Genomic DNA, 72,089 nt, shown 5'->3' with positions numbered 1-72,089 from the left:
ATATGTGGGGGGCTACTGTCTTCTTTGGAATATTTCTCTAGAGGTGAGCCAGGTCTTATATTTCCCTCTGCTAGCTATTTAGGTCTTAGGCCAGAGCTGGGCATCTAGCTATAAATAGGAAATGCTACCTGGCTATTTCTAGTTGCGCGGCAGGCTTAGTTCATGGTCAGTATAGTTCCATCTTCCGAGAGCTTGTCCCTCTATAGGCTTGCTATGATCTCTGCCTGCAGAGATCATGACAGTTTGACCGGCCAATAAAGTGTTAAAGACCCAGGTTGAGAAAGGAGAGTTATAAGAAGTCTGCTGGAATTTTTTTTTTTTTTTTTTCCTCCAGTCTGCCTTGCTGCAGTCTTTTTTCTCTCTCTCCTCCTAATCTCTGTATGGCTCTGTGTGCACCTGACAATAATGGATCTCCAGAGTGTAACTGCGGGTTTGAATAATCTCATCACGACAGTACAAAATTTACAAGATTTTGTGGTACATGCTCCGGTATCTGAGCCGAGAATTCCTTTGCCGGAGTTCTTCACAGGGAATAGAGCTAGCTTCCAGAATTTCCGAAATAATTGTAAGCTTTATTTGTCCCTGAAGTCTCGTTCAGCTGGAGACCCTGCTCAGCAGGTTAGGATTGTGATTTCCTTGCTCAGGGGTGACCCTCAAGATTGGGCCTTCTCATTGCCAGCAGGGGATCCTGCGTTACGCGATGTGGATGCGTTTTTTCTGGCCTTGGGCTTGCTTTATGAGGAACCTCATTTGGAACTTCAGGCAGAAAAAACTTTGATGGCACTATCTCAGGGGCAAGACGAAGCTGAAGTTTTCTGCCAAAAATTCCGTAAATGGTCTGTGCTTACTCAGTGGAATGAGTGCGCCTTGGCGGCAACTTTCAGAGAAGGTCTCTCTGATGCCGTTAAGGATGTTATGGTGGGGTTCCCTGTGCCTGCAGGTCTGAATGAGTCCATGACAATGGCTATTCAGATTGATAGGCGTCTGCGGGAGCGCAAACCGGTGCACCATCTGGCGGTGTCTATGGAAAAGACGCCAGAAAGTATGCAGTGTGATAGAATTCTGTCCAGGAGCGAGCGACAGAATTTTAGACGGAAGAATGGATTGTGTTTCTATTGTGGGGATTCTACTCATGTTATATCAGCATGCTCTAGGCGTACAAAGAAGCTTGATAAGTCTGTTTCCATTGGCACCATTCAGTCTAAGTTTATTTTGTCTGTAACCCTGATTTGCTCTTTGTCATCCATTGCCACGGACGCCTATGTTGACTCTGGCGCCGCTCTGAGTCTTATGGATTGGTCCTTTGCCAATCGTTGTGGTTTTGATTTAGAGCCTTTGGAGACTCTTATTCCTCTGAAGGGGATTGACTCCACCCCATTGGCTAATAATAAACCACAATACTGGACACAAGTAACCATGCGTATCAATCCGGATCACCAGGAGATTATTCGTTTCCTGGTGCTGTATAATTTACATGACGATTTGGTACTGGGATTGCCATGGTTGCAGTCTCACAACCCAGTCTTGGACTGGAGAGCAATGTCTGTGTTGAGCTGGGGATGTAAGGGTATTCATGGGGACTTACCTTTGGTTTCTATTTCGTCGTCCATTCCCTCTGAAGTCCCGGAGTTCCTCTCTGATTATCAAGACGTCTTTGACGAACCCAAGCTTGGGTCGTTACCTCCGCACCGTGAGTGCGATTGTGCCATAGATTTGATACCGGGTTGTAAATATCCAAAGGGTCGTTTGTTTAATCTGTCTGTGCCGGAACATGCTGCTATGCGGGAATATATAAAGGAGTCTTTGGAAAAGGGACATATTCGTCCATCTTCTTCTCCCTTGGGAGCTGGGTTTTTCTTTGTCTCAAAAAAAGACGGCTCTTTGAGACCATGTATTGATTATCGGCTTCTGAATAAGATCACTGTTAAGTATCAATACCCATTGCCATTGCTTACTGATTTGTTTGCTCGTATAGAGGGTGCTAAGTGGTTCTCTAAAATTGATCTTCGTGGGGCGTATAATTTGGTGCGGATCAGACAGGGGGATGAGTGGAAGACCGCATTTAATACGCCCGAGGGCCACTTTGAGTATTTGGTCATGCCTTTTGGTCTTTCTAATGCCCCTTCAGTTTTCCAGTCTTTTATGCATGATATTTTCCGCGATTTTCTGGATAAATTTATGATAATATATCTGGATGATATTCTGATTTTTTCTGATGACTGGGACTCTCATGTCCAGCAGGTCAGGAGAGTTTTTCAGGTTCTGCGGTCTAATTCTTTATGTGTGAAGGGGTCTAAGTGCGTTTTTGGGGTCCAGAAAATTTCCTTTTTGGGGTATATTTTTTCTCCCTCTTCCATTGAGATGGATCCCGTCAAGGTGCAAGCTATTTGTGACTGGACTCAGCCCTCCTCTCTTAAGGGTCTTCAGAGATTTTTGGGCTTTGCCAACTTTTACCGCCGATTTATTGCTGGTTTTTCGGATGTCGTTAAACCACTGACTGATTTGACCAGACAAGGCGCTGATGTTGCTAATTGGTCCCCTCATGCTGTAGAGGCCTTTCAGGAGCTTAAGCGCCGTTTTGCCTCTGCCCCTGTGTTGCGTCAGCCTGATGTTAATCTGCCTTTTCAGGTTGAGGTTGACGCTTCGGAGATCGGAGCTGGGGCAGTGTTGTCGCAGAAAGGTTCCGACTGCTCCGTCATTAGGCCTTGTGCCTTCTTTTCTCGCAAATTTTCGCCCGCAGAGCGGAATTGTGATGTTGGGAATCGGGAGCTTTTGGCCATGAAGTGGGCGTTTGAGGAGTGGCGCCATTGGCTCGAGGGGGCTAGGCATCAGGTGGTGGTATTGACTGACCACAAAAATTTAATTTATCTTGAGACTGCCAGACGCCTGAATCCTAGACAGGCGCGCTGGTCTTTATTTTTTTCTCGCTTTAATTTTGTGGTGTCATACCTACCGGGTTCTAAGAATGTTAAGGCAGATGCCCTTTCTAGGAGTTTTGACCCGGACTCTCCTGGTAATTCTGAACCCACAGGTATCCTTAGGGAGGGAGTAATTTTGTCGGCCGTTTCTCCTGATCTGCGGCGGTCCTTGCAAGAGTTTCAGGCGGATAGACCGGATCGTTGTCCGCCTGATAGACTGTTTGTTCCGGATGATTGGACCAGCAGAGTCATCTCTGAGGTACATTCTTCTGCATTGGCAGGTCATCCCGGAATTTTTGGTACCAGGGATTTGGTGGCAAGATCCTTCTGGTGGCCTTCCCTGTCACGAGATGTGCGAGTCTTTGTGCAGTCATGTGACGTTTGTGCTCGGGCCAAGTCTTGTAGTTCTCGGGCTAGCGGACTGCTGTTGCCCTTGCCTGTTCCTAAGAGGCCTTGGACACACATCTCGATGGATTTTATTTCAGATCTGCCTGTTTCCCAGAAGATGTCTGTCATCTGGGTGGTCTGTGACCGTTTCTCTAAAATGGTCCATTTGGTTCCTCTGCCCAAGTTGCCTTCTTCTTCTGAGTTGGTTCCTCTGTTTTTTCAGAATGTTGTCCGATTGCACGGTATTCCTGAGAATATTGTTTCTGACAGAGGTACCCAATTTGTGTCTAGATTTTGGCGGGCATTCTGTGCTAGGATGGGCATAGATTTGTCTTTTTCATCTGCTTTTCACCCTCAGACTAATGGCCAGACCGAGCGGACTAATCAGACCCTGGAGACATATCTGAGGTGTTTTGTCTCTGCTGACCAGGATGATTGGGTTGCTTTTTTGCCATTGGCAGAGTTCGCCCTCAATAATCGGGCCAGCTCTTCCACCTTGGTGTCCCCGTTTTTCTGTAATTCGGGGTTTCACCCTCGATTTTCCTCCGGTCAGGTGGAATCCTCGGATTGTCCTGGAGTGGATGCGGTGGTGGAGAGATTGCATCACATCTGGGGGCAGGTTATGGACAATTTGAAGTTGTCCCAGGAGAAGACTCAGCGTTTTGCCAACCGTCATCGTCGTGTTGGTTCTCGGCTTTGTGTTGGAGATTTGGTGTGGTTGTCTTCTCGTTTTGTCCCTATGAGGGTCTCTTCTCCTAAGTTTAAACCTCGGTTCATCGGCCCTTATAGAATATTGGAGATTCTTAATCCTGTTTCTTTCCGTTTGGACCTCCCTGCGTCCTTTTCCATTCATAACGTTTTTCATCGGTCGTTATTGCGCAGGTATGAGGTACCTGTTGTACCTTTAGTTGAGCCTCCTGCTCCGGTGTTGGTTGAGGGTGAGTTGGAGTACGTTGTGGAGAAGATTTTGGACTCTCGTGTTTCCAGACGGAGACTCCAGTATCTGGTCAACTGGAAGGGTTACGGCCAGGAGGATAATTCTTGGGTCAATGCATCTGATGTTCATGCTTCTGATCTTGTTCGTGCCTTCCATAGGGCTCATCCTGGTCGCCCTGGTGGATCTGGTGAGGGTTCGGTGCCCCCTCCTTGAGGGGGGGGTACTGTTGTGAATTTGGATTCTGGGCTCCCCCGGTGGCCGCTTGTGGAATTGGACTTGTCATCCTCTTTCCTGTTTCACCTGGTTCCATCAGTAGTGGGTGTCGCTATTTAAGCTCATTTCTCTGGTGGTTTCTTGCCGGTCAACAATGTTATCTGATGCCTCTCAGTGCTTGTTCCTGCTTCTAGACAACTGCTAGATAAGTTGGACTTTAGTCCATGTTTTGTTTTGCCTATTTGTTCCAGTTCACAGCTGAAGTTTTGTTACTGTGTCTGGAAAGCTCTCGTTGATCAGGGATTGCTACTCTGGCGTTATGAGTTAATGCCAGAGTTTAAGGTAATCTCTGGATGGTGTTTTGTTAGTGTTTTTCTGCTGACCATGAAAGTATACTATCTGTCTTCTGCTATCTAGTAAGCGGACCTCAAATTTGCTAAGACTATTTTCCTGCTGCGTTTGTTGTTTCATCTGAACTCACCGTCATTATATGTGGGGGGCTACTGTCTTCTTTGGAATATTTCTCTAGAGGTGAGCCAGGTCTTATATTTCCCTCTGCTAGCTATTTAGGTCTTAGGCCAGAGCTGGGCATCTAGCTATAAATAGGAAATGCTACCTGGCTATTTCTAGTTGCGCGGCAGGCTTAGTTCATGGTCAGTATAGTTCCATCTTCCGAGAGCTTGTCCCTCTATAGGCTTGCTATGATCTCTGCCTGCAGAGATCATGACAGACCACCAGACGTTTTTGGAACTCGGATACCGAGAAGGAGGCACCTAAGCCAAAGGCTCTGCCTGGAACCAGCTGACGTTACTGGAACCCACGGCGACCTATTCAAGATTAACTTCCAAATAACCAGCTAATGGTGCTGGAACTCAGATAGGCAGCAGAAGAACCACATGAAAAAAACGTTGCAAGGCCGCGAGCCGGCCGCAGTTACGAAAACCCACAGTCCTACAGGGGAAGCTTGTCCTATTGGCACTACGGAACCAGCCTTCATTGCCAGATCCCGCAGACCACATAGGAAGCACCTAAACTGCAGGCACCATAGAGTCGGCTAACCCGACCGCAACCCGAAAGGACAACATATTGGAGGCAAAGTGACGTTGACACTACCCGGAAACAGCTGATGTGCTGGAACCAGGCTGGACAGGAGAGAGTACCCATGCCAAAGACACTGCCAAGAACCAGCTGATGGTACTGGAACCCGGATGGGTAGCAGAAGGTACAAGAGCCAAAGACACTGCCGAGAACCAGCTGACGGTACTGGAACCCGGATGGGTAGCAGAAGGTACAAGAGCCAATGGAACTACCGAGGACCAACAGATTCAGAGAAAAGAAGTAGAGATGGCTCCTGTCCAGGGCTCTCTGAATGCCCGGGCAATTTGGCAGGTGGTGAAGAGACAGATGGGTGCTCTTCAGTGCTCTGGACCTGAGAGGATCTGGAACTAATTGAAGTCGATGCGTTAGCTGCCATCCATCCGACAACGGCTTCAGTTTGTTCGTCCTGCAGCAGTGGGGTACGGCGAGCTCCTACAAAGCTGCGCATAGAGGACTGTTCCCTGGTAAAACTGGGGGATGCTGAGTCACTGGTTCCCGCAGCAGCCACATAATCTCCTCGTCCTCTCCCTGCAGAAACTCCACGCCCACGACCACATGCCTGATTGCCCTAATCACATGGCAGTGACGTCATCGCAGGTCCTACAGCTATTTGCTGTGCAGCAGATCCATCCTGGTGTTCTGTGGATGTCCTTTGTTCTCTGGTATCAGCCATTACACGGAATAGTCTGTATAGGTGAAACATAAATATATACTGATAAGAAGACACCAGTACACAGCGCAGGAGCCGGTTTTGAAATGATAACAGCGCTGAGGGGGCGGCGCCGAAAGCGCAGGAAGATGTGAGTGACGGCAGAGGAGCTGGCCAAGCTGGGGAGTGAGGACCCGCCTACCTGGCTAGAGACAGGAATAAAAGTATAAAAACGCTTTATTTTGGGTATACTTGAACCTAAAACTAAAAGAGCCACCTTGTTAGAATGCAGCATTACTGCTGCACAAGTGGCTCTTTTAGTTTATAACGGCTGGAGGGGGGTGACAGTGGCCCTTTAAAAGATGAGAAAAATATAAAAGTTCAAATCACCCCCCTTTCGCCACGTTCAAAATAAAATAATAAAAAAAACAATTATACACCTATTTGGTATTGCCATGTTCAGAATCGCCCGATCTATGAATATAAAAGAAGAATTAAGCATATCGCTAAACGTTATAATGAGAAAAAAATTGAAATGCCAGAATTAAGTTTTTTTTTTGTTTGCCGCTACATTGCAATAAAATGCAAAAAAGGGCAACCAAAAGATTGTATCTACCAAAATGGTATCAATAAAAACGTCAGCTAGGTGCACAAAAAATACACCCTCATTCAGCCCCCAGATAACGAAAAACTGAGACTCTGCAGGTCTAGGAAAATGAAAACTTTTTTTTACACATGTTTCATGTCTGTGAATTTGTAATGATCTGGAGAATCATAATGGCAGGTCAGTCTTAGCAAAAAAAACAAACAAAAAACAACTGTGGAATTTCACTTTTTTTGCAATTTCACTGCACTTGGATTTTTTATTTTCCTATTTTACAGTACACAATATCTAGAAAACAATTACCGTATTTTCCGGCGTATAAGACGACTTTTTAACCCCTGAAAATTTTCTTAAAAGTCGGGGGTCGTCTTATACGCCGGGTATCGTCTTGTACGCCGGGTGTATAGGGTGGGGGGGGGAGTGGTCTTGATGACGACGAGGGGGCGTCTCACAGGAAAGTGCGTGGAGTATCCCCCATTACCTCATCGTAGCGCTGCAGCGTGGGGTCTCTGTGCTGGGAGTGGCGGGTGCTGCTCCTTTTTGTGCCGCGTGGGTGCTGTGCTGTGGGGCGGCGGCTCCTCTTCTGCAGTGTGGGGCCTCTGTGCTGTGGGGCGGCGGCGGCGGCGGCGGCGGCGGCGGCGGCGTATTTTCATGCAGTCAGTCGGGGCTCCTCCGGCATTTCCTTAAAGCCCGGAGGCCCCGCTGGCAGCTCCATTGCTATGATGCGGTGGCCTCCGGGAAAATGGCCGCTGCTCAGATTCAGATCTCGTCTCCCGAGAACTCGGGAAGAGATCTGAATCTGAGCATGCGCCGCCCCCAGCGGCCATTTTCCCGGAGGCCACCGCATCGCAGCAATGGAGCTGCCTCCGGGAAAATGGCCGCTGCTCAGATTCAGATCTCGTCTCCCGAGATCTCGGGACGAGATCTGAATCTGAGCATGCGCCGCCCCTAGCGGCCATTTTCCCGGAGGCCACCGCATCGTAGCAATGGAGCTGCCGGCGGGGCCTCCGGGCTTTAAGAAGATGCCGGAGGAGCCCCGACTGACCGCATGAAAATACGCCGCCGCCCCACAGCACAGAGGCCCCACACTGCAGAAGAGGAGCCGCCGCCCCACAGCACCCACGCGGCACAAAGAGGAGCAGCAGCCGCCGCTCCCAGCAGAGACCCCACGCTTCAGCGCTACGATGAGGTAATGGGGGATAGTCCACTCACACTTTCCTGTGAGACGCCCCCTCATCGTCATCGGGACCACTCCCACCCAAAAGGCACATTAGTCACCGGCCCTATAAGACGACATATGGCGTATAAGAAGACCTCCGACTTTTAAGAAGATTTTATATCTTAACTGGAAAAGTTGGGGGGTCGTCTTATACGCCCAGTCGTCTTATACGCCGGAAAATACGGTATGTTGTTCAAAAGTACAGCTTGGGCAAGGAAGAAAAGGCTACCTGAATATTATTGCACCCTCACAAAATTCATGATGTGGGCACATCTACAGGTTTATCTTCTCTGTTGATCATTCACATCTTCTATATTTATCCTGCTACTAGTTAGAGCATACATTATATTTATTGTGTCCAGGCGCAGTCTTTTCTAACTGCTTCTCTTGATACATTTACCCTACCAGGAGTACTATCTTTATTTTATTTCTCTAGACATAATCTCTGCATGGGCAGGTTCACATTATCTATGCCGCAAGACTAATTATCGATATCTATTACATGGACATATGCTTCTATCGGTGGTGTTTGCAGAGGTACAATAATTTTTGACTATACCGTGACACAAAATTATTTTGCCTGTTATTATATTGACATATTTTTGCATAATATGTATTTATGCACTGTCAGACACTATGGGAACCTTTTCCTTACGTATTTTTAATTGTTTTAGATTTATTTTATCTTGTGTTAGATGTCCAATAAAAGCATTTTTTTATACATCTTGAATTTTCTGAGGGTGCACTAATATTCAGGTAGCCTTTTCTTCCTTGCCCTATCTCATTCTAGTTCTACCTGATGTAGCACCTCACTGTCTTCACTTATCGTTCTGAATTGTGGTGCGCCTGACTCTATATTGTTTCAGTTCAAAAGTACAGCTTGTCCTGCAAAAAACAAGCCCTGACATGGCCATATTGACCAAAAAATAAAAAAAGTTATGGCTCTGGGATGAAGGAGAGCAAAAAATGAAAACGCAAAAGCGGAAAATGGCTGGGGGGTTAAGGGGTTAAGTCAATTGAGTTATCCCTGGCTATCTCTTATTATTTCCATACAATTTTTATTAACATTGTTAACATAAACTATTTCTTCATTAGTAACATAGATCAAGGGTCTTTTTGTTTATATATTGAACATGCTTTATTTTTCACCGATATTTATCCTAAAACCCTACATAACTTATATCCATTTGCATTACCTTCAATAACAGGAAAACCCCTCTAAGAGGTCACAGTGACTTAATAAAATGTCAGAGGATCCTCATGTGGTGCAACTTCCAACACAATAGGACCAGAAAATAACTCAATTTGGAGCTAATTTTAGAGCCGTTCACTTGTCATTTGTGATGATGTGTCATAATGAAAAGGACGTCTACAATCTAGAGATGGTCCTTGACCCGTAAAATCGTACCCATTCTTGTGCTCAAGAAACTGCCTTACATTAGTTTTATTCAGAAGATATGAAAGTATAACAGTCTATACATTTCTACCTAAGTCAAATTGTCCTGTTACTTAACATGACGGTACAGGAAAGTCATGAAAAACCCTCCAAGCAATAATTACAGAAATATTTCTGACAGTTCACTTTCCATATAATTGGGGCAGCATGGCCTTCTAACCAACCCTCAAAATTCCCTACGGCCCTTTGGCAAATTGTGGCATGCAGCACAAGGTTTTAGATCCGGATTGCTGTCCCCAGGCAACTTATTGTATATTGGCAGGTGAAAGAAGATGGATAAACCCCACAAGCTTTTGGGAATGAGAGAACTTGTAGTAAAGCTGACATAAGATATTTAATAACTGCAGGGTATGTACCTACATTCTTACCGTGTAAGGTCAAGCTTGGTGGAGAGCTTAACTATTTTAGCGCTGCACTGTTCTTTATAATAAGGTATAGCCCCTTTGTAAAATCTTCTAGGAAGATCATGTCTCTGAAACCATTTTGACAGTTGTGATCTTCAGTGACAATGTTCCTGTGACTATCTTCTAAGCCTTGTTAACGAAGCAGGCAGACCACTCCCCTCCATAGACTTTCTCTTACATAGAGGTCAAACCTCCACATACAGTAGCTTCTCCTTATGCCTAGGCCTCCATCCCTTCTCCAACACTTCAGTAGGCAGGTTATCCAGTCTCTAGTCGTCCACCACTGTCTCTACTGTCTCTCCTAAAGACCAAACCTACCCTGGCTACCAGCTGACTGCAACTAAGTGGACAGGCAGAAGACCTAGCTGTCTTAAGGCCCCGTCTCACATAGCGAGATCGCTAGCGAGATCGCTGCTGAGTCACTAGTTTTGTGACGCAACAGCGACCTCAGTAGCGATCTCGCTATGTGTGATACGTACCAGCGATCAGGCCCCTGCTGCGAGATCGCTGGTCGTGTCGGAATGGCCTGGACCTTTTTTTGGTCGTTGAGGTCCCGCTGACATCGCTGAATCGGTGTGTGTGACACCGATCCAGCGATGTCTTCACTGGTAACCAGGGTAAACATCGGGTTACTAAGCGCAGGGCCGCGCTTAGTAACCCGATGTTTACCCTGGTTACCAGCGTAAATGTAAAAAAAAACAAACAGTACATACTTACATTCCGGTGTCCGTAACGTCCCCCGGCGTCTGCTTCCTGCTCTGAGTGCCGCCGTACAGTGAGAGCAGAGCGCAGCACAGCAGTGACGTCACCGCTGCGCTCTACTCTCACTGTACGGCGGCACTCAGAGCAGGAAGCAGACGCCGGGGGACGTTACGGACACCGAAAGGCGAGTATGTACTGTTTGTTTTTTTGGTAACCAGGGTAAACATCGGGTTACTAAGCGCGGCCCTGCGCTTAGTAACCCGATGTTTACCCTGGTTACCCGGGTGCTGCAGGGGGACTTCGGCATCGTTGAAGACAGTTTCAACGATGCCGAAGTCGTTCCCCTGATCGTTTGTCACTGGAGAGAGCTGTCTGTGTGACAGCTCCCCAGCGACCACACAGCGACTTACCAACGATCACGGCCAGGTGGTATCGCTGGTCGTGATCGTTGGTAAATCGCTATGTGAGACGGGGCCTTTAGACTAGACTCACACATCTTCACACATAAGTAATGTTACCATCCTAGAGAAATGGAAGGATTATTCTCAGTAGTTACCCTAATTGCATTACAGTTGCACCCTAGTTGCTTCCATATTATTTCCACTGTAGAGGTGTGCATGTTTCAAGCCAATAAATATCTTTTTGCAGGTCACATTTTTATTGAAGTTTATCACTAATAAACAGTTCTGTGACACATGGATTCAAAATTAATACCTTCCAATTTTCATCTGTGTCTCACTGATCCCCATAAACTTGAAGGTTGTGTCTGAAACTTGGACTGATCTCACTCTTTGATCGTGATTTTAACCAATGTGCGAATACACCCATTCTACTCTAGTATTCTGAGAAAAAATTGGACAGCACTTGGATCTGTCACATGGAAGTGTGAATGTAGACTTATGGCAAACCATATGCACGCTTACCATCTGTAACTTCTCCATGCTATTGCATTCTGACTGCTCCACAAAATTCAGTTGCTCAGGACATTGGTATTATCAACACTTTCTAGTCAACTTCAGGCTCTTCCTTCACCTTTGCTGATGTCTATACCTCCCAATGTAGCTGACAGTCAGTAAGACTGTCAGTCCAATTGCCAGTCACAGCAATATAGCTTGGCAGCATCACCATAAAGTGCAGCACACCATCCAGATGACCTACATTACAAAGGCAATATGTACAAATCATAACTTAAACAATTTTTCATGTACGTACAAGCAGAAACTATTCGCTTTGCATTAGCTGAAATACTTTGTGCTGTTTTTGACAGCAAAGAAACCAATCCACAAAATTAACTAGGTCCTATCTTTAAGCTGCAGTATATAGAATATCTTTTGTACCAGTTGTGTCTTGCCCTTAGTCCATTGGAGCATTAAGAGTGAAGTAGTACCACAAGAGTATGGAGGAGGGAACAATAGGGCTCCCCATATGTTTTGACAGTGAGGGTGATGAATGAGTGAAATCCGCTGCGAGGAGAGGTGGTGAGTTTTCCTTCAATGGAAGTGTTCAAACAGAGGCTGGACAGACAACTGTCTGAGATGGTTTAGTGAATCCTGCACTGAGCAGGGGGTTGGACACGATGACCCTTGAGGTCCCTTACAACTCTAACATTCTATGATTCTGAGTCTATAGGTTTTGTTTGGATAGCGATGAATGTGAGCCCCTTTGAAGAAAGGTACAGTGGGGCAAAAAAGTATTTAGTCAGTCAGCAATAGTGCAAGTTCCACCACTTAAAAAGATGAGAGGCGTCTGTAATTTACATCATAGGTAGACCTAAACTATGGGAGACAAACTGAGACAAAAAAATCCAGAAAATCACATTGTCTGTTTTTTTATCATTTTATTTGCATATTATGGTGGAAAATAAGTATTTGGTCAGAAACAAAATTTAATCTCAATACTTTGTAATATATCCTTTGTTGGCAATGACAGAGGTCAAACGTTTTCTGTAAGTCTTCACAAGGTTGCCACACACTGTTGTTGGTATGTTGGCCCATTCCTCCATGCAGATCTCCTCTAGAGCAGTGATGTTTTTGGCTTTTCGCTTGGCAACACGGACTTTCAACTCCCTCCAAAGGTTTTCTATAGGGTTGAGATCTGGAGACTGGCTAGGCCACTCCAGGACCTTGAAATGCTTCTTACGAAGCCACTCCTTCGTTGCCCTGGCGGTGTGCTTTGGATCATTGTCATGTTGAAAGACCCAGCCACGTTTCATCTTCAATGCCCTTGCTGATGGAAGGAGGTTTGCACTCAAAATCTCACGATACATGGCCCCATTCATTCTTTCATGTACCCGGATCAATCGTCCTGGCCCCTTTGCAGAGAAACAGCCCCAAAGCATGATGTTTCCACCACCATGCTTTACAGTAGGTATGGTGTTTGATGGATGCAACTCAGTATTCTTTTTCCTCCAAACACGACAAGTTGTGTTTCTACCAAACAGTTCCAGTTTGGTTTCATCAGACCATAGGACATTCTCCCAAAACTCCTCTGGATCATCCAAATGCTCTCTAGCAAACTTCAGACGGGCCCGGACATGTACTGGCTTAAGCAGTGGGACACGTCTGGCACTGCAGGATCTGAGTCCATGGTGGCATAGTGTGTTACTTATGGTAGGCCTTGTTACATTGGTCCCAGCTCTCTGCAGTTCATTCACTAGGTCCCCCCGCGTGGTTCTGGGATTTTTGCTCACCGTTCTTGTGATCATTCTGACCCCACGGGGTGGGATTTTGCGTGGAGCCCCAGATCGAGGGAGATTATCAGTGGTCTTGAATGTCTTCCATTTTCTAATTATTGCTCCCACTGTTGATTTCTTCACTCCAAGCTGGTTGGCTATTGCAGATTCAGTCTTCCCAGCCTGGTGCAGGGCTACAATTTTGTTTCTGGTGTCCTTTGACAGCTCTTTGGTCCTCACCATAGTGGAGTTTGGAGTCAGACTGTTTGAGGGTGTGCACAGGTGTCTTTTTATACTGATAACAAGTTTAAACAGGTGCCATTACTACAGGTAATGAGTGGAGGAAAGAGGAGACTCAAAGAAGAAGTTACAGGTCTGGGAGAGCCAGAAATCTTGATTGTTTGTATCTGACCAAATACTTATTTTCCACCATAATATGCAAATAAAATGATAAAAAAACAGACAATGTGATTTTCTGGATTTTTTTTTCTCAGTTTGTCTCCCATAGTTGAGGTCTACCTATGATGTAAATTACAGACGCCTCTCATCTTTTTAAGTGGTGGAACTTGCACTATTGCTGACTGACTAAATACTTTTTTGCCCCACTGTATTTTTGTGAATAATGACAATTGCTTTGAAATATGTTGGCAGTGTAAAAGAAATAGCAAAAAATATATACCTTTATAGAGAAACCATTGCATTTCACAATGTACGAAATAATAAGAAATTCAACACACACGTAAAGTTAATGTCAGTAATGGAAAAAGTGAAAAAGCCCAAGTATGTTACTTGCGTAGCCAAGACTTCTAGGAAGAGCCACTTGTTTTCAGGGATTGGTGGAGGTCCCATTATTGGGATCCTTACCAGATATTGATGACTTATGGTAAGAAAAGAATATTTTCTGCACAATGATTTATCTCAGTATAATTTTTCTGTGTAAGAGTTGTGCCTCCAATTTTTTGTACAAGGGGAATGGTTTCTTTATTTTATCCAATTGACTTTTTGCACCCATTCAGTACACATGTTGTCGTATGGAAATCATTTATAGATGGAAAGTTGTTCTAAAGATCAGTTAAAGCTAAAGTCTGCCAAATAAATCAGATGGTTGCCTTTCTCAACTCCTTCAAAAACATTCACATTCAGCATTTAAAACCTATGTGCTCAGACCCCTCTGTTAGCAGCCTATGTCCCAAGGGCGTTAAAAAACAGGCATGTTGGATTAATCTCTCTAAATTTATAATCTCCATTCATATTAGATTTTCATTCAATTCTGATGGATTTACTATGGGAAATGCACCAAAATACTGACACAAATTGCACCAAAGATTGGTATACTGTACATATCATGTTCCATGTTTTGGACACTCATCATACATTACTGAAAGAAGCACTCCCACAAACCTTTGTATTGTTTAAATGTGTGCATGTGTATGTACTGCACTGTGAGTGTGTTAATATACTCACCAACTGCCATTCTCTCCGGTGTCCAGCGCCGTTCTTTGTCTCTTTTCAGTGAATGAAACCTGCAGGCTCACTCTATGCTTAATGCATGAACCATAAGTCACTGTTATAATAAAAGCCTATGAAGCCTCGTTATAATGCTCCATAGACTTTGTAAAAGTCACTTCTGGGTCGCACAGAAAGTCTACAGAGGGTGACATCATTCAGAAGAGCAGAAGTGCAGCGCTAGAGCCCAGAGAAAGCGGTAATAGTTGAGTATATCAATACTCTCACCCCACACTACATCCACATACATACCCATTTAAACAATAAAAATGTAGGTGGGAGTGCTTCTTTAATACTTTTCAATATATAAAAATGTTATAGGAAAGTGGAGCCCTAAACCATGCCCAATTTATAAATGTCCTGCATCACAATATTTTGAGTAAATAATGGACTAAAGTAAGTCAACAAAGACGTGAGAAGTTACTGAAAAGTATCTGACATTTCATTAAGATTTCTATCAAGATATACCATATCACAGAGAGCATCATTGAGATAAATTTGGTGCATCACAAATGAGCTATCCAAGGAATGGAAATGTCTGTTTGACAATAAACGTGCAGTAAAACAGGCTGCCGATCACTTAATGGGCGAGCAAAATGGTTGTTCGTCGGGTGAGATCTTTTGAGATGCACAAAAGATCATCGTTCTCAAAAGCACATTATCCTTTGGAAATAGGACTCGCACTGGTGAACACAGATCATTCAGTGCACATCATTAAGATTGGTCTACTTGTGTTAGGCTATGTTTCCACCGTCAGGAATCCCTGCGCTTTGGATGCAGTGATTACCCTCACTCCGCCCAAAGAGCTGCCCCCTGTTGTACGTGCGGTGATTCCGCATGTGTTCATTGAATGCATGCGGAATCACCGCATCGTATTCATAGACTGTGTTATTTATCTTGTGGAGATGGAGTGTCTCCACAAGATAAATAGACATGCTGCAGTCTGGAAAGATGCGCCGCATGTCCGGTTACGCAGGGCCGCCGGATGCGGCCCTGCACACATAGTGGAGATGGGATTTCATAAAATCCCCTCCACTATGCTGTAACAGCTGGACGCTGCGGAAACCAGACAGTGGAATCATAGCCTTAGCAGACTGTGAAACAAACACTGATCGGTATATGATTACCAATCACTGATCAGCAGTTGGTCATTTAATGCGGCTTGCTTACTTCATGCAAATGAATCTTAAATTTGAACCATTGTGTATATATAAGACTCACCGTACATTAGTATGTCAAGATAATAACCTATTCTGGTTACTGATACTTAGATTTGATGGCCATTTATAATAGTTATATTAGTGTTTTATGTTGTTTAATATAGGAGAAAGAAAGAAAAAAATGCAAAAATTCAAAGATAGCTATGGTATATATTACATAAATCTTCAGGAGAATTCAGCTTATCCCTTAAGGGAATGTTTCTAAAACAAATGAGTCAAGGAAAGCTGAAATGTGTTTATCCTAAGGCAAGAAAGGAAAGAATGTGAATGATCATCTTTAAAATCAGTTACTGACCAATAAGAAGCAATTCTAAGATATGGCTTTGGTCCAAGGGGTGTGAAGCCTGTTATAGAATATGACCCTACACCTGTCCTATAAATATGGTTCATCTACCAAGGTTTTTTGCACTCCTGACTCTAGTTGTGTAGGATCCTTCTTCATAGTCATCTCTAGAAACCAATCATCGCCACCATGAGCTACAGTTTTAGCCAAGCCAGCTCCTCCAGATTGAGCAGTGGTGTCTCATCCAGGCTTTCTGATGGAATCTACAGAGCAGCCAGTGTCCAAGGTGGTGGATATGGAGGTGGGGCAGGCTTTGGCTCTGGATTTGGTGGTGGAGCAGGCTATGGCTCTGGATTTGGTGGTGGAGCAGGCTATGGCTCTGGATTTGGTGGTGGAGCAGGCTATGGCTCTGGATTTGGTGGTGGAGCAGGCTTTGCCTCTGGATCATCCTTTGGTGTCAGTGGTGGTGGCGGTGGAGATGGATTACTTTCAGGAAATGAAAAGTATACCATGCAGAACCTAAATGATCGTCTTGCAAACTACCTTGATAAAGTCCGATCCTTGGAGGAAGCAAATCATGATTTGGAAGTTAAGATCCGTGACTGGTATACAAAGCAAGGGTCTGTGACAGTTCGTGAGCAGAGCTTTGCTGGCTTCTACTCCACAATTGATGACCTACGTGATAAGGTATGAATCATACTTTTGTGATAAAGGGAGAAATAGAGTACTTTCAACACAACACAATATAATTTCCATACAGTATCTATCTATCTATCTATCTATCTATCTATCTATCTATCTATCTATCTATCTATCTATCTATCTATCTATCTATCTATCTACATTGTATTGCCATTCAAGTGCATAAATTCTTGAATTGATTTAATCTTTTCTATGTGTTTTTCTTACAGATCTTTGTGGCAACAATCAACAACTCAAAAGTGATTTTGGAGATCGATAACGCCAGACTGGCTGCTGATGACTTCAGACTGAAGTGAGTATGTGATAGATAGATAGATAGATAGATAGATATGGGATAGATAGATAGATAGACTATCTATTTATCTATCTATCTATCTATCTATCTATCTATCTATCTATCTATCTATCTATCCCATATCTATCTATCTATCTAAAAATCCAGAAAAATTGGAGGCAGCACACCATTTTGTAGTGAAAAGGAGCTATTTAATCAGCCCAGAAAGTGACGTTTCAGTCCCAACAGGAATCTATCTATCTATCTATCTATCTATCTATCTATCTATCTATCTATCTATCTATCTATCTATATCTATCTATCTATCTATCTATCTATCTATCTATCTATCTCATATCTACCTATTTTTCTATCTCATATCTATCTATCTATCTATCTATCTATCTATCTATCTATCTATCTATCTATCTATCTCTATCTCTATCTCTATCTATTCCATCCCTGTTGTGAATTCGGTTTGTGGGCTCCCCCGGTGGTCTGTTATGGTAGTGTCTCTTATGTGCCTTCCTCCATCTCTGATTACCTGTCGCCACCCTCTTGGGGAGTTTCCTATTTAAGGCTGCTTGGCTGTTAGTCACATGCCGGCCAACAATGTGCTAGTAGCATTCTGTTGCATTCACCTGCCTCAAGTTCCAGTTCAGCTAAGTTGAATTTTGTTTCTTGTTTTGCTATTTTTGTCCAGCTATCTGCAATGTGACTCTTCAGTGCTGGAAGCTCTTGTGGACAGAAAATTACTACTCCAGTGGCATGAGTTGTCACTGGAGTTTAAAGTAATTTCTGGATGGTGTTTTTGAATAGTGATTTTTAGGTCGACCGTGAAGTAACTCTTTCCTGTCCTTCTGCTATCTAGTAAGCGGACCTCACTGTGCTAAATCTGCTGTTCATCCTACGTATGTCATTTCCTCTGAACTCACCGTCAATATCTGTGGGGGCCTACTATCATCTTTTGGGGTTCCTCACTGGAGGTAAGGTAGGCCTGTATATTCCTCTTATAGGGGTAGTTAGATCTCCGGCTGGCGCGTGGTGTCTAGGGCATCGTAGGTACATCCCCCGGCTACTGTAAGTGTTGGGTCAGGTTCAGGTCACGGTCGACCTTAGTTTCCATCACCCGAGAGCTAGTCCGTTTTGTATTTTTTTCCCATGGTCATTGGGGTAACCATAACAGTTTGGCCGGCCATGAAAAAAATCTATGTGTTAAAATATGCACTAAAGTAGGAAGGAGAAGAAAAGGTTTTTTTTTTTTCTGTGTTTGAAAGTGCACCTTAGTTTGATCATTTGTATTCCTTGCTTAAACTGCAGTCTTCAGCCTTTTTTTTTTCTCCTCTCCTCTTAACCTCTGAATGCTTGGGTTACACCCATTTGAAACATGGATCCACAGAGTTTAGTTGCGGGTTTGAATAACCTTGCGACAAAAGTACAGAACCTACAAGATTTTGTTATACGTGCTCCAATGTCTGAACCTAAGATTCCTCTGCCTGAATACTTTACCGGAGACAGATCCCGGTTTTTGAGTTTCAGAGAAAATTGCAAATTGTTTTTGTCTCTGAGATCTCACTCTGCTGGTGATCAGACTCAACAAGTTAAAATTGTTATCTCTCTACTGCGCGGCGACCCACAAAGTTGGGCATTTGCATTATCGCCAGGGGATCCTGCGTTGTTAAATGTAGATGCGTTTTTTCAGGCTTTGGGGTTGCTTTATGAAGAACCTAATTTAGAGATTTTGGCTGAGAAAGCCTTGATAGCTCTTTCCCAAGGGCAAGATGAAGCTGAGATATACTGCCAGAAATTCCGTAAATGGTCGGTGCTTACTAAATGGAATGAGTGCGCTTTAGCAGCTAATTTCAGAGAAGGTCTCTCTGATGCCGTGAAGGATGTCATGGTGGGGTTCCCTGTGCCTACAGGTCTGAATGATGCCATGAAATTGGCTATCCAGATTGATCGGCGTTTGCGGGAGCGCAAATCTGTGCACCATATGGCGGGGTCTTCTGAGGAAGAATCTGTGCACCATATGGTGGTATCTTCTGAGCAAAAACCTGTGCACCATATGGCGGTGTCTTCTGAGCAAAGACCTGTGCACCATTTGGCGGTGACCTCTGAAAAGGCATTGGAGCATATGCAATGCGATCGTGTTTTGTCTAGAGGCGAACGTCAAAATTACAGGCGCAAAAATGGATTGTGCTTCTACTGTGGAGATCCAGCTCATGTTATATCAGCATGCTCTAAACGTATAAATAAGGTTGATAAAAAGGTTGATAAATCTTTTTCTACAGGTACCTTGCAGTCAAAATTTCTTTTGTCCGTGACATTGATTTGTACCTTATCATCTGTGACTGTGAATGCTTATGTGGATTCTGGCGCCGCTCTGAGTCTCATGGATTGGTCCTTTGCCAAGCGTTGTGGGTTTGATTTGGAGCCGTTGGAAGTTTCTATTCCCCTGAAGGGTATTGATTCTACACCTTTGGCTAGCAATAAACCACAATATTGGACACAAGTGACTATGCGTCTTACCCCAGACCATCAGGAGATTATTCGTTTCCTTGTATTATATAACCTACATGATGTCTTAGTGCTTGGATTACCATGGTTACAGATTCATAATCCCGTCTTGGACTGGAAATCTATGTCTGTGTTGAGCTGGGGATGTCGGGGCATTCATGGGGATGCACCTTTGGTTCCTATTTCTTCATCTACTCCCTCTGAGATCCCAGCATTTCTGTCAGATTTTTATGATGTCTTTCAAGAGCCTAAAGTTGATTCTCTCCCTCCCCACAGAGAGTGTGACTGCGCTATTGAATTGATCCCCGGTAGTAAGTTTCCTAAGGGTCGCTTGTTTAATTTGTCTGTACCTGAACATACTGCTATGCGGGAGTATATCAGAGAATCCTTGGAAAAGGGTCATATTCGCCCCTCGTTGTCTCCACTAGGGGCAGGATTTTTCTTTGTAGGTAAAAAGGATGGTTCATTGAGACCTTGTATCGACTATCGACTTTTGAATAAGATTACAGTTAAATACCAGTACCCGTTACCTTTACTGACTGATCTGTTTGCTCGTATAAAGGGGGCTAAGTGGTTCACTAAGATCGATCTACGTGGTGCGTATAATTTGGTGCGGATTAAGCAGGGGGATGAGTGGAAGACCGCATTTAATACGCCTGAAGGCCATTTTGAGTATTTGGTAATGCCTTTCGGTCTCGCAAATGCTCCTTCCGTTTTTCAGTCCTTTATGCACGATATTTTCCGTGAATATCTGGATAAGTTTATGATTGTGTATTTGGATGATATTCTTGTTTTTTCGGAGGACTGGGAATCTCACGTTCAACAGGTCAGGAGAGTTTTTCAGGTTTTGCGAGCTAATTCTCTTTTTGTAAAGGGCTCAAAGTGTAGTTTTGGAGTTCAGAGAATTTCCTTTTTGGGATATATTTTTTCCCCTTCATCTATGGAGATGGACCCTGTCAAGGTCCAGGCTATTTGTGATTGGATGCAACCTACTTCTTTGAAGAGTCTGCAAAAGTTCTTGGGTTTTGCTAATTTCTATCGCCGATTTATAGCGGGTTTTTCTGCCATTGCTAAACCTTTGACTGATTTGACCAAAAAGGGTGCTGATGTTGCTAATTGGTCCTCTGCGGCTGTGGAGGCCTTTCAAGAGCTTAAGCGCCGCTTTTCTTCCGCTCCTGTGTTGCGCCAACCTGATGTGTTACTTCCGTTCCAGGTTGAGGTGGATGCTTCGGAGATCGGAGCAGGTGCAGTTTTGTCGCAGAAAGATCCTGACTGCTCAGTAATGAGACCATGTGCGTTTTTCTCCCGAAAGTTTTCGCCCGCTGAGCGAAATTATGATGTGGGAAATCGGGAACTTCTGGCCATGAAGTGGGCGTTTGAGGAGTGGCGTCATTGGCTTGAGGGTGCTAGACACCAGGTGGTGGTCCTCACTGACCACAAGAATCTAATTTATCTTGAGTCGGCCAGGCGTCTGAATCCTAGACAGGCGCGCTGGTCGTTGTTTTTCTCCCGATTTAACTTTGTGGTGTCATATCTGCCTGGGTCCAAGAATGTGAAGGCGGATGCCCTCTCTAGGAGTTTTGAGCCTGACTCGCCTGGTGATTCCGAACCTACCGGCATCCTGAAGGATGGGGTGATATTGTCAGCTGTCTCCCCAGACCTGCGGCGTTCTTTGCAGGAGTTTCAGGTGGATAGGCCTGATCGCTGTCCGCCTGGTAGACTGTTTGTCCCTGATGATTGGACCAGTAGAGTTATCTCGGAGGTTCATTCTTCCGCGTTGACAGGTCATCCTGGAATTTTTGGCACCAGGGATTTGGTGTCTAGGTCCTTCTGGTGGCCTTCTTTGTCTCGAGATGTGCGCATGTTTGTGCAGTCTTGTGATGTTTGTGCTCGGGCCAAGCCCTGCTGTTCTAGGGCCAGTGGGTTGTTGTTGCCCTTGCCTATTCCTAAGAGGCCTTGGACGCACATCTCTATGGACTTTATTTCTGACCTTCCGGTTTCTCGTAGGATGTCTGTCATCTGGGTGATTTGTGACCGTTTTTCCAAGATGGTTCATTTGGTACCTTTACCCAAATTGCCCTCCTCCTCTGAGTTGGTTCCTCTATTTTTTCAGAATGTGGTGCGTTTGCATGGTATTCCTGAGAATATAGTGTCTGACAGGGGTACTCAGTTTGTGTCTAGATTTTGGCGGACGTTCTGTGCCAGGATGGGTATCGATTTGTCTTTTTCGTCTGCATTCCATCCTCAGACTAATGGCCAGACTGAGCGTACTAATCAGACCTTGGAGACTTACTTGAGGTGTTTTGTGTCCGCTGATCAGGATGATTGGCTTGACTTTTTGCCATTGGCAGAGTTTGCCCTTAACAATCGGGCTAGTTCTGCCACTTTGGTTTCTCCATTTTTTTGTAATTCAGGGTTTCACCCTCGGTTTTCGTCCGGTCAATTGGAGTCTTCGGATTGTCCTGGAGTGGATGCTGTGGTTGATAGGATGCATCAGATTTGGGGACAGGTTGTGGACAATCTGAAGTTGTCCCAGGAGAAGACTCAACAGTTCACTAATCGTCATCGGCGTATTGGTCCTCGTCTTTGTGTTGGGGACCTGGTGTGGCTGTCTTCTCGATTTGTTCCTATGAAGGTCTCGTCTCCTAAGTTTAAGCCTCGGTTTATCGGCCCTTATAGGATTCTGGAGGTTCTTAATCCTGTGTCCTTTCGTTTGGACCTCCCAGCATCTTTTAATATCCATAATGTTTTCCATCGGTCATTATTGCGGAGGTATGAGGTACCGGTTGTTCCTTCTGCTGATCCACCTGCTCCTGTGTTGGTTGAGGGTGAATTGGAGTATGTGGTGGAAAAGATCTTGGACTCCCGTGTTTCCAGACGGAAACTTCAGTATCTGGTTAAGTGGAAAGGTTATGGCCAGGAGGATAATTCTTGGGTGACAGCATCCGATGTTCATGCTCCCGATTTGGTTCGTGCATTTCATAGTGCTCATCCAGGTCGCCCTGGTGGTTCTGGTGAGGGTTCGGTGCCCCCTCCTTAAGGGGGGGGTACTGTTGTGAATTCGGTTTGTGGGCTCCCCCGGTGGTCTGTTATGGTAGTGTCTCTTATGTGCCTTCCTCCATCTCTGATTACCTGTCGCCACCCTCTTGGGGAGTTTCCTATTTAAGGCTGCTTGGCTGTTAGTCACATGCCGGCCAACAATGTGCTAGTAGCATTCTGTTGCATTCACCTGCCTCAAGTTCCAGTTCAGCTAAGTTGAATTTTGTTTCTTGTTTTGCTATTTTTGTCCAGCTATCTGCAATGTGACTCTTCAGTGCTGGAAGCTCTTGTGGACAGAAAATTACTACTCCAGTGGCATGAGTTGTCACTGGAGTTTAAAGTAATTTCTGGATGGTGTTTTTGAATAGTGATTTTTAGGTCGACCGTGAAGTAACTCTTTCCTGTCCTTCTGCTATCTAGTAAGCGGACCTCACTGTGCTAAATCTGCTGTTCATCCTACGTATGTCATTTCCTCTGAACTCACCGTCAATATCTGTGGGGGCCTACTATCATCTTTTGGGGTTCCTCACTGGAGGTAAGGTAGGCCTGTATATTCCTCTTATAGGGGTAGTTAGATCTCCGGCTGGCGCGTGGTGTCTAGGGCATCGTAGGTACATCCCCCGGCTACTGTAAGTGTTGGGTCAGGTTCAGGTCACGGTCGACCTTAGTTTCCATCACCCGAGAGCTAGTCCGTTTTGTATTTTTTTCCCATGGTCATTGGGGTAACCATAACACATCCCACTAGCTATCTTAATTTTTTTTGTTTGTTATTGTTTTAATGTTATTTCTTTCTTTGACCCCTTTATTGTAGATTTAATCATTCCAACTTATTATGGCTTAAAACATTCATGTTCTAAATACATTTTATGCACAATAAAAGTAATTTGCATGCTCCAATAATTTAGCAAAATCTTCTTCAGTCCAACAATAAAAATGTCAGCTATAGATACCTGATGGAGGTACATAAATGATCTCATTCCCCATTCTTTAGGTATGAGAATGAATTTTCCCTTCGCCAGAGTGTGGAAAATGATATCAATGGACTTAGGCGTGTGTTGGATGAGCTGACCATGACAAGATCAGATCTGGAGCTCCAGATTGAAGGTCTCAAGGAGGAATTGGCTTACTTGAAGAAGAACCATGAGGAGGTAAGTGATAATAGGGAACAATCAGTCTTTGATGCCACATAATGTTTCTTCATTCCATATCTTCAATTGACTTTAATAGAGAACAAATATAATGTGTAGAAATTTCTCATTCTGATATCCCCAATTTTGTGACCCAGTCATGAATCAAATTTATAAAAATCAGGTCAAAAACACCAATCTGTGCAATATGTACATTCCCTGAACAATCCTCACACACCCAACTATCTAAATTATTTCACAGACTATTATTATTATCTAATTATACCAACACCAATAGTCAAGTGTTTTCCCTGTGCCTGGTACAATACCATGAAAAAAAACAAAAGTCAGGGATATGAACTTATACTCCAATCCTTTTGGGACATGTCAAATTTGACACATGTAACTAAGTACTATATTAATCAACCTAGAAGCTCCACTACCACCATAATGGATTAGGCCATTCAATAAGCATAGACAGATACTGTGCATTGATGTTTAGGAATAATACACAATATATTAATGAATGTCTTATCCTTTTTGCGCTGACATTTAAGGATTTTTTCCATTATGAATTTTCAGGAAGTCAGCGACAGCAAACAGCAAGCTGCAGGCACCGTCAATGTAGAACTGGATGCTGCTCCTGGAGTTGATCTCCTCAAGGCCATCAATGACCTTAGGGAACAGTATGAGCATGTTGCAGAGAAGAACAGAAGAGAGGCTGAAGCTTGGTTCCTTGGCCAGGTAAAATAAATCAATTTCTGAACTTTTTATCTCTTGGATACATATATCTAGAAAAACCTTTTTGTTATACAAAAAAAGAGTGTTGAAGAGTTGACCGTGTTGATTAAACAATTAGTTCCTTTGTCCAGTGGCATCTATGCCAAAATCAAGACATTTTTGGACTTGCTGAATGATTTTTCTTGGCTGCTAGTTTCTTTTATTGAAAAAGTTAATATAGATTTAAAGAGCTCCTGTGGGTGCTGTAAGGGACGTGTTGTAGTAAACGGTGGCTACAGGCTGATTTTATGTGTTGACTCAATTATGGGAGACTCGACTGGGGAAGCAGTTTCTATGATGTCCATATCTCCTAATAGACAGGCTTGTATTCATAAGATAAGTCCTTTAAGATGATTTTGCTGCAAAATATACTCTGGATTTAACAGCCAGGTTAGCTTGATGGCATGGCCAGCTATATAACTGTGTGGTTTACAGAATGGCTATTTCAATACTGGAACCCTCATTTGGATACTTAGATGACTGGTCCATAGCCAGTTATGTTGATGATATTTAGGGTAAGGCTAACTCAAATTGTCTTCTGACATTTTAGGTTGAAGGCTTGCAGAATGAAGTTGTTACCAACACACAACAAGTGCAATCCAACAAATCTGAGAGCTCAGAACTGAGACGCAGTTATCAAGGTCTTGAGGCTGAACTTCAGTCTCTGCTCAGCGCGGTAAGTAAAGTATCTGAAAAACTGTTATTTTGTTTAAAAAGGAGATCTGTTAGGTCACTCAATGTGTCTAGTTTATTAAATATTTGTATTCTTGATAAAGTATGAATTCCCCATCATATTTTCTTAGAACTGTATCCCTGTCATTCTGCCTAGATTATACCATTCCCTTTAGGGCTTTCTGCCTTTCTAGTCTGATGCTACCTGTACTGATTGGACAGATATTGGAGGGTAAAGAGGCACACCCTTTTGATAAGGGGCGATAGTTAACAAGCAGTTACAAAGTTCTAATAAAGCTCTAAAATTATTTTAAAGTGACTGCAAATATTTATTATAACATTTTGGAAAACATGTTAAAACCAGAATCAACTTTTTTGTACTTCATCAGCCTGACTCTTGTTGATGGGTTGTGTCTGGTATTGGCAACCACAACATTGGCACTGTTTCTGGACAAAAAATAAATTAAGTAGATAATCATCTTTTAATGAGACACTAATCCCAAACTTATCTCCTACAACAGAAAGCCGGCCTGGAAGCTTCATTAGCAGAGGTAGAAAATCGCTATGCTGCACAACTTCACCAGATGCAGTCTATTATCGGCAGCATTGAAGTACAGATTAGTGATCTCCGCTCAGACCTTGAACGTCAAAACCAAGAATACAGAACCCTGCTGGACATCAAGAGCAGACTGGAGCAGGAAATTGCCACATACCATCAGCTCCTTGAAGGAGAGGGTGGAAAGTAAGTCTTGTTCCGTCCATTGTCCAATATCTATCAGTGCATTGTTTTACTTAGTACTTCACTTAATTTATAGGCTCTGTTATAGTAAAAAGGATCTTTTTTAACTGATACTGATGATTGCTATTGCAGCCATTATATCCTCTATTCTGAAGGTCATTTAAAAGTTTGTGAAGTTATACTTTGCAACCTTCCCTTTCAGCATGTTTGGTCACAAGTCAATGGCCACCAAACTTCTACCTACACGTGATTTCCATGTCCAAATCATAGATGAGTAATTTGGCTATTATTGCCAGACAGTTCAGAGTACAAGCTGGGTAGGAGACTGAAGGCCCGAATACAAATGAGACAGCTGCTAACACCCTTCGCAACTTCCCCATACACTATATTGCTTGGTTAAGCCAAGCTTTCCTATGTTTTCTATGAGATAGCCACGGCAGATTTTGGAATTCCAGTGGCTGGATCCTTCTCTCCACCGACATCATCAGTCGGCTTCAAAATCAGTGAGTTGGACAACTTTAGTTTAAACTGTATGGGGCCATAATGTACCCTGGCAACTTCACGTTAGGCTATCCTTCAAAAATTTTATTGACTTAATGGCGTCCCATACTGTACCAAGTATCATGACTCATGTTCTTCCATTTCATATCTATCTATCTATCTATCTATCTATCTATCTATCTATCTATCTATCTAATCTTTAAAATATTTTTCCTTTTCAGAATTGCCAGTGGAGAATTTCAATCAGGTAAGAATCATAATCTCAAAAAATATGTAATGCATTTGCGAAGTGTATCAATCACTATTGACATTACATTACAAAGCCTGAATAAAAAAGTAAATTAACAGATTCCATTTCTTCTCCAGGATCCAGCACATCCTCCACTACTGCCACCAAAGTGCAAGCAATCATCAAAGAGGAAGTTGGCGGGAAGGTCATTTCCACCACCAAAATAGGCAGATATTAAGACCATTTTGTCAAGTTAAGATTTATGCATTGGTCTATGAACCTGAAGTCAAATCTATGTTCAGTCTCATTGCACAATGTTATGCAATAAAAGATATTTACGGATTCTGCCCAATGCTATCAGAGACCAAAATGTCCTTTTGTTTAAAATTTGGGTCTATCAAATTAAATTGGAGGAAGTATTTTATTCTTAAAACAGTATACCAGTATAACTGTATATGACTGTTGAAACCAAGCACAGGCACTTGGTGCACCTCTGACTTGGCTAAACAGGTCAGTACACCTTACAAACCTACTTGTTTTCCATACATCTCCTCCCTTTTTCTCATGATTGAAAATTCTGGATTCACAGGAGATATAAAAGGATGGAGATAGATGGAAAAGAAGTAGGTGGGAAGGGACACCTAACAATTGGCCATGCAAAGGGTGCAAAAAGACCCTGTGCTGTGCTTGAATAGTCATTTTGTGCTGACTCTTTTTATAAAACAAAAAACATCTGTGTCTAGCTATTGCCCCATATCATTTCTCCCATATGCCTCAAAACTACTGGAGCAACACATCCATTTTAAACTGTCCTCCCACCTCTCCTATTGCTCCCTCTTTGACCACTTACAATCTGGCTTCAGACCATACCATTCCACTGAAACTGCTTTGACTAAAATCACCAATGACCTACCAACCGACAAATGAAAATGACTTGAGTTTGTCCACCTTCTTATCCTGGACCTGGCATCTGCCTTTGACACAGTGGACCATCCCTCTTACTACAGACTTTTTGATCTGTTAACATTACAGACTTGGCCCTTTGTAGGATCTCCTCGTACCTAACAGACAGGACATTCAGTGTCTCCCACTCACAAACCACCTCCTCATCTTGCCCCTTATGTGTCAGTGTCCACAAAGGTTCAGTTGCAGGACCCGGCACAATGCTTAGGGCACGAGCGCGCGCTCCCTCCCTCTTAAAGGGACCTCCCACATTCAGCTAAGGTATTCCCAGCCAATAGATGGGTGACACCTTTTATTTATGTCTTCTCCTCCAATATGGAAGTGCCTGACCTACGTTGTTAGCTTGCCTTGCATGCTTGCTAGTTGTCCGGTTCTCCAGGTCCACCCGTCTGCTTGTCTACCCTCTACCCATCTGCTCTTACCTGTCTGGGATCTTCTGTCCAACAGCCAGTCCAGATCGCACCTGTCAGAACCCATCTGTCTAACACCAGGTCCATCCTGCACCTGCCAGTGCTTTTCTGTTCCTCAGCTGGTCCCTTCTGCACCCGTGGTTCCAGAGTCCCTACAGTGCCTTCCTGCATTTTTCATCTCTCCTTCAGGCCTTGGCAGCTTACCCATAATAGGTGGTCAGCTGCCACCTTCTGTAGGTCAGCCATGGAGTAGCACCTGGTACCATCTCATTGTCCCTCCTTGGGTTGCAGTTTTCACCTTCAGCCGCTTATCTGAGTTGAGATTTGGTAGGCCACCTAGTTACACCCCTCCAGGCTTACAGGGGGATACGGCACAGTGTTTCCACCACCTTGCCCATTACAGTTTCCATCTCCTGGGTTGGCAGTAGTGGAAGAGGTGTCGGTCCCCACTATACTAGTTCTACTCTATTGCTATTGATGCCACTTTGTTGGTGTCTGCCACTAATTTTTGTAAATGTGCAGACACCTTGTTGGGTCTCCTTCATGCATGCTGTCACAGCAGGCCTCCGAGACCATCAGGCCTCCACTTCCTTGGAGTCAACTACCTGTGTAACTATCCTTAGATTTTTCTGACAATAGTAGTCTATGAAATTTATATGATATTTGTGCCACCTGAGTGTGGCTGAGCATGAAAGCAGGTTGAGCAGTTGCATGTGGTATCAGGGCTCCCAGCACAGAATACCTACACTGATCTCTCACCCACCTCACCTTACTGTGATGTTCAATTGAAAGCTGTAAATGCTGGCTCAGACTCCGATACCTCATTGCTGCAGTGCCATGCTACAATTTGTACTGTGGGTGAATTGAGGCTACTTTCCTGGTGTCTGTCCCTCATTTGATGTGTTTTGACAGCTTTTGGGGCCATTATAAGGTGTTGTGCATGCGTTTGTTTTTGCCTCCCATTGACCTGAATAGCTTTCCGTAATGTTAGGTGAATATTCGCTGAATAAATAGGTGAATATTGCGAATTTGGCGATTGTAATCCGAACCGAACATTGAAATATTCACTCATCTCTAGTTATAATCACACATCACTCTGTTGTAAGTTCAGGAAAGCAGAGAGTGGCCATTACATATCACACTGGTAACTCCCCCTTCCATTCATAATAATCTCTGAAAGCAGATTTTCAGGAAGATTAGTGTAAGCTCCATAGATCTTAACAGCTTATTTACATATAAGAAAAACATGGATTTTTCTGAAATAGGACATCCTAGAGCAGATATCAAGGTATAAGGGTATGTTTCCATGTTAAGGATGCGTTCAGGATTTGCTGCAGATTGGACCCTGCGTACAGCTGCAGCGTCCAATCCGCAGTGTCCAGATGTTACAGCATAGTGGAGGGGATTTTATGAAATCCCGTCTCCACTATGCCTGCAGGGTCATAACCAGACATGCGGAGCATCTTTCCAGACCGCAGCATGTCTATTTTTCTTGCGGAGACACTCAGTCTCCACAAGATTAAAAAGCCCAGTCTATGAATATGATGCGGTGATTCCGGATGTGTTCAATGAAAACATCCAGAATTACCCCGTGTACAACAGGGGGCGGCACTTTGGGCGGAGCAGGGTATCTGCTGCGTCCAAAGCGCAGACATTACGCCCCCTTGGAAACATACCCTAATTGTATTCAGCTTCCTATGACCTACATGCCCATATACAATATACAAAAAAAATTTGCACCTTATCGTACCAAAGCATGTCGAATATGAAGTACATTAAATATGAATAGCAAAATCGCTTTTGAACATTAGGAAAAATATTTATGAGACGCTTTGCACAAAATTTGGCCAAATAGTGCGAGCCCATCAACCATCGTCAAGGTGGCCTCATTAATCTGATGGGTCGTCCCTGACCTCCCTGTCCAAATGTGAATACTTACCGAAGGCTAATGTCTGTATGCATGGGTGAATGTGGACACCTCTCTCAGTAAAGCCTACATATATGGGTTGGCCCGAACCAAATGTGATTAGATGTAATTGAAAGCCACATGGTGAAAACCAAATGCCCATATAGACAGCTTAGGAGGGTTGATCCTACTGGCAAATTGTATTTCAGAGGCTTGTACCTCTTAATGAAACAGAAGCCTCACATTCAATCCCACCCCCTTATCAAGACCGTCAAGAAGATTGCCAGTCTTTATGAATTGTGATCAAAGTGTAAGTTATCTGGGAAATTACCCAAAATGTGTTATGCAATAAGTGATTTCTCCTCTATCAGTTTTAAATGGTGTTGTCATCTTTTGGTCCTCATAGACTCTGTTGTCTCTCCCCCTTATCTTGCGCCTCCAGAAGATCCTCAGGTCCAGTGATGTGTCATTTCAACTCTGAAAATTATATACAGTATATTTTTAAATGACTCTTGTTCTATCTTATATAGAGCTGGTTAGTTAAGTAGTCTTTAAGCTTCCAGCTAGGAACATTAGGTATGTTACTGTATGTACAATTAGAAATGTTAGCTTTCACCAGAACCTTTCTACCAAACCTAAACTTGCCAGGCTGAGCTCTTGTAAATTTATTGGGTGACATGCAAGCAATAAGTACAGCGACCACTTGAAATATTCTCTTGACATAGCACATAATCCCTTTAACTGTTCTCAGCTCACAAAAGGTGATCATCAATGCCCAGTCCTATATAAAAGAGCATCAGTTAAGGTACCTTCACACTAAGTGACTTTGCAGCGAGAACGACGACGATCCGTGACGTTGCAGCGTCCTGGATAGCGATTTCGTTGTGTTTGGCACGCAGCAGCGATCTGGATCCCGCTGTGATATCGTTGGTCGGAACTAGAAGTCCAGAACTTTATTTTGTCGCTGATCACCCGCTGTCAGGCATCCCTAGAGTTGGATTAAATTTTTACAAATTGCATGTGCAGCTGACTCCGCAGTTTGATCTCTCTTTGGAGTCACAACAGCAAATTTCATGAAATGATCCACCATCACTAAACAATGTTCATACCCCTGGTGGGCCGGTCCGATGGTCAGACAGTCTATCATTAACAGCTCCAGGGGAGTGAATGTCACAAAGGACTGTATGGGGGCTCTCTGCTCCGGCGATTTAGCCAATTCAGATGTCCGGCAGGCTCGAGAAGTCTCTTCCACAAGCGCCTTTAACCGAGGATGAAAGATGAACCGTTGCAACCACTGAAAAGTCTTCTCCTGACCAAAGTGTTCTCCTTTTTCATGTGCTTCGGTGGCAATCTCAGACAACAAAGCTTCTGGAACTATGACTTGCCAGGTGGCACCCAGCTCTGCCTGAAGTTGCACTTTCCGATACAGTTATCCATTCTTCATCTGAAGGCGTTCTCACTGTCAAAGAATCCGTAGAGTTTCCTGGGACAGGGTACTTCTTTCCACTAAACTGGGAAGTCTCTTTGAGGTCACACACCATATAAGCAGAGCAAGTTCACTATCTTCTTGTTGTAACCGGACCCACTCATCCTGGGATCAGCCCAAGATGCCCTACCTGAGTCAGGATTTGTGCCTGATCCTGCGATGTCACCACCGTCCTGGCGAGGCCTAGGAAACTGGGAACCTCCTCACTTTCCAGTTCTTCATCTCTATTTCATTCAGGTTTAGCATGTTTCACCCTAAAGAGGGCATCCGCATGACTGTTCTCTGCTCCTCTTTTGTAGGCAATTTTGTATTGAAACTTTGCCATTCGGGCCACCCACCGTTGTTCCAGAGCTCCCAGCCTCGCGTTGTCCAGGTGAGCCAATGGGCTGTTATTGGTGAGCACCAGTACTTCAGAAGCGGACAAATATTCTGTGAACCTCTCCGTCATAACCCACACCAACGCCAGCAGCTCCAACTTAAAGGAACTGTAATTGTCTGGATTACATTCAGAATCGTGAAAGGATCGACTTGCGTAAGCGTTCATCATTTCTCTCCCCTCCAGTATCTGTGACAACACAGCTCCAAGTTCATGCAAACTCCTGTCAGTATGGAGAATAAACGGTTGAGAAAAGTCCGCATAGGCCAACACAGGAGCTTCGGTCAATGCCTTTTTCAGATCTTGAAAAGCTTCCTCCTGGTGTTCCTTCCAATGAATGTTCCAGTTCTTTGCGCCTGAGGGCACTCCTTTAAGCAGCTCCAGCAGCGGTCTTGCTCGCTGGGCAAAAATCTTCACAAATTCTTTGGTGATAATATCTGGTTAATCCCAGGTATGCTCAAACATCCTTCACCATCTCTGGCGTGGGTCAATCCTGTATCACCGCGAACTTTTCTCGGGATGGTTTTACCTCGTCAGCAGAAACAACATGGCCCAAGTACTCAATCTGAGTGAGGAATAAATGAAATTTTTGAGGTTTCACCTTTAATCCTTCCATCTAAAGGCAACTCAACACCTGTTCCAGTCGTTGTAGATGGTCCTCAAATGTAGCAGTGTAAACTATAATGTCGTCTAGATAGATATGCGTGGCTTCAAAGTTCAAGTCGCCCAGACACCTTTCCATGAGACATTGAAAAGTTCCGAGAGCGGTGGCCAAGCCGAATGGCATTCGGTTGAATTAAAACAGGCCCATGGGTAGAATAAAAGCAGTCTTTGCTCGATCCTTTTCGGACATCGGCACTTGCCAATAGTCGCTGGCGAGGTCCAACATAGAAGAAAACTTGGCTTTTCCTAATGCGGACAGGGATTCCTCAAACCTGGGTAAGGGGTATAAGTCTCTCATGCTACAAGCATTAAGCTTCCAATAATCCACCCAAAAATGCAGAGTCCCATCCTTCTTCTGCACCAGCACTATCGGAGCAGCCCAGGGACTATGACTCTCTCTGATGACACCTTTCTGCAACATCTGTCCCAACATATTCTTTACCTCTTGGTACAGCTGTGGTGAGATTTGCCAACAGCGTTCTCTAATGGGCGCAGTATTTTCAGTGGGTATTTCGTGTGTGATAGCCATGGTGTAGCCAAAATCATCTTCATGGTGAGCGAACACGTCTCTATATCGCCCTATCAGAGCTCCCACCTGTTGCACCTATGCCTGAGTGAGTTCGGCCAATTCGTCCCGCATTTGTTCCAGGAAAAGTCATCCATCTTGAATGTATTGGGTTTCTGGTGAAGAAGAGGAGTTCAATGTCACAGTCCAGGGGTCTTTTAACTCCTGCTGTACAGACCGAGATGATACTACCTCTTCAGGCATACTCACAATCTGGATACTTCATATTTGGGAAGAACTGTGATGTCCTGATCCTCTAAATTAACACAACGTACAGGAACAGTTCCATCGCGCACAATGGCTAACGAATGTGCCACCAAGAATCCTGAAGGAAGTTCAAACGGGCAAAGTACCGGATTTTTCTGACCATAAGACGCACTTTTTTCCTCCAAATTTGGGAGGAAAGCGTGGGTGCGTCTTATGGTAGGGATGTAGCATGTGGGGAGGGGGGCAGCAGCGAGTGGGATCGCAATGATATTCCACTTCAGGTGGCAGAAAAATGTCCCCACTGCCGGGAATCAGCTGCTGGGGAAACCATGTTGTCCCGATGATTAAGTGCAGTGAATATTCATTAGCTACTCCCCGCCCACCTATCAGCTGAGCGGTGAGCCAGGAGCAGCAAATGAATACTGCACTTAAGCAGCGACACACATGGATTCCTCAGCGCTGATTCCTGCAGCAGCTGGGGAGATCCATGTGTCCGGGGGAGGAGGAGGCAGCAGCAGCAGGGGGAGGAGGAGAGGAGATCGCTGGTACCTTCCTTTGCTGGAGCTGAGTGCTGGGCAGTGTGCAGGAGGACCTGCGATGATGTCAGAAGTGGGCGGGCTGGAGCATCACATGGCAGCACAGAGCCCTCCCTCTTCTTGACATCATCACAGGTCCTTCAGTCTCCAACACTAGAATCTGCTGGCTTCCATTACCTGTGCTGTGGAAAGGCAATAAGAGGGAGAGCTCTGTGTGTGCAGTCATGGGATGCTTTTACCTCACCACAGTGGCTGGCAGGCTGCCACAATTAAGAGGTTAGTCTTTCCAAAACACAATAAAGTACTCTGCCACTCCTTTAGTGAACTATAACTCCCAGCATGTCATAGGATCTGCAGGACATGCTGGGAGTTATAGTTCTCCCATGGGATTTTAAAGCAGCACTCCAGTGTTATTTTGCAGTGCTGGAGTGGTGCTTTCAATATAAGCCCTGCGCCCCCATTCTTATACTCACCCTCCAGCATCTTCACATAGTACTTCACAGACACCACACTGGTCCCGCAGCTTCCAACATAACATACTATTATATATAATAACACCACATATAATAGTATGTTATTAACCCCTTCCCGACATTTGACGTACTATCCCGTCGAGGTGGGGTGGGCCCGTATGACCGCCGACGGGATAGTACGTCATCATCGATCAGCGGCGCTCACGGGGGGAGCGCGGCCGATCGCGGCCGGGTGTCAGCTGCATATCGCAGCTGACATCCGGCACTATGTGCCAGGAGCGGTCACGGACCGCCCCCGGCACATTAACCCCCGGCACACCGCGATCAAACATGATCGCAGTGTACCGGCGGTATAGGGAAGCATCGCGCAGGGAGGGGGCTCCCTGCGGGCTTCCCTGAGACCCCCGGAGCAACGCGATGTGATCGCGTTGCTCTGAGGGTCTCCTACCTCCCTCCTCGCCGCAGGTCCCGGATCCAAGATGGCCGCGGCATCCGGGTCCTGCAGGGAGGGAGGTGGCTTACCGAGTGTCTGCTCAGAGCAGACACTTGGAAAGCCTGCAGCCCTGCACAGCAGATCGTCGATCTGGCAGAGTGCTGTGCACACTGCCAGATCAATGATCTGTGATGTCCCCCCCTGGGACAAAGTAAAAAAGTTAAAAAAAAATTTTTCCACATGTGTAAAAAAAAAAAAAAAAAAAAAAAATTCCTAAATAAATAATAATAAAAAAAATATATTATTCCCATAAATACATTTCTTTATCTAAATAAAAAAAACAAAACAATAAAAGTACACATATTTAGTATCGCCGCGTCCGTAACGACCCAACCTATAAAACTGCCCCACTAGTTAACCCCTTCAGTAAACACCGTAAGAAAAAAAAAAAAAAAACGAGGCAAAAAACAACGCTTTATTACCATACCGCCGAACAAAAAGTGGAATAACACACGATCAAAAAGACGCATATAAATAACCATGGTACCGCTGAAAACGTCATCTTGTCCCGCAAAAAAAAAGCCGCCATACAGCATCATCAGCAAAAAAATTAAAAAGTTATAGTCCTGAGAATAAAGCGATACCAAAATAATTATTTTTTCTATATTTTAGTTTTTATCGTATAAAAGCGCCAAAACATAAAAAAATGATATAAATGAGATATCGCTGTAATCGTACTGACCCGACGAATAAAACTGCTTTATCAATTTTACCAAACGCGGAACGGTATAAACGCCTCTCCCAAAAGAAATTCATGAATAGCAGGTTTTTGGTCATTCTGCCTCACAAAAATCGGAATAAAAAGCGATCAAAAATGGTCACGTGTCCGAAAATGTTACCAATAAAAACGTCAACTCGTCCCGCAAAAAACAAGACCTCACATGACTCTGTGGAGCAAAATGTGGAAAAATTATAGGTCTCAAAATGTGGAGACGCAAAAACTTTTTTGCTATAAAAAGCGTCGCTGGTTTCACACTTGCGTTTTTGTCTGCAGCGTTTTTTGCACAAAAAAACGCATGCGTTTTTTCCCTATATTTGACATTGAAAACGCATGCGGTTTTTTTGTACGCGTTTGGTCGCGTTTTCAAACGCATGCGGTTTTTTTCTGCATGCGTTCATTTTCAGAAATACAACCTGCAGTATTTTCTTGCGTTTTTAAGCACATGCGTTTGTTTGCGTTAAAAACGCATGCATTTTTATCGAAAAAAAACAGAAAACACACTGAAAAGCCACCCACCACCATCAAGGTGATAAAGGGATCCAAACCCTAACCCTAACTCTACCCCTAACCTCACCCCTAACCGTTTAATGAACATTTTCTGACAGTCATAGTGCCACGTATTTCAGTGCCACGTATTTCAGTGCCACGTATTTCTGTGCCACGTATCACGTATTTCAGTGCCACGTGTTTCAGTGCCACGTATTTCAGTGCCACGTATCACGTATTTCAGTGCCACATATTTTAGTACCACGTATTTCAGTGCCACGTATTTCAGTGCCACGTATTTCAGTGCCACGTATTTCAGTGCCACGTATTTCAGTGCCACGTATTTCAGTGCCACGTGTTTCAGTGCCACGTGTTTCAGTGCCACGTATCACATATTTCAGTGCCACGTATTTAAGTGCCACGTATTTCAGTGCCACGTATCACATATTTCAGTGCCACGTATTTAAGTGCCACGTATTTCAGTGCCACGTATCACATATTTCAGTGCCACGTATTTAAGTGCCACGTATTTCAGTGCCACATATTTCAGTGCCACGTATCACGTATTTCAGTGCCACGTGTTTCAGTGCCACGTATTTCAGTGCCACATATTTCAGTGCCACATATTTCAGTGCCACGTATTTCAGTGCCACGTATTTCAGGGCCACGTATTTCAGTGCCACGTATTTCAGTGCCACGTGTTTCAGTGTCACGTGTTTCAGTGCCACGTGTTTCAGTGCCACATATTTCAGTGCCACGTATCACGTATTTCAGTGCCACGTGTTTCAGTGCCACGTATTTCAGTGCCACATATTTCAGTGCCACATATTTCAGTGCCACGTATTTCAGTGCCACGTATTTCAGGGCCACGTATTTCAGTGCCACGTATTTCAGTGCCACGTGTTTCAGTGTCACGTGTTTCAGTGCCACGTGTTTCAGTGCCACGTATTTAAGTGCCACGTATCACATATTTCAGTGCCACGTATTTAAGTGCCACGTATTTCAGTGCCACGTATTTCAGTGCCACGTATTTCAGTGCCACGTATCACGTATTTCAGTGCCACGTGTTTCAGTGCCACGTATTTAAGTGCCACGTATCACGTATTTCAGTGCCACGTATTTCAGTGCCACGTATTTCAGTGCCACGTATTTCAGTGCCACGTATTTCAGTGCCACGTATTTTAGTGACACGTATTTTAGTGACACGTATTTCAGTCACGTTTAGGGTTAGGGTTAGGGCTAGGGTTGGAGGTAAAGTTAGGGTTAGGGTTTGGATTACATTTACGTTTGGATTAGGGTTGGGATTAGAATTATGGGTGTGTCAGGGCTAGGGGTGTGGTTAGGGTTACCGTTGGGATTAGGGTTAGGGGTGTGTTTGGGTTAGGGTTTCAGGTAGAATTGGGGAGTTTCCACTGTCCAGGCACATCAGGGGCTCTCCAAGCGCGACATGGCGTCCAATCTCAATTCCAGCCAATTCTGCGTTGAAAAAGTAAAACAGTGCTCCTTCCCTTCCGAGCTCTCCCGTGCGCCCAAAAAGGGGTTTACCCCAACATATGTGTTATCAGCGTACTCGGGACAAATTGAACAACAACTTCTGGGGTCCAAGTTCTCTTGTTATCCTTAGGAAAATAAAAATTTGGGGGGCTAAAAATCATTTTTGTGGGAAAAAAAAGATGTTTTATTTTCACGGCTCTGCGTTATAAACTGTAGTGAAACACTTGGGGGTTCAAAGTTCTCACAACACATCTAGATAAGTTCCTTGGGAGGTCTAGTTTCCAATATGGGGTCACTTGTGGGGGGTTTGTACTGTTTGGGTACATCAGGGGCTCTGCAAATGCAACGTGACGCCTGCAGACCAATCCATTTAAGGCTGCATTCCAAATGGCGCTCCTTCCCTTCCGAGCTCTGTCATGCACCCAAACAGTGGTTCCCCCCCACATATGGGGTATCAGCGTACTCAGGACAAATTGGACAACAACTTTTGGGGTCTAATTTATCCTGTTACCCTTGTAAAAATACAAAACTGGGGGCTAAAAAATCATTTTTGTGAAAAAAAAAAAGAATTTTTATTTTCACGGCTTTGCGCTATAAACTTTAGTGAAACACTTGGGGGTTCAAAGTTCTCAAAACACATCTAGATAAGTTCCTTGGGAGGTCTAGTTTCCAATATGGGGTCACTTGTGGGGGGTTTGTACTGTTTGGGTACATCAGGGGCTCTGCAAATGCAACGTGACGGCTGCTGACCAATCCATTTAAGTCTGCATTCCAAATGGCGCTCCTTCCCTTCCGAGCTCTGTCATGCGCCCAAACAGTGGTTCCCCCCCACATATGGGGTATCAGCGTACTCAGGACAAATTGGAAAACAAATTTTGGGGTCCAATTTTTTCTGTTACCCTTGTAAAAATACAAAGCTGGGTGCTAAAAAATCATTTTTGAGAAAAAAAATAAAAATTATTTTCACGGCTCTGCGTTATAATCTGTAGTGAAACACTTGGGGGTTCAAAGCTCTCAAAACACATCTAGATAAGATCCTTAGGGGGTCTACTTTCCAAAATGGTGTCACTTGTAGGGAGTTTCAATGTTTAGGCACATCAGGGGCTCTCCAAACGCAACATGGCGTCCCATCTCAATTCCAGTCAATTTTGCATTGAAAAGTCAAATGGCGCTCCTTCCCTTCCAAGCTCTGCCATGCGCCCAAACAATGGTTTACACCCACATATGGGGTATCATCGTACTCAGGACAAATTGGCCAACATTTTTTGGGGTCCAATTTCTTCTCTTACCCTTGGGAAAATAAAAAATTGGGGGCGAAAAGATCATTTTTGTGAAAAAATATGATTTTTTATTTTTACGGCTCTGCATTATAAACTTCTGTGAAGCACTTGGTGGGTCAAAGTGCTCACCACACATCTAGATAAGTTCCTTAGGGGGTCTACTTTCCAAAATGGTGTCACTTGTAGGGAGTTTCAATGTTTAGGCACATCAGGGGCTCTCCAAACGCAACATGGCGTCCCATCTCAATTCCAGTCAATTTTGCATTGAAAAGTCAAATGGCGCTCCTTCCCTTCCAAGCTCTGCCATGCGCCCAAACAATGGTTTACACCCACATATGGGGTATCATCGTACTCAGGACAAATTGGCCAACATTTTTTGGGGTCCAATTTCTTCTCTTACCCTTGGGAAAATAAAAAATTGGGGGCGAAAAGATCATTTTTGTGAAAAAATATGATTTTTTATTTTTACGGCTCTGCATTATAAACTTCTGTGAAGCACTTGGTGGGTCAAAGTGCTCACCACACATCTAGATAAGTTCCTCAGGGGGTCTACTTTCCAAAATGGTGTCACTTGTAGGGAGTTTCAATGTTTAGGCACATCAGGGGCTCTCCAAACGCAACATGGCGTCCCATCTCAATTCCAGTCAATTTTGCATTGAAAAGTCAAATGGCGCTCCTTCCCTTCCAAGCTCTGCCATGCGCCCAAACAATGGTTTACACCCACATATGGGGTATCATCGTACTCAGGACAAATTGGCCAACATTTTTTGGGGTCCAATTTCTTCTCTTACCCTTGGGAAAATAAAAAATTGGGGGCGAAAAGATCATTTTTGTGAAAAAATATGATTTTTTATTTTTACGGCTCTGCATTATAAACTTCTGTGAAGCACTTGGTGGGTCAAAGTGCTCACCACACATCTAGACAAGTTCCTTAGGGGGTCTACTTTCCAAAATGGTGTCACTTGTAGGGAGTTTCAATGTTTAGGCACATCAGGGGCTCTCCAAACGCAACATGGCGTCCCATCTCAATTCCAGTCAATTTTGCATTGAAAAGTCAAATGGCGCTCCTTCCCTTCCAAGCTCTGCCATGCGCCCAAACAATGGTTTACACCCACATATGGGGTATCATCGTACTCAGGACAAATTGCACAACATTTTTTGGGGTCCAATTTCTTCTCTTACCCTTGGGAAAATAAAAAATTGGGGGCGAAAAGATCATTTTTGTGAAACAATATGATTTTTTATTTTTACGGCTCTGCATTATAAACTTCTGTGAAGCACTTGGTGGGTCAAAGTGCTCACCACACATCAAGATAAGTTCCTTAGGGGGTCTACTTTCCAAAATGGTGTCACTTGTAGGGGGTTTCAGTGTTTAGGCACATCAGGGGCTCTCCAAACGCAACATGGCGTCCCATCTCAATTCCAGTCAATTTTGCATTGAAAAGTCAAATGGCGCTCCTTTCCTTCCGAGCTCTGCCATACGCCCAAACAGTGGTTTACCCCCACATATGGGGTATCAGCGTACTCAGGACAAATTGTACAACAACTTTGGGGGTCCATTTTCTCCTGTTACCCTTGGTAAAATAAAACAAATTGGAGCTGAAATAAATTTTGTGTGAAAAAAAGTTAAATGTTCATTTTTATTTAAACATTCCAAAAATTCCTGTGAAACACCTGAAGGGTTAATAAACTTCTTGAATGTGGTTTTGAGCACCTTGAGGGGTGCAGTTTTTAGAATGGTGTCACACTTGGGTATTTTCTATCATATAGACCCCTCAAAATGACTTCAAATGAGATGTGGTCCCTAAAAAAAAATGGTGTTGTAAAAATGAGAAATTGCTGGTCAACTTTTAACCCTTATAACTCCGTCACAAAAAAAACTTTTGGTTCCAAAATTGTACTGATGTAAAGTAGACATGTGGGAAATGTTACTTATTAAGTATTTTGCGTGACATATGTCTGTGATTTAAGGGCATAAAAATTCAAAGTTGGAAAATTGCAAAATTTTCAAAAATTTCGCCAAATTTCCATTTTTTTCACAAATAAACGCAAGTTATATCGAATAAATTTTACCACTAACATGAAGTACAATATGTCACGAGAAAACAATGTCAGAATCGCCAAGATCCGTCAAAGCGTTCCAGAGTTATAGCCTCATAAAGGGACAGTGGTCAGAATTGTAAAAATTGGCCCGGTCATTAACGTGCAAACCACCCTTGGGGGTGAAGGGGTTAAATATTTTACCACTTTTTTTGCTTCAAATATTTTTTTTCCCTATTTTCCACCTCTAAAACCTGGGTGCGCCTTATAGTCCGGTGCGTCTTATAGTCTGAAAAATACGGTAAGTACTGTTTGTCCGAGTGGTAGAATGAGTTTGGAAGAAGCCGGAACGATCACTTTTCCTAAGACTCCTCCTTCACAGCAAGATAATTGAGCTTGAGCTGCACGCACTAATTGTTGGAATTCTCTTCTCTGAGGAGTATGTGGACTCCACCGTTTCAGAGTTTCGTTTGAGGGTTCATAGATGAGGAGACTCATAAATTCTTTCAAAAAGTTCATTCCTAGAGTGACGGTGTGTCCGCTACTCACTTCTCCCTGGGTTAGCACCACATCCTTTCATCCCAGGTCTTTGCCACAAATGGAGATTTGCATCCACGCCCACCCTGTGACCGGAATGAGCAGTTGGTTGGCAGCCATCAACTTTATCACTGGGCCCATTCAGGCTGCCTTGCTTCAGGAAAATATCACTGGAAGTAGGTTTCTGGCATCATTGTTACTTGTGAACCCGTGACCACCAGGCAGCGCACTGCGCGACCATCGAATTTGGCCCATACTAGAGGCCATGCTGATGCTAGACTTGCTGGACTTCCACTACTCGTCTGCATCTGTTCTGGCTCTGGGTGGCGTCCCCCTGCTCGAAGCCCATTAGTTTAACAGACAACGGAGTGGAACTCTTCCCTGACGTGTACATTCCTGGGCTATATGTCCATTCTCGCCACAATTAAAGCAAGTGAGAGGTCTCTGTGGACTAAGAATTCTGGTGTAATGGCAAGACTGCAGGCCTTCCCTTTCCCCTGATGAATTTGCGGCCGTCTCTGACTTCTTTCTGTTGTCAGCCAATTCTCCTTTAATATTCAGAAGTTCCCTCCTCAGCTCTTCCACCAATTGGGGTTCGGTGGTTGCATTTATGGACACCTCCCCGCTCCAGACCTTCCCCACCGGGACTGTCAACCCCTGCTCCTGTTTAGGCTTGCATGCTTGACTTCCTATCTCAGAAAAAGTCACCCGAGGGTTTACCCGCACATGCTCTCGCAGTATCTGTTTCGTCATTGTGTCCCGCAAACCTGTCACTAAAAGGTCCCACAGCATTATGTCCGTAGGGCCTACGCCAACGCCATCATTCCTGACAATTGTAGTATGCAATTCCTGCAGTGCATTCATGTACTGTTTCACGGTCTCCCACTCCCTTTGCATGCAACTAAAGAGACATGTCCTCAATTCCCCTACGTCTGTGGGATCTCCATGGGTCTCTTCCAAAATTTGCAGCAGTTTATTAAAAGTGTCTCGCTCTCTGGGGGTCCACAACATAACTCAGTCTCTGGCTTCTTCATCTAATGCCATGATAGCAACTTCAGCTTCCAATGCCGGAGTCATCCTCATCATACCCCTTATACGATCAGTCCTGCTCCACAACATGGTGTTACTCCCCATAAACTTTGGTAAATTGTTTAACATTGCTCCCAGCTAGATGCTGGTCCTAGGCCCTCCCCAACTGCTTGGTCTGGCACCTCCGTGCTGTTGCACTGCATCCTGCCGACTACGCCAAGTGTAAGGTTCTAGCAGGAACGCGGGATGCATTGATGAGCAGGAGACAAAGCAAGCGTTAACGGGTTTTATATATGAATTTATCTCAAAAGTAAATACTCCACGCAGGTAGTAAGGGGGTGTAAATATACAGGCCCAAAATGTGTATAAAGCAACAAAGTAACTACAACGGGTAATATAATGGGTTAACTCATCTCTAGGAATGCTCTGGAATGCCCGCTCAATCTGCAATAAGCTTCCTGTGATTCACGACCTTTTTCTCTCCCGCAATCTTACCTTCCTTGGCCTCACAGAAACATGGCTAACACCCTCTAACACCGCCTCACCTGCTGCGTTGTGTTACGGAGGCCTCTACTTCACCCACACTCCTCGACCCGGCAACAAACATGGTGGAGGAGTGGGTCTTCTCCTTTCTCCTAACTGCACCTTTAACCCAATCCCGCCTCTTCCCTACCTTATCCTCCCCTCTTTTGAAGTCCATTCTGTCCGCATCTACTCTCCCTCCAACCTCCAAGTGGCCATCATATACCGACCTCCAGGCCCAGCCACTGCCTTTATTGACCAATTCTCCACCTGGCTTCTTCACTTTCTCTCTGCTGACATCCCCACCATCATCAAGGGTGACTTCAACATCCACATTGATATCCTTCAGTCAACAGCCTCCAAACTTCTGTCCCTTACCTCATCCTTTGGACTTACTCAATGGTCCTCCGCAGCCACCCACACAGACGGGCATACATTAGACCTGGTATTCACCCGTCTCTGCTCTCTATCTAACTTCACCACCTCCCCTCTCCCTCTATCCGACCACCATCTGCTCACCTTCTCATCCCTGTCCTCCTCACCAGTCATCCATGTCCAGCAACATGCGCACCCACGCAGAAACCTTGCACACCTAGACACCCACACACTCTCTGACTCCATCCTACCACTGGCATCCATATCCTCACTCCATGACACAGACACTGCCACTGCTTTCTACAATGCCACTCTTGTATCAGCTATTGACACGGTTGCCCCTCTCGTTCATGGCAGAGTGCGTCGTATCAATAGACAACCTTGGCACAATAACACCACCAAAAAGCTCCGGCAAGTGTCCAGGGTTGCGGAGCGGCGTTGGAAGAAAACACATTCACAAGACGACTTCACTGCATTCAAACAAGCAACACTCGCTTTTAAATCTGCACTCACCTCTGCTAAACTGGCCTACTTCACAACCCTCGTATCTTCCCTATCCTACAACCCCAAACAGTTATTCAAAACCTTTAACTCCCTCCTCCGCCCTCCATTGCCCCCTCCAACCTCCGTCATCTCTGCTGAGGACTTTGCCACACACTTTAAAAATAAGATCGACCAGACAAGGCAAGTCTTTATTGTTCAACCACCACAACCCCTTTGTATACCAGACCAATGCCCAAACCCCATAACCTCCCTATCCAACATCACTGAAGGGGGGCTTAATTGTCTCCTCTCCAAATCGCACCTCACCACCTGTGCGCTCGACCCCATCCCATCCCACCTCCTCCCCAACCTCCCCACCACACTTATCCCATCCCTAACCCACCTCTTCAACCTATCACTAACTTCTGGCACCTTCCCCTCTGCGTTCAAACATGCCACAATCACGCCTATCCTTAAAAAGCCAACCCTCGATCCAACTGCTATGTCCAGCTATCGCCCAATATCGCTGCTCCCATTCGCTTCCAAACTTCTGGAGCAGCACGTCCATGCTGAACTCTCCTCCCACTTCTCATCTAACTTGTTTGACAATCTACAATCTGGTTTCCGTCCCCATCACTCAACTGAGACTGCCCTGACCAAAATCACTAACGACCTACTTACCGCCAAAGCTACTGGACAATACTCTGTACTCCTCCTTCTAGACCTGTCCTCTGCTTTCGACACAGTTGACCACTGCCTCCTACTACAGATCCTCTCCTCCTTTGGCATCAAAGACCCCGCCCTATCCTGGATCGCCTCGTACCTTTCCAACCGGACATTCAGTGTCTCCCACTTCCACACTACCTCCTCATCCCACCCTCTCTCTGTTGGAGTCCCCCAAGGCTCTGTTCTAGGACCCCTACTCTTCTCAATCTATACACTTGGCTTGGGACAACTCATAAAGTCCCATGGATTCCAGTGCCACCTGTATGCGGACGACACTCAGATCTACTTCTCTGGCCCAGACGTCACCGCTCTGCTGTCCAGAATCCCAGAGTGTCTATCAGCCATATCCTCCTTCTTCTCCTCTTGTTTCCTCAAACTCAATGTGGACAAGTCTGAACTCATCATCTTTCCTCCATCCCACGAATCTTCCTTACCTGACCTATCTATCGCAATCAATGACATCATGCTTTCCCCCATACCCGAAGTCCGCTGCCTCGGAGTAACCTTCGACTCTGCCCTGTCCTTCAAACCGCACATCCAAGCTCTTTCCACCTCCTGTCGCCTCCAGCTCAAAAATATCTCCAGAATCCGTCCTTTCCTCAACCCTCAATCTACTAAAATGCTTGTGCATGCCCTCATCATCTCCCGCCTTGACTACTGCAACATCCTTTTCTGTGGCCTCCCTGCTAACACCCTTGCACCTCTCCAGTCCATCCTTAACTCTGCTGCCCGACTAATCCATCTCTCTCCTCGCTACTCCTCCGCTTCCCCCCTCTGCAAATCTCTCCACTGGCTCCCATTCCCTCAGCGTATCCAGTTCAAATTACTAATACTGACCTACAAAGCCATCCATAACCTGTCTCCTCCATATATCTCTGAACTAATCTCCCGATATCTTCCCTCACGTAATCTCCGGTCCTCCCAAGATCTCCTTCTCTCCTCCACACTTATTCGCTCCTCATCCAATCGCCTCCAAGACTTCTCCCGAATATCCCCCATCCTCTGGAACTCTCTGCCCCAACACGTCCGACTATCAACCACAGTCGGATCCTTCAGACGGAACCTGAAAACTCATCTCTTCAGGAAAGCCTACAGCCTGCACTGACCCCGCTGCCTCCAGTCCTCATCACTACCGAAGCTACCGCCTCACCAACACTGGAGCTCCTGCAACCCCCAACCTACTGTCTCCTTCCCCTCCATCCTGTAGAATGTAAGCCCGCAAGGGCAGGGTCCTCGCCCCTCTGTATCAGTCTGTCATTGTTAGTTTGTTTACTGTAAGTGATATCTGTAACTTGTATGTAACCCCTTCTCATGTACAGCACCATGGAATCAATGGTGCTATATAAATAAATAATAATAATAACTCATCAGTCCTTAATGCAGCAGCTAGGGTTGTCCATCTAGCTAATCGGTATTCAGACGTGTCCACTCTTCCCCAGTCGTTACACTGGCTGCCCATTCATTATAGAATCCAATTCAAAGTACTTGTTCTCACCCACAAAGCTCTCCACAGTGCGGCACACCCTTACATCTCTCCCCTCATTTCTGTCTATCGGCCTAACCAACCATTGCGCTCTGCAAACAACTTTCAACTAACCTCTACACTAATACATACCTCCCACTCCTGACTCCAAGACTTCTCCCTTGCTGCACCAATCCTCTGGAATGCTTTACCCCAAGATATTAGGACCATCCACAATTTGCATACTTTTAGGCACTCCCTCTAAACACATTTGTTCAGACCGGCCTATCACGTTCCCTAATCAAAGTCATTTTATGTGTAAGTGTGTGTGTAGCCCATTCACTACTTCCATCTATCCCCCACCCCCTGAAGATGCCTGGACCATCATTGTAAATACACACCTCTACCTTGTATCTCCCCCACCTCATTGTAGATTGTAAGCTCTCATGAGCAGGGTCGTCTTAAGGCCCCGTCTCACATAGCGAGATCGCTAGCGAGATCGCTGCTGAGTCACAAGTTTTGTGACGCAACAGCGACCTCAGTAGCGATCTCGCTATGTGTGACACGTACCAGCGACCAGGCCCCTGCTGCGAGATCGCTGGTCGTGTCGGAATGGCCTGGACCTTTTTTTTGGTCGTTGAGGTCCCGCTGACATCGCTGAATCGGTGTGTGTGACACCGATCCAGCGATGTCTTCACTGGTAACCAGGGTAAACATCGGGTTACTAAGCGCAGGGCCGCGCTTAGTAACCCGATGTTTACCCTGGTTACCAGCGTAAATGTAAAAAAAAACAAACAGTACATACTCACCATCTGTTGCCCGTCAGGTCCCTTGGCGTCTGCTTCCTGCTCTGAGTGCCGTACAGTGAGAGCAGAGCGCAGCAGTGACGTCACCGCTGCGCTCTGCTCTCAGTGTACGGCGGCTCAGTCAGAGCAGGAAGCAGACGGCAAGGGACCTGACGGACATCAGATAGTGAGTATGTACTGTTTGTTTTTTTGGTAACCAGGGTAAACATTGGGTTACTAAGCGCGGCCCTGCGCTTAGTAACCCGATGTTTAACCTGGTTACCCGGGTGCTGCAGGGGGACTTCGGCATCGTTGAAGACAGTTTCAACGATGCCGAAGTCGTTCCCCTGATCGTTGGTCGCTGGAGAGAGCTGTCTGTGTGACAGCTCCCCAGCGACCACACAGCGACAAAACAGCGACGCTGCAGCGATCAGCATCGTTGTCTGTATCGCTGCAGCGTCGCTGTGTGAGACGGGGCCTTTATTTTGCTTTAATTATTGTATTGTTAACGTTGTTACTTATGACTGTTGTGTTTGAAACTGTTAAACTGTAAAGCGCTGCAGATTATGTTGGCGCTATATAAATAAAGATTATTATTATTATTAGTCTCTGATTCCCGGACAATGGTGACTGGAAAATCCCATGGTGGCACGAGAAGACTCTGAGCCAGTCCTGGAGAAAAGTGTAGCACTGTCTCTGTACGGCGGTGAAGTATCCTGGTCTTCTTACATGTGATCCTGTGATCCTGGAACAAGGTGCAGAATCGGGAAGGATTCGCTGAGCAGCTATGGATGTACAAAGTCCCGGAGTGGAGGCTGCAGTCTCACTGCTGCGAACCGCGTGCAACGCCGGATTAGTGTTGCAAAGAGAGTCAGCAGATGTCCGATGCACCAGCCGCTTAGTGCTGTCAAGGTCGGGGGATAGTGGGGAGTTGGTCTCAGGAGTTGCACAGTCTGAATGCATGGGGGATGGAACGCTGCAAAGTGGGCCTGTCAGTTGGCTTCGGACTGCAGAGAGGGAGTCAACCTTCTTCTGCAGCACACGCTGGGTCTCCGCTAAAAAGCCCGTTCCCGCGTGCTCAGCCTCTTTTATATCACACCCGTTCCCATCAGTCAGGTGCAAAGCTCTGCTTTGGTCAGAAAGTGCTTCCCCCAGCAACAATGGTGACTGTGCCGACGGTTCCATCCCAGACACGCAAGAGGGACCGCTATTCTAGTCCATCTTCCTACATGAGCACACACATACATGTGTGCAGACACACATATACAAATGCACGCAGTACAGTGTGAAATATACATTTTTGTATGATGAATCTCCTTACATTTATTACACTGTTAAACCTTTCGTAGACACTAACAATTACAATATGCTTCTTCTTCTTATTAACCTAGTAATAAGAAATTATACTACACGAAACACCTAGATTCTTCCACTATGAGCAGTGCATACTTACTTCGTTTTGACAGCTACAACTAGCCTTTACTTTTGTGTGTCACAGGGTGTCGCCTCGTCTGATGTTCACCTTTCTACATACACACAAAATATTTTATATAGTTAAAAAACCTTTCATGAAGCTGGGAATAGGCCTGGCATAGGAACGGACTCTTGTAAAATTCCAATAAAAACGCTCTTCTGTATGCGACACCCACTAAACGCCCTATAAAAGAAGTATACCTTGAAGTTTTCCTTTTCTTAATTTAAAACAACCTACCTGGACCTAACCATTGTATCACCATGAGCAGCAGCGGAAAGAAAGCTTGGTCTTCTGCTGGATCCCTCAGAGGAACTTATCATTTTGGTGGTGACCCTAAAAAATTGTCACGTTGTTTGTCCTTACCATACAATGGAGGCTGCTCAGGGACATTTGGTGTACTTGGTGGAACAAAGCTAAGGAGAACAACTCAGGATGCTTTTCATTATGTCTTTGGACCTGAGAGTTTACACAAAAGCTATAGTCTTAGAGCTGCTGGAAGTAATAATGAGTGGAAGAAAGAAAGCCTATTCAGCATGAACTCTAAAGAAACCATGACGTTTCTAAATGATCGGCTTGCAAATTATTTAGAACAGGTTGCAAAACTGAAAGAAGAAAATAATCGACTGGAAAGAAATATACAGGCATGGGATGAGAAAAATGCTCCAAAAGAACTACCAAACTACAAATCCTACTTCAACATCATTGAGGGGCTTCAAAAAGAGGTAATACAAGTCTACGGATAGGGATAAATGGAGGATGCTGTGTTTTCAGTCAAATCAAGTTTCTGTGATGCCACCTGTCAGCATGAATGGGAGACTGGCTGCACGATTGTAGCCAGGTATATTTTTCTCTGAAATGCTCCAGCGGTTCAGAGAAAATAAACTTTAATGATCCTTTACACATGAGTGAGAGACCTGTCAATCACCTGTAGCAGCGCTGGGTAGAGCCGGCCAGGGGCGGTGCAACATTAGTCTGGTTATGATTCTAGGTCCAATCTTTAAAGTTTATTTTTTCTGAAATGCAAGAGCGCTTTCATGTTGCCTGCGATTTGGCCAGCATGAAGATAATGACAGGTTAAAATGAATGGTCTGTGCCCTGTGCCCATACCTCTTTGACACCACTCTGAGATTTTCACTTTAAATCTGCAAAAAAAAATCTCATTACATTTTTTTTTCCAAAACACTATTAGAAATTCTGATTTAACAGAGGTTACTGGGTCCCCATTGAGGAGCCTCATCTATTAGCCACAGCAGGTAGAAGCAAGTCATTTCTTTGGGGGATCTAGTGTGTCCATGCCTTGTGCAACCCATATATTTCATGAAAATGGTGTAATAATATACTACTCCTAGGATAAAACGGAGTTCTATTGGTCTCAGCAGTAGGACACACTGTCATCCGTATAGCATTGATAGTCCCTTCTAACAAAAAATGATTTTCCAAAGAGGAGAACCACTTTAAGGACTGCAGGTTTTTTTGAAGTTGTATCAAAATAAAAAAGTCAGTCATATTATATGTTAGTAATTTATAGCCCATATTTAATTAGTGTGGCCTTGAGACATTTTTCTGACACGTTCAGTTTCTGCCATCCTTTTCAGATTTTGAATGCTACTATTGAGAATTCGCAGACTGCTCTGCACATAGACAATGCCCGTCTTGCAGGGGATGACCTACTAAACAAGTAAGTATATATGTAACGAAAGAAAAGTATAATTTTATCAAGACATTTATGTTGCCTTTAGGTATTAGATTTCATACTGGTTGGGTGTTGGAATACAATTTCATATGTATAACCAACAGTGTAACACAGGGGTGAGCAGTTAGCCTTCCCAAGTGCAAAACTGGGGCTGTTGTGAAGGGCTGAAACAATGGGCTGAACTTAAAGAACTTAAAAAGGGGTATTCCCATCTCCAAGACCCTATCCCAATATGTAGTAGGTGTAATAATAATATTAGCAAATACCTCTAATTAGAAATGTAGCATAGTTGCTACCCCATGTGCAGGGCATGGCAGTAGCTTAGGTATCCATGGATACGACCACTAACAGCTAACAAACTAAATAACTAACTGTCACTATATAAGTGTTCATAACCATGGATGACTAAGTTATTGCAGTGCCCTGCACATAGGGTAAGTGACATAGCAAATCAGAAGAACTATACTACATTTCTAATTGGATGCATTTTCTAATATTATTATTATTACACCTGCTACTTAATGGGATAGGATTTTGGAGATGGGAATACTGTTTTAAGTCTGCTACTGATTTTGATCAGATGCTACTGGGGAGAATAGATGTTATGATAAGCCCTATGTGTGGAGAACCAGTGTAACAGGCCAGATTAACCCCCCCACCCAGAATATACCCTGGGTTAAAGTGGCATAGGCCAGATTATACCCCTCTAGGTCAGAATATACCCCAGCTGCTGTAGATCACATTTTTCATGCTTTTGAGAACCATTGAGTGATATACTTAATAACGGGGCCCCAGTCAGTGCACAGGGGTCCAGGCAGCACACAGGGGCCCCAGGAAGTGCACAGGGGGCAGAGACAGAGCATGGGACCCCAGACATCGCACAGGGCCCACAGACATCGCGCAGGATTAAGTAATATACTCAAGAACGGGGCCTCAGGCAGTGCACAGGGGAGCAGCGACGGCGAACAGGGTCCCAGGCAGCACACGGGGCCCCAGACAGCACACGGAGGGCAGAGACACCGAACGGGGCCCCAGGCAGCACACGGGTAGCAGAGACAGCGATCGGGGTCCCACACAGTACACCAGGGCCCCAGGCAGTGCACAGGGCTCCAGGAAGTACACGGGGTCCCAGGTAGAACACAGGGGCCTCAGGCAGTGCACAGGGGCCCCAGGAAGCACACAGGGGCCCCAGGCAGCACAAGGGGCAGAGACCGTGAACAGGGTCCCAGGCAGCACACTGGTCCCCAGGCCACGCACAGGGCCCCAGGCAGCACACGGGGGGCCCAGACAGCGCATGGGGCAGAGACAGTGCACAGGGGCTCTGCACGCTGTCTCTCCCCCTTGCACGTTGTATCTCCCTGTTGCACGCTGTCTCTGCCCCCCTGTGCGCTGTCTGGGATCCCATGCGCTGTCTCTGACCCTCTGTGCACTGCCTCGGGCCCCTATATGCTGCCTGGGGCCATTGTGTGCTGCCTGGGGCCGGTGTGCTGCCAGGGTCCCCTGTATGCTGCCTGGGGCCACTGTGCACTGCATTGTGCCCTGTGCATTGCCTGGGGCCCTGTGCGCTGTGCGCTGCGTGGAGTCCCCGTATGATGCCTGGGGTCCCATGTGCTGCCTGGGACCCCGTTCACTGCCTGTGCCCCCATGTTCTGCCTGGGGCCCCTGTGTGCTGCCTGGGGCCCTGTGAGCTGCCTGGGGCCCAGAGTGCTGCTTGGGACCCGGTTCTCTGTCTCTGCCCCCCGTGTGCCGCCTGGGACCCCGTTCGCTGTCTCTGCCCCCCTCCCCGTGTGCTAACTAGGGCCCTGTGTTCTGCCTGGGAACCCGTGTGCTGCCTGGGGCCCCAGTATTGAGTATATCACTCAATGGTTCTCAAAAGCCTGAAAAATCTGATCTACAGCAGCTGGGGTATATTCTGGCCCAGAGGGGTATAAACTGGCCTAGTACAATTTATACCCCTGGGTATAGTTTATACCCGGGGTATAATCTGGCCTAGGCCACTTTAACCCTGGGTATATTCTGGGTGGGGGGATAATCTGGCCTGCTACACCGGCAACCATATGAATAAAAGCCTGCAATGACTAGGAAATCAACCATCATATCAAGTCTCCAATGTCTAATCTGCTGTTATGGTCCAGAGCGCACCTATTAATGCTATGACTGTGTGGAGCTGCCAACTCGCCTACCTGCAAAAGAGAAAAAAAAAAACAAATGGTGATAAGTGGCACCTTTGTGCCAGGACTGGGCAGCTAGAATGAGAGGCTAAACAGCCCCATCTGGGTCATGTTAAGGAAAGCTACATGTGTATGTGTGCCATGAACTCAAAGGGAATAGGAAATAAAATGATTTTCATAAAAAACAGCACAGACTAAAGTTTTCCCCCAGCGATTGGTCCACAGGCCAGACAGGGACAGCCAAAGGGCCTGTGGTTATAAAATACCCATGTCTGGTCTAATGCATGTAGAGGCTGCACATCTCTCCCCAGTGGCAGAGGTTGGGCCGAGAAGGGCCGGGCATGTTGGGTTTCATCATGCATGATTATTTAGATCATTAAAGGGGTTGTGTGGGCTAAATAAAAACTGTACTAGTGGCATGGATATAGTAAAACTGAGTCATATTCAACTGCTGTCACCCACATAGATCAAGCACAGGCAGCTCTGGTGGTTTGCAATGACAATGAAAGCAATGGTGTCACCTTTCTTCTGACCCAGGACCATTGAGGCTTGAGATTGGTTCCAGCAGTCAAATGACTCGAATAGTTCATCATCTGCTTGTAACATGGGGAATTTAGACACAAACCATGAACTGCAACTCTTTGTTATTCAGTGTTCAAATAGATGATACATGTCGAAGTAACATTAACATGAATGCCTAGAGTCAAGGTATCTCAGCAGAGCATTTCCCAGAATATCACATTGCCCAGCCTTCCAGTTTCTAAAATGGGGTCACTTCTGTAAGAATTTCACTATAGTAATACCTCATGGGCTCAGGAAATGCAAATTAGCGCTCAAAAAATATTCCAGCAAAATTTTGACACCAAAAGCCAAGTGGTGCTCCTTCACTTCTGAATCCCAAGATATTCCCAAACAGTAGTGTGTGACCACAGACATTATATATTATTGCAATGCTCAGGAGAAAATCTGTTATAACTTACGGGCATGTTTTTATTAGCTATTGGAAAAATATTGATATTTTATTACATCAAATTTTTCATTTTCATTGCTCAATGGTAAAGAAATCTATGAAAAACCAAGGGAAAACTTCTGACTATACCCCTAGATGAATGAATTCCTGGAAGGGTGTAGTTTCTAAAATACAGACACACCTTTGGGGTTTCCACTGTACTGGTACCTCAGGGGCTCTGCCAATTTGTTACAGTGATCGACAACGATTACAGCAAAGTTTTCACTCCAAATGCCATGTCCCTTCTAAGCCCTGTCAGTGACCAAATAACCACATATTGCTGTACTTTGGATAAATTGCGGTGTCATTTTTCTCTTTTTGCTGTTTTGGAAAATAAAGATAAGAACTGAAAAAAAAATCTTTTTTTATATGACAGACAAATTTCTAGAGGGGTTCAGCTTCCAAAATGATGTCTTTTTGAACATTTTTTGTTGTGCTTCTCACCTCAAGGTCTCTGCAAAATAGGTTAATAAATACAGTGGGTACGGAAAGTATTCAGACCCCTTTAAATTTTTCACTCTTTCTTTCATTGCAGGCATTTGGTAAATTCAAAAAAGTTCGTTTTTTCAAATTAATGTACCCTCTGCACCCCATCTTGACTGAAAAAACAAAAATGTAGACATTTTTGCAAAGGAACTGGCAAAGGAGCTCAGAGACAGAATTGTGGCAAGGCACAGATCTGGCCAAGGTTACAAAAGAATTTCTGAAGTACTCAAGGTCCCTAGGAGTACAGTGGCCTCCATAATTTTTAAATGGAAGAAGTTTGGGACCACCAGAAGTCTTCCTAGACCTGGCCGTCCAGCCAAACTGAGCAATCGTGGGAGAAGATCCTTGGTAAGAGAGGTAAAGAAGAACCCCAAGATTACTGTGGCTGAGCTCTAGAGATGCAGTAGAGAGATGGGAGAAAGTTCCACAAAGTCAACTATCACTGCAGCCCTCCACCAGTTGGGCCTTTATGGCAGAGTGGCCCGACGGAAGCCTCTCCTCAGTACAAGACATATGAAAGCCCACATAGAGTTTGCTAAAAAACACATGAAGGACTCCCAGACTATGAGAAATGAGATTATCTGGTCTTATGAGATGAAGACAGACCTTTTTGGTGATAATTCTAAGCGGTATGCGTGGAGAAAACCAGGCACTGCTCATCACCTGCCCAATACAATCCCAACAGTGAAACATGGTGGTGGCAGCATCATGCTATGGGGGTGTTTTTCAGCTGCAGGGACAGGATGATTGGTTGTCATTGAAGGAAACATGAATGCGGCCAAGTACACAGATATCTTGGATACCTCTTCCATAGTGCTCTGGACCTCAGACTTGGCCGAAGGTTCACCTTCCAACAAGACAATGACCCTAAGCACACAGCTAACATAACAAAGGAGTGGCTTCAGAACAACTCTGTGACCATTCTTGACTGGCCCAGCCAGAGCCCTGACCTAAACCCAATTGAGCATCTCTGGAGAGACCTGAAAATGGCCGTCCACCAACATTCACCATCCAACCCGATGGAGGTGGAGAGGATCTGCAAGGAAGAATGGAGGAGGAGGATCCCCAAATCCAGGAGTGAAAAACTTGTTGCATCATTCCGAAGAAGACTCCAGGCTGTACTAGCTCAAAAGGTGCTTCCACTCAATACTGAGCAAAGGGTCTGAATACTTATGACCATGTGATATTTCAGTTTTTCTTTTTCAGTAAATTTGCAAAAATTTCTACATTTCTGTTTTTTTTTTCAGTCAAGATGGGGTGCAGAGTGTACATAATGAGAAAAAAAAATACTTTCATGAATTTACCAAATGGCTGCAATAAAACAAAGAGTTACAAATTTAAAGGGGTCTGAATACTTTCCGTACCCACTGTATATCAAGTTCCATATACCTGGTTGTGTTCCCTGCTGCATTACCAAAAAAAATGGATCAAGATTGATCCAGGCTGCAAAAATACATAAAACAAATAGAAATAGATAAAAAGTTAAGAAACTTCCTAAATATTATTTTGAATACTATAAGGAATGCATTATTTAACATTGAGTGATTTGGATATGGGGTGAGGGATTCAAATCTGTAAGTCGCTCAAAGATACTTTGAGAACTTAATAAAAAAAAAAACTAAGAAAAATATAAGTTTATACTTTTAAACTACTGTGTTAGTTTTCCAATGTCACCCAAATAAAAGGATGTATAAAAAATGATGCCAACAAAAATAAGACATATGGGAAATGTAATAATTAACTGTTTTTTTTTTGTTTAATGAATATCCACTTCATTGGCAGAAGAATTGGAAATATGTCCAATTTTATTTTTTGTAAAATTCAATTATTTTTAAATAACGCAAAACCAATTGACCTAAACCTAATAATAACATAAAGTACTATTACCACGTAAAGTGACAAATGTCAGATTAGTACAATGGCTGCATACTAATGTCCCAAATTTGCCAAATCATTAAGGTTGAGCAAGCTATTTGTGCCCGTCACCAACCAACCTCTATAAGTCCATAGAATAAGAATGGCAAATTTTTTGTATTTGTTTTTAATGTTGCCTCTCCGTTGCAATGTTGCAATAGTCATGAGCGAACATGTTTGGATAAGGTGTTATCTGAGCATGCTCGGGTGCTATCTGAGTGTTTTCGGCGTGCTCGAATAACATGTTCGAGTCTCTGCAGCTGTATGTATCGCGTCTGTTAGACAACCGCAACAAATGCAGGGATTGCCTAACAAACACCTTATCCAAACAAGTTCGCTCATGACTAATTAATAATCAAAGTATTTAGTAGCTAATGAGTTAACCTTAATTTCAACCGTGTCCATGTGGGTGAAAATGAAAAGTTTGGTGAAAGGTCCTTAATAAAATCAGAAACATATTAGAAAGATTACCTGTCACTAATAACATAGGTTAAAATAAAGTGATATATTTCTTTTCAAGATATTCCATGGAGCTCAGTTTACGGAATAATATAGAAGCAGACATTAAAGCCTTGCGGAAAGGTCTTGATGGACTGACCTCAGAAAAATCTGACCTTGACTTTCAGATTAATTTCCTCATGGAAGATTTGTCATTACTAAAGAAGAGTCATATTGAGGTACTGTGATTGAGAATGATGGAGTGAGTAACTATTTTTGTACAACACTATACAGTACTACATGTCGGTCACTTCACAATTATGTTCAATACTACACATTACTCAATAATGTGCAATACTACCATTTTACAATATAATAATAATCATATATGGCAAAACATCATTACACTATACTGTACAGTACTACACAACACTGTACTATACAATACTATGTCTGAGTACAATGTACAACACGGTAAAATTAGTATTCACTACATCACACTGGTACACCTCCCTAACTACTCACTTAACAGGCCTGTAGGGACACTGTTCACACCACCAGGAGACAAACCACACAAAAAAAGGCACAGTAAAACAAAAAAATACTCATTTTTCGGTTTTACTGTGCCTTTTCTGTGTGGTTTGTCTCCTGGTGGTGTGAACAGTGTCCCTACAGGACTGTTCACTGTGTGCACGGCTCATGTCTTTCTGTTTTAATCTATTGTTTTCTTGTTTCTACAAAAACTAGGGAGGTTTCCACCCCTCCTTGTGAGCCGTGCACATAAAAGCCGTTCTATACTGCGTGTCCACATTGGACATTTCCTTTCTGAATCCCTCTCATACAGGTACTATACATATGACCAGATTTTTAAATATATCAGATAGGGATTACACACATTAGTTAGGACTGCTCTAATATGGTTATACCTTGACGTTTGGTAGAGCTTCTTAATATACATTTTTGAAAAAAACGTATTAACCAAATACCCTGTGTTTTTCCATCTTTTTATTAGCACTTGCTGTTTACTGTTATTTTTTTTGCAACAGAGTATTTTTTGGTTTTACTGCGCCTTTTTTTGTGTGGTTTGACTATACTGTACAATACTGCACCTCACTACACTATATTATAATGTACAACACTACACCTTACTACACTATACTGTACAATCTTCACCGCACTACACTATACTACACTATATTGTACAATCTTCACCACACTACACTATACGGTACAATTCTGCACCTCACTACACTTATACTGTACAATTTGTCCGTAAAAAAGTAAAAAGAAATGTGGCACTCACCCTTCAGCACTGCTTAATAAGAGTCCTTTATTCGTCTTTATAATAAAACATGTGTCATGCGGAGAGGCGGCTGGGATCGGGAGACAGGAGACGGAGGAGGGAAAAGGACGACGGCCGTTTCGCGCTTATGCGCTTCCACGGGTCCACACCATATATACTGTACAATATTACTCCTCACTACACTATACTATAATGCACTATAATGTTCAATACTATACCTTACTACACTATACTGTACAATCTTCACCATACTACACTATACTGTACAATATTACTCCTCACTACACTATACTATTATGTTCAATACTACACCTTACTACACTATACTGTACAATTTTCACCACACTACACTATACTGTACAATACTTCACCTCACTACACTATACTGTACAATATTACTCGTCACTACACTATACTATAATGTACAATACCATACCTCACTACACTACACTATACTGTACAATTCTACACCTCACTACACTATACTATAATGTACAATACCATACCTCACTACACTACACTATAGTGTACAATTCTACACCTCACTACACTATACTATAATGTACAATACTACACCTCACTTTACAACACTATAGTACACTGTACAATACTATACCTCACTATACTATACTGTATAATACTCCACCTCAATACACTATACTGTACAATACTACACCCGAGTCACTACACTACACTATAGTACACTTTACAATACTATACTATACTGTGCAATACTTCACCTCACTGCACTATACTGTACAATATTACACCTCACTACATTATTCTATAATGTACAATACTACAGCTCACTACACTATACTGTGCAATACTACACTTCACTTCACTACACTGTACAGCACTACACCTCACTACACTATACTATACACTATTACACCTCACAACACCATACTGCACTGTATAATACTTCACCTCACAACACTATACTGTACAATATTACAACTCACTACACTACAGTATAATAGTACAGTACAATACTGCAGCTCACTACAATATACTGTACAATGCTACACCTCACTACACTACACTATAGTACACTGTACAATACTACACCTCACTAGACTATAGTGTACAATACTGCACCTCATTACACTACAGTATACTGTACAATACTAGACCACACTACACTACACTGTATAATACTATACCTCACTACACTACACTGTCCTCTATAATACTACACTCCACTCCAGTACACTGTACAATACTACACCTCTCTACACTATACTGTATAATGCTTCACCTCACTATGCTACACTGTACTGTATAATACTACACCTCTCTACAGTATACTGTACAATACTTCACCTCCCTACACTATACTGTATAATACTATACGTCACTACACGATACTATAATGTACCGTACAATACTGCACTATACTGAATTATTCTCCTCACTGCACTATTCTGTACAATATTACTCCTCACTACACTATACTGCACAATATTACTGCTCACTACACTGCAGAATACTTCACTTCACTACACTATACTGTATAACACTACACCTCACTAAACTATACTACACTTTACAGTTTCCATAGAAAAGCTGGCTTCACGGAATCGCCAATGTTATAAAGAGACTTTTTTATTCATTCTTCATTAATACACTAAATAAAGAAGTAATTTTTCTTCCTTGAAGCATGTGTGAATTAACCTTTTCTGCTGAGATTGTATTTACTTCACCTGGTATAACTGAAGTCTTATATATGAGAACATATATGAGGATATTGAACATCTGAATGAGTCCTTAGTCCTTACATATAAATATAAAACAAACAATAATTATCCTGCAGGGATCAATTTCAGGCTGCACAATACATTTGCTTTCTTTTTATTCATCTATATATCTGGTAGAATTACAGTCTGGTATTTCCTTAGGAAGTAAACAGCCTTGAAACACAACTTGGAGCCAGAGTCAATGTGGAGGTTAATGCTGCACCGTCAGTCGACATGAGTAAGATCTTGTTAAAAATCCGAAAGGAATATGAAAACTTGATGGAGGAGAACATGAAGGACGTGGAGAACTGGTTCATGACTCAGGTACTGTTCTCAGCTCACGAAAAAAAACACTGGATCCTCTGGAAGGAGCCAGCTGTGTGAATAGTTAGACTATGACCGTGGTCCAGATATTTGTAAACAGCTATTAAGTCTCCGCTTAACCTTCCTTTTTGCAAGCTAAACATTCCCAGATCCTTTAATTGTTCCTCATAGGACATACTTTACAGTCCGCTCACCATCCTGGTAGCTCTTCTCTAAACCATTCTATTAGTCGCCGCTCATTCTTCAAGCTTATCTAGATCCTTCGGAATCCTTTTTGTGTCTTCTCTAGAGCTAGTTATCTCTCCTAGCTTTGCATCATTTGCAAATTTTATTAGTTTACCTTCAGTTCCCTTATCTAAATCATTTATAAAAATGTTGAACAACACTGGGTCTAGGACAGAGCCTTGTGGTACTCTACTTGAAACACTTTTCCAATTGGATGTACAAGCATTTTTTACCACTCTTTGAGTACGATCACTGAGCCAGTTATGAATCCATCTATCCAAAGCCTTGTCAATCTCATACTTAGTTATTTTTGCAATAAGGATAGTATGAGACACTTTATCAAATGCTTTTCTGAAGTCGAGATATACTATATCTACTGAATTTCCCTGATCCACCCAGTCAGTGATTCCATCATAGAGGGAAATTAGATTAGTTTGTCATGACTCGTTCGCTACAAACCTATGCTGGCTCTGGTTAATTATTGTATGCTTATCCAAGTTCTTACATACATGCTGTTTAAGAATTTGTTCAAATATCTTTCCTGGTATAGAAGTAAGGATCACTGGCCTGTATTTTCCTGGCTCCATCTTCTTTCCTGTTTTGAAGATAGGGACAACATGTTCCCTACTTCAATCTTGTGGGATTTCTCCTGTTTTCCAGGATTTTTTAAAGATTCTTTTTTCAAAACTCTAGGATGTAATTAATCTGGACCAGGGCATTTAAAATAATTTAAATTAGCTAAATGCTCTCTCAACATTTCCCTTTTTATGAATAGTGTGTATTCTTTTATTCCATTGATAGTGCCGTAAAGATCAGTTGATGTTGCATTTGCTTTCTTAGAGAAGATAGATGCAAAATAGGATTGTAAAAGTTCATCCTTCTTAACATCATTTTTGACCACTTAACCCTTTTCATCCTGTAATAATCCTATAGCATCTTTGACTTTTCTTTTGCTTTTGACATACCCCCAAAATCCTTTTTGCTACTTTTGGTCTCCTTACTTCATTACTGGCTTTAGCTCTTCTAACTCTTGCCCTGCATTCCCTGCAAACAGCACTATATTCTTGTTTAGATATCCCCCCCTCTTTCCATTTGACAAGTGATTAAGTTCTGTGTTCATGTTCATCCATCCTGATCTCTTTAAATGCTTCCAATTCTTCCTTCTTTTCATGATTGTTACAGATTGAGCGGTGAGAATTTAATTTAGCAAAATCTCCCATCCTTCTTGGACATTTCTGTTCTTTAGAACACCCAGCCATTGGAGCTTTCCTATCCTCTTTCTGAGTCCATTAAAATCTGCCTTTCTGAAGTCCAACCTTAAAGTCTGAGTCCTCACTGGTCTTCCTCTTCTTGTAATCCAAAATTTGAGGATAGCATGATCGCTGCCTCCTAAGTTCCTAGCCACCTTTTCTTCCTCAACCATTTGCTCCCTGTTGGTAAGAATTAGGTCCAAGATTGCAGATACTCTTGTACTCTCTTCTACCTTTTGAAAGATAAAGTTGTCAGCAAGAGAAGATAAGAATTTTCTGGATTCTCTACTTTTGCTTGAGAGAAAGTCCCAACAAATATCTGGATAGTTAAAATCTCCCATAGTCACTATGTTGTACTTTTTTGAGAACAGAGACATCTGATGTAAAAATAGTTAATCCATATCTTCGGTCTGTGCAGGTGGCCTAAAGTAAACGCCTACAATTGTGTCCTTTTTGTTGTCTCTCCTTGAATTCTTACCCAAACAGTTACAGTTTGTACAGTGCTGCCAGTCTCTTAAGCTTGGATCTCTGTGGAGATTTGCGTTTTCCTAACATATAGGGCAACACCTTGCCCCTTCCTGTTAATCCGGTTTTTAATAAATAAGTTGTAACCTTCAAGTTTTGTATTCCAAGCATGTGTATCATCCCACCAAGTTTCAGTGATGCATATGCCATCATATCTCTTTTCCTGTTAGCAGGTCCAATTCTTCTTGTTTGTTTCCCATGCTCTGTGCATTTGTATAGACACATTTTAGTTTGTAGTCGGCTTCTCTTACTCCTCTATTTTCACTCAGAGTATGTTGTTTTTGTTCTTTATTTCCACTTATAATAGCAGGGTTCTCAAAAGAATTCATTAGCAGCATATTTCTTCCTTGCCGTATATTTCCCATCCCATATTGCTCTAGTTTAAATCTAGATTAAGATCTAATTTGATCTTTTTTTCATAAAGAATAAAACTTTGTTGTTTTTCAATTACTGGTAATTTCAATGCAGGTTATTATCACTTGACGTTAGGTGTACTAACCAACACTAGTTTCATCTTTTTAGGGAGAAATCTAATAGAATCCAAGAGTTTGCTCTGGATTTTTAAAACTTATACTAGCACTTCCTCTGATTGCCCTACTGATTGTGGAACTGTTTTTGTTTTTCTTCTGTGTCAATCTGTTCCAAAGTTAGACCCTCAGTATTAAACTGATCATGTCAGCAGGATTGTGCATAGTAACCTACAGTCAGTGTCAGGTTGCTGTCGTTATACTGATTACAATGATACCTTGGGTGATGAAATCCGTCTCGTGGTTGTTGTTTAATCTTTATTTGTACTTTTGAGTTAAAGGGAACCTGTCACCATGTTTTTGGAAGATGGGATAAAAATAGCGTTAAATAGGGGCAGAGGTGGGCGTTACATTAGTGTGTTTGTTATGCGTTTATTACCCACCTAAGTTGCCGAAATACCTTTGCAAAGTCTCCGTTTTCGCCTGTCAATCAGGCTGGTCTGGTCAGATGGGCGTCTTGTCTTCCCCCAGATTTTGCGTAGTTTTCCGTTGGTGGCGTAGTGGTGTGCGCATGCCCAAGGTCCTGAATCCTCTGCCAGGGGATTTAAAAGAGCGCGCTGTTCGTTTTCATTGGTGATCGGTGGGCGCGGCCATCTTCCTTTGGCCGCGCGTGCGCAGAAGCGGCGCTCTGCTGGCCGCGGCTTCAGGAAAATGGCCGCGGGATGCCGCGCGTGCGCAGATGGATATCGCGGCGGCCATTTTCCTGAAGCCGCGGCCAGCAGAGCGCCGCTTCTGCGCACGCGCGGCCAAAGGAAGATGGCCGCGCCCACCGATCACCAATGAAAACGAACAGCGCGCTCTTTTAAATCCCCTGGCAGAGGATTCAGGACTTTGGGCATGCGCACACCACTACGCCACCAACGGAAAACTACGCAAAATCTGGGGGAAGACAAGACGCCCATCTGACCAGACCAGCCTGATTGACAGGCGAAAACGGAGACTTTGCAAAGGTATTTCGGCAACTTAGGTGGGTAATAAACGCATAACAAACACACTAATGTAACGCCCACCTCTGCCCCTATTTAACGCTATTTTTATCCCATCTTCCAAAAACGTGGTGACAGGTTCCCTTTAATGCTATGCTCGTGCTTCGGGGCGGCCTGTGAGGGTCTTCATGTGGTGCTCTACTTAACTATTAATACTGATGGCATATGATAGGTCCCTGATCCCTCAGTGACCCCTATTTTACATACTGAATATTATATGTACTGAAAAGAAAATCTCATTCTGCAGGCAGGCACCTGCGCTGCAGCATCATCATATGTATAATATGCATCTAATTATTTTATTTGCTGATATAAATTTATTCATAAAAAAACTATCGGCGATCCGCCGGCGCCATCTTGCTAGAGAAAAAAAATTACTTCACTAAGATGGCCCGGTGGCGCCTGTGCAGTAGCATCTATAGGAGCGCCATTTTAAGAGATTTTTTTTTTCTGAATAAATTTTTATCAGCAAATAGAATAACTAAATGCATATTATACATGATCATGCTGCAGTGCAGGCACCTGCCTGCAGAATGAGATTTTTTTTTCAATATACCTTATAGAATATGACTTGTCATAAGCCATCAGTATGAATATCTAAGCACTGCACTATATGGAGCCTCCCCCAACAGGCCCTGAAGCACGAGAATCTTATTAACTGAAAACTACAAATTAAACAACAACCACAGGACAGATTTCACCAACCAAAGTATCATTTATTCAGTATAACGGCACCGACCTGACACTGTCTGTAGGTTACTGTGCAAAATCCTGCTGACAGGTGCGTTTTAATGGTGGAAATTTTCCCTTTAAGTTACTGCGTGTATACCACAGAACTTCTCAGTTGGCCTTTGCTTTTTGCCCTCTGATGCTGGCCAATCAAAATTTTGGATCAGAGAGGCATGAAAGAAAATTAAAACTGTTCCAGAATCACTGTGCAGCGATCAGTTTAGGAAGTATTCAATTTAAGTAGTAACAAAATCCTGTGAAAGTTACATTTTAAGAATAGCTGGTTGTGTTTTACAATCAGAAGATAAGCAATTAGATCTCAAAATTCGAAGTGCAAGTTGTGGGGATTTCCCTCTTTGATAGCCGTCAGGTCCACACAGGCGCGAACCTTCTTGGTGCAAACAGGAAAGTAATTAGACTTCATAAATTTTCACATAATGGAAAATCAAGGGACTTTCCTCAGGCATTAAGGTGAAACAAAACAATCAGAAAACAGTCCACATGATAGCACAGGCTCACCCGTTCAGACAAATTTCCAGCTCTTAGTCTTTGGCAAAGACTTAACATCAGAGGTCCTTCCACCTCCACTCACAGAACAAGACTGAGCAGCTAAGATGCTTTAAAGGGGTTGTCCAGTCCAAATCGTTAAGTCTGCAGTCACTCTGTGTGACTGCAGACTTATGCCCCAGTGCATGCACTGTGCTCTGCGGGTATTCATCAGTTTCTGACCCAGGACTGGGAAGGTATGTGTGCATTATACACACTCCTCCTAGGGCCTGTCTAGTAGGCCTGGCCTTGCTCCATACAAATGTATGGAAGCAAGGCTGCTCCCACTAGCCTGGAGTATGTATAATTTATACATACACTTTGGTCCTGGGTCAGAAACCGGCGAATCCCCTCAGCTCACGGTGCGTCAGCTGAGGGGATTCATAAGTCTGCAGTCACACAGAGTGACTGCAGACTTATCAATTTGGATCAGACATCTCACTTAAATAGGTCGTTCAGCTCCTAGTGTGGAGATATGGGAGCATCCAGTCCTGCACATCTCTTCTGACTTCTTCTAAAATCCTGGGCCCATGCTGCCCTGATAAAAAAAACCTCTCGGCACTACTGTGCTGGAGCATGCTTCTCGGGCGTTACATCATCGAGCCTAACCACCTCGGTGAGACATATCTCCCATCAAACACCTGTCCAGCTGCAACCTTACAAAAGTTAAAGAAACTTGTCAAGTATATGGATCTAAACCTGGCATAGGGAAGTTATATATCATGTTTTATATTTTCATTTAACTGCATAGAGTGAAGAATTGAACCAACACATGATTTCCGGGACCGAGCAGCTGCAGACAGTGAAATCTGAAGTCATTGATCTACGGCACACCATACAGACATTAGAGATCGATCTTCATGCTGATATAAGCAAAGTACGTGCTTAAACTGTAAGATAAGGTAGAGGAATGGGTCTGTGCACTTTTGGTATTGACATGAAGTATGTTGGACAATTAAGAGCAACACACAATGCTACAGAAAACTTTGTAGAAATCAGCACCCCAGCAGTTCTAAAATCATAGTTAAGAGTAAAGACCAAATAGGTCAGAAAGATTAAGTCAAGAGCTGCTTTGCCGCTGGTGTGCTACTTTGATTTTTTTTAGACTTTAATAAAATGTTTTTGAAGTTTTTCAGTGCCGGGTCTCCTTCCACTTTCTGGACTTCCGTTGCTACAGGAAATTCCAAGCCGAAGTGAGCTGACCTAATTCTGTATTTGGCTTTACAGCACCATGCTACAGTATTGTTACCAATCATGAACTCAGCCCTTGTCTATGTACTAGTAGATCATATGGTTGCCCAATGGGCAAGAACAGAGCACTTTCATTTGAGTGGCCTCCATGTACTTATACATTTTTTTACTTCGTTTGGAATTATCAGCTGACTGATAAGTAAATCTTATCTAAAAGGGGTTGGTTATAGTGAGACAGATTCTGTTACATTTTTTATGATAATTAGGCTACGTTCCTATGATGAGTTTTGGTGCATTTTTGAAGCTTTGTATAGTTCCATCAAAGTGGATGGGATTTAGAGAAGTATCATGCACACTGTGCTTTTTTTGCATAGCATATACTCACTTGCGTTGCTTGTTTCCACTCCGCAATATATCAGTTTCTCTTGTGGATATGCTGAGTTTTCTCCACTGTACAGATTTTCCCCATAGACTTGCATTAGATGCCGAAAATCACATGCGTTTTTAGTGTATCCGCAGAATTAGAGCATTAAAAACGCATGTTATCCGAACCTAAGTTTATCAATAAAAAGTTTTGTCAAGCCAAATACCAGGAAGTACGAAAAATAAAGCAACTTTATTTAACCCTTTAGTGACCGAGCTAATTTTGACCTTAATGAGCAGGTCAAATTTTACAATTCTGACCCGTGTCATTTTATGTGGTAATAGCTCTGGAACGCTTCAATGGATTACACTGATTCCGAGAATATTATTTTGTGACATACTGTACTTCATGGTAGTGGTAAAATTTCTTCGATTCAGTTCTCAAGAGAACTGAAGCAATGTGGAAGGAAAAAGTTAGCATCTAACTTTTTTCACAAAATATTTACTTTAGACCCAAACTTTTTTTTTATTTTCACAAGTGTGTCAAGAGAAAATGGACCACAAAATTTGTTGGGCAATTTCTCCTGAGTACGCCGATACCCTGTATGTGAGGGAAATCCACTGTTTGCGTGCACGGCAGGGTTCGGAAGGAAAGGAGCACCATTTGACTTTTTGAATGCAATCGAGAGTAGACACCACACCATGTTGTGTCTGGAGATCCCCTGATGTGCCTAAACTGTGGAAACCCCTCACAAGCGATACCATTTTGGAAACTACGCCCCTCATTTGATCCAGTGGTATAGTGAGCATTTTGAATTTACAGGTACGACACAGAATTTGATAACATTAGGTTGTCATATTGAATATGTCGTCATTAGTGTTAATCACAAGTGCTCGTTACTCCAGTTGGCATCAGGCGCTCGGGTATGCACCAAATATCACGGGAGCTTGAGTGACATGCTCAAGTCCCTGCCCCGCATGTTTCACGGCTGTTAGACACCCAAAAAAATCATTCAGGAATCCGGGATACTCTGTGCATACCCGAGCATCCAATGCAAGCTTGAGTAGTGCGCACTTGAGCTCAACAGTAGCCATCATACTGTCAGGATTTTTTTCAACTATAGAGAAACCCCAATTCTAACTTCAACCCTAACAATACCCTAATCCCAACCCTATCCCTAACACAACCCTAACCCTAACTCCAACCCTAACCCTAACTCAACTTTAACCACAACCCTAACCCTAACCCCAAGCCTTTTTTCTAAATAAGGGGGTTACAAAGGGGGATTTGATTTTCTACTTTTTTTATTTTGATCACTATGATAGGGTCTATCACAATGATCAAAAGGAACCAATAGGAAAATTTCCCTATTGTTGCCGGGTACCGTCTGGTAGATCTCAGCGGGCGCACTGCGCATGCATCCGCCATTTTTTCCCAGGAAGATGACATGGAGGGCCAGGGGACAGAGCAGGAGGGTCTGGGGATGACAGACATACCAGTGGGGCCTCAGGGGACCCCATTTCTTTCTTCTCTGACATGCTAGTTCATCTCAGAGAAGAGAGAAATTATTTTTAAATAAGACTTTTTTTGGTGATCGCCATTATTTGGTGACAGGGGGACGGTAAAAACGGACCCTGATCATGTTCTCCAGGGTCTCGGCTACCCCTGTAGCTGAGACCCCGAAGATTTTCCTTCGCTGGGGGGCATTAGACCCTTATTTCTCAGCGCCATTAAAAAAGCAGCACTGAGGAATAAGTCCCCTTAACTGCGGTCGTTAAAAGGCGTGTCGGCGGTCATTAAGGGGTTAAAGCATGACACACCAAAAAAAGACAAAAACCGTAGCATCAAAGCCGCGATATAATCACAGGTTAAACACATGCACAAAAATGCAATGAAAAACTGCAAGCAACCAAATTTAAATAATAGGTGCAGAAATGGTGCAGAAATTCTGCAGAATCAAAAGCTCAGCGAACACTCATTGTGGGAATGTAGCCTTAAAGGGTATCTGTCACCAGGTTTTTGCTATACCATATGATAGCAGCATAATGGAGGGACTCCCTGATTCCAGTGATGTATCACTTACATTACTAGGTACTATAGTTTTGATGAAAAACTGGTTTATTTGCTACAGATCTACAGTTCTCTAAATGCTGAGCTCTGTATAACCCCACCCACACCACTGTGCATAGGCAGAAATCTGCCAATCAGTGGTGGGCCGGGATTTGAGTACGTACCAGCAGGGTTACTAGTCCTCTAATGATAGTCTCCTGCAGAAAAAAAACTGTGATTTTCTAAAAACTACACTAAGCAGCTCAACAAGTGACACATTGATGGAATCAAGAAGATCTCTGCTCATACATTACGCTCCCCTCAAAATAGGTAGAATAAACATGATTACAGATATCCTTTAGACCTGAGCCTGACATTAGAAAAAGGGTCTGCTTTTTTCCACCAGAAACAGCACCGCTGTAGTCCATAGGCTGTGACTGGTTAGTTGAGTGTGGAATGTTTAGAAGTAAAAAAAGTCAGAAATATTTGTGCAAACACAATGCACATCTTCTTCTGTGCAAAAAGTGGTGTCGACAATTTGGGCAAATATTTTGATGAGTATTCATTTGTTTATTAAGAATTATAACCTGCAAATGACTATTGTTTTGTTGTGACCTGTTGCAGAAATTGGCTTTGGAAGGCTCTTTGGTCGAAACAGAAGATGATTACGGGAGTCAGCTAGCTTATATACAAGGTTTGGTTAACAATGTGGAAGCTGAATTTTCCAGGCTACGATACGACCTGGAGCGTCAGCAACATGAGTATAAGATTCTGATGGATGTAAGGACGCGCCTGGAGATGGAAATCGCGACGTATAGACGTCTCCTGCAAGAAGAAGACATGTACGTAGGGAGGAAAAGCTACTATGTCTTTAAAGTATACTGATGGGACAAGATTTTATCAGTTTCACCTTATAATCCATATATATGGTTAGGTTATGAGTTTAACATACGGTACTTCTATAGTACTGAGTATGTATAAGCCTAAATCTTAGGAAATAAAGCCAGTTACATGTTTCCTCTTTTCCTCATTACAGAATGCCACTGCCTAAATCAACAAAACCAAAAGGCAAGTACAAATTCCTATCACAATTGTTATTAAGACCCATGTAACTGATTCAGGGATAGCAAGTTTCTTCAGCCATATTAAAAGAGATCAGTATATAATATGGCAGGTGGTTAGTGGGGGCCTTGTTATGGATTTTGCCTCTGTATTTAGGAGCTTCCGCCTCCCAGTTGTACCTCTATATGGGGACTCTCTTTTCTATGTATACTACTGGTATTTTGAGTGTTTCTGTTCTCAAATGATTAATGCAATTCTGCTCTTTCTCCATTTAGGTTCACGAAGAAGTTTGAAGATTGTTTCCATCATAGAGGAATTTGAAGATGGGAAATTTGTGTCAAAGCAAGAACAGATTCATCATCTTTAATGGAATGTGCTGTAAAATGTGCATAAGTGTTATTACATCCTGCAACATATTGCAGAATAAAATTTAACCTGTGAAAAACACAGAAAAAAAAAAAACACTGGTAAAAATACAAAATTACCAAACAATATAAATGATTAAAGAGGTTGTCCACTGCTTTAACCTAGTGGTCATCAATGATAAAGTAGTGGACAACCTCTTTAAATAATCCACTCTCTATACACACAAATGCCCATTCAGTGGTGAGATTCCCAGCGAATGATCAAGTATAAAATGTATGTATGGGAATATCACACTTAGTAGAGAGAACATCACAGATGTTGAGGCAAGAGAGTGTTCATCTACAGTATGTGCTGTGTCATCAGGTCCACATGTTTGATTAGGTGTTTACCATACAGATGAAGCAGAATTTTAGGAAAGGTACATAAAGAAGACATTAGTTCCATCTTTATGTCTTTTTTCGATAAGCCCCCTATCTTAACACTCGAACATCATCTTGACCACCAAGTTGTTGAATTGGCCTGCTCTGTCACGGTCGCCCTACACTCCGACATGACCTACCTTGGAGTTTTATTTACTTAAATGAAATCTCCACATTTTCCACAACATCACTTTTATGTGACATTGATATCTCTGTTATCTCTCTTTCATATTTCCAGTATTAATTATTAGTTTATTAGTTTATGTAAATATTTTTGTATATTAAAAAATTCTGTAATTGAATTTTTGTGTGTTCATGTGTACAAATCTAATAAAATAAATGTAATATGAAACCTCAGCAAAACCCCCTCAAAGGATCTTTGAAAGTACCACCTCCCTTAAAGATCTATTTCCAATTATAAGAAAGCCTATATAAAATGATCCCTCCTCTTATTCTGAGTTGTGACCACCTTTTGTGTGCAGTTTTTTGGTTGATTCTCTCTGTAGCTGCCATGTCACATAAAGTGAACAGGTTTGTGGAACATCAAGGCTGAATAGAGGACAGAAGAAAGTCAGATGAGGGAGCGTTGTATCTCTTCTCACTCACAATGCCGATGCATCACTTCCCGAAGGACTGGCCAACTCATTTGGTCATCAGCTATCTCTTCCAACCCCAGATTTCACATGTATGTTCAGGTCGTGTCATACAGCCAACTGATCTTGTTTTGGATGACTTTAATGTGTGTCAAGGTCTTAAGGAGAAAGGTCTATGTGCTACTGACTTCATTCTTCATGTGAACAGCACATAGTTGGAGAAAAATCTGGAGCAGAATCTACTTATACCATTTAAGGATTGACCCATAATTTGGAGGCAAACAAGGTAGCCAGACTGGGCAAAATGACACTTGGGTGAGCTAAGCCAAGCTCATGACTTAAAGGGAATCTGTCACCATGAAAATGTAGTCCAATCTACAGGCACAATGTTATAGAGCAGGGGGAGCTGAGCATATTTATATATAGTCTTGTGACAAAAGATCTATATAACCTGTGTTTTGGTAATTTAAACCTCTGCTCTTACTGGAATTTTCAGTCCAGTGGGTGACCCTATCAGTGATTGACAGTTTTCTTTGTATAAGTGTGTATACATAGGGAGTTGTCAATCACTGTTAGGTCCACCCACTGGACCAAAAATCCCATAACATGCAAAGGTTTAAATTATTAAATCACAGGTTTTACCGATTCTTTTATCACAAAACTATATATCAAATTAGTTCACTCCACCTGCTCCATTTAATGATGCCTGCAAGTTAGATTGCATTTTGGTTCTCTGTAAAAGAAGGGTCTGAGAAGAATACAATACAATGCTCTGCTCTATGCTCTACTGCTATCCTCATTAGCCTAAAGCTTTTCAGCTACTATAAAACTAAACTTAGTATCAAGCGGTACAAGTGTCTTGTTCTGAAGTGTACTGGGAAGCCACTTTATTGAATACCAGCTGTTCTGCAGAACCCAACAGTAACTGCTACACATTGAATGGAGCTGCTCTTTGCAGCTGTGTTCCATGTGTTCACATCCAGCTTGCTGAGCTTGTAACAGCTGATCGGTGATGGTGCCGGATGTCAGACCACCACCAATCGGACGTAGGTCATCAATATAATTTGACCAGACAACCCCTTTAATGCATATCAGATAATAGCTGAACTCGGATTTGCCCATCATTTGAATTCCATTGCCCAATTCTTGTGAATATAGCAGTGGCTCTCTCATAAAAGACAAAAGAATCCTCAGCTGAGCAGAGAGTTCTTGTATAGGGGGATTCTGGAGAGATAGCTATTAGCCAAATGATCAGCTTATGGCTATCTAATGTTTATGTCCATCTTTAAACCCCTATGGAAGTTACAATAAACCCATTCAACATGAGGAATTTTAAAATTACAAGAAAAACTGTTTAAAATGGCGAGTGGCAGACATTAGTTCTTCCCCAGGTTTCTATATCCTATTAATCTTACCAGTGTAGGTGGCAAATATAGGTTGGAACCTGCCAAATATAATTTAAAAAGGTTTCACATATTAGGGCCCAGTAATGGAGTGCAATTCCATGGAAAAAAAGCAAAACAAAAGAAACTTCTGCTAGTTGCAATGTACTTATTGTTGAGATCATTGCACACACGAGACATATCAGTAACATTGATATTTGATGGATTAGTAGTGAATCATAAGAAATATGCCCCAGTGACATCTCAAAATAAGGTTGTCTGCTATTGAACCATTTGAGTAGCATTGCTGTTGGGGACGGTTTTAGACAAAGTGGGGCCCTGGGCAAAAGTTTAAGGTTGGGCCCCAAATGCTAATACATTGCACCATCACACAGAAACATTTTGGTTGTATTTACATGTGCTGAATTCAGGTCATTAAACGAGCATGATCGACAATAC

General features: G+C 43.4%; 2 protein-coding genes across 2 annotated transcripts; both read left to right on the top strand.

Moving 5' to 3' along the window:
- Window positions 1-16,384: 16,384 nt before the first annotated feature.
- LOC143765617 (keratin, type I cytoskeletal 19-like) lies at window positions 16,385-27,204 on the top strand. Its single transcript, XM_077252461.1, has 8 exons — window positions 16,385-16,954; window positions 17,179-17,261; window positions 23,791-23,947; window positions 24,509-24,670; window positions 25,257-25,382; window positions 25,900-26,120; window positions 26,840-26,865; window positions 26,985-27,204. The coding sequence occupies exons 1-8, from the start codon at window positions 16,457-16,459 to the stop codon at window positions 27,083-27,085; spliced, it is 1,374 nt and encodes a 457-aa protein (XP_077108576.1). The 5' UTR covers window positions 16,385-16,456; the 3' UTR covers window positions 27,086-27,204.
- Window positions 27,205-48,570: 21,366 nt separating this feature from the next.
- LOC143768112 (keratin, type I cytoskeletal 19-like) lies at window positions 48,571-69,237 on the top strand. Its single transcript, XM_077256800.1, has 8 exons — window positions 48,571-49,061; window positions 49,935-50,017; window positions 56,133-56,289; window positions 59,255-59,416; window positions 64,956-65,081; window positions 68,433-68,650; window positions 68,845-68,876; window positions 69,146-69,237. Exons 1-8 carry the CDS (start codon window positions 48,600-48,602, stop codon window positions 69,235-69,237), a joined length of 1,332 nt encoding a protein of 443 aa, XP_077112915.1. The 5' UTR covers window positions 48,571-48,599.
- The last annotated feature ends 2,852 nt before the right edge of the window (window positions 69,238-72,089 follow it).

Source organism: Ranitomeya variabilis, chromosome 4 (assembly GCF_051348905.1).
Source record: "Ranitomeya variabilis isolate aRanVar5 chromosome 4, aRanVar5.hap1, whole genome shotgun sequence".
Classification (NCBI taxonomy): domain Eukaryota; kingdom Metazoa; phylum Chordata; class Amphibia; order Anura; family Dendrobatidae; genus Ranitomeya; species Ranitomeya variabilis.
Note: the sequence above shows the minus strand (reverse complement) of the source record. Positions and strands in the feature narration are given on the sequence as shown.

Excerpts from the sequence above, each read along its gene's own strand:
- LOC143765617 (XM_077252461.1), top strand. The coding sequence starts at position 16,457 with ATGAGCTACAGTTTTAGCCAAGCCAGCTCCTCCAGATTGAGCAGTGGT. Across the intron at positions 23,948-24,508 it reads TGAAGAAGAACCATGAGGAG|GAAGTCAGCGACAGCAAACA; the intron begins GTAAGTGATAAT and ends ATGAATTTTCAG. Across the intron at positions 26,866-26,984 it reads CAGTGGAGAATTTCAATCAG|GATCCAGCACATCCTCCACT; the intron begins GTAAGAATCATA and ends TTTCTTCTCCAG.
- LOC143768112 (XM_077256800.1), top strand. The coding sequence starts at position 48,600 with ATGAGCAGCAGCGGAAAGAAAGCTTGGTCTTCTGCTGGATCCCTCAGA. Across the intron at positions 49,062-49,934 it reads TTGAGGGGCTTCAAAAAGAG|ATTTTGAATGCTACTATTGA; the intron begins GTAATACAAGTC and ends CATCCTTTTCAG. Across the intron at positions 68,877-69,145 it reads TAAATCAACAAAACCAAAAG|GTTCACGAAGAAGTTTGAAG; the intron begins GCAAGTACAAAT and ends TTCTCCATTTAG.